This window comes from Cricetulus griseus (genome assembly GCF_003668045.3).
Source record: "Cricetulus griseus strain 17A/GY chromosome 1 unlocalized genomic scaffold, alternate assembly CriGri-PICRH-1.0 chr1_1, whole genome shotgun sequence".
NCBI lineage: Eukaryota > Metazoa > Chordata > Mammalia > Rodentia > Cricetidae > Cricetulus > Cricetulus griseus.
In genome coordinates, this window is record NW_023276807.1 from 85,495,458 (window position 1) to 85,567,546 (window position 72,089).

Below are 72,089 nucleotides of genomic sequence, written 5' to 3' on the forward strand. Positions count from 1 at the left end.
GGGTGCTGGGAACTGAACTCAGGTCCTCTGGAAGATCAGTCAGTAGTCTTAACTGTTGAGCCATCTTTCCAGCCTCTGGTGTTTTGTTTTTTTAGACAAGTCTCACTCTGTAGACCATGATGGTCTTGAACTTGCAATAATCTACCTGCTACTGCCTCCCAAGGGCTGGGGTTATTGGTATGAACCACCACACCCTAATCTCTACCCCATTTCTAAAAGAACTGGATTAATTACTTTCTTTAAAAAAGTTATTGATTGAGAAGTTCATTATTTGGACCAAATCCCCTGCAACACCCCTCATAGCCCATAGCACTTTCCCTTACCAAAGTCAAATACTCTTCTTTTGACTGAGCCTCCGTACTGCCAGTCTGCACGGGAGTAGAGCCATCCACTGGAATACGGGCAGCCTATCAAGGACTGCATTTGAAGAAAACTATCTTCCCCTCCGTCCCCTGGCAGCTATCACTTGCCAATCGCTCCTCAGTGGACTGAGATGAAGACGCCTTCCTTTTTTTTTTTTTTTTTTTTTTAAAGAAAAACTAACTATGGCATGCCTTGTAAAAGTCTGGTGTCTGCAGAACTTCTAATTACATATCATTTTGTGTACACTGTCTGAATATGTATATGTGCATATTTTGATATTGGAGGCGAGCTATTTTTAGTTTCCTTTTGGGTATGTTTTGAGAAACTCCTAACTGTTGCTATGCTGCTATGGGAACAGTATCCACGTACACTGACATGTTTACAATTGTTTAAAACACTATAAACTTCCCAGGGCAAAGGCAAACAGCTTACTTCCATCTAAGTTGCCCCGTGCTTTCATTTTATCATTAGTTTATTTATTACTCCCAGATCCATGTTGGAATCTGTGTCAACCAACCCGTGTTGTATCTGTGCTGCACAAAGGCTTTTTTTCTGTCTCTGATATGCATCAGTATTTAATTAAGCTCACATTCATAACTGCTGAAAGCAGGTGAAAAAAATTCCCCCTGAAATCAGAAATAGACTTGGTCTTGTTAGAAATTGAGAATTGAAGAAGTCAAAGGTAAGAAACAGAAATAATAACCTCTTGAGGATCTATTGACTTTCTAGAATGTTCAGGAGCAGGGATCCTGGACAAGAGCTAAGGTCTGACCACCATAATTCCTTGTTAATACCAGCTGAGTTTTAAGACTAGTCTAGTCATGAGGAAGATGCAAACTGGAGACTTCCAGCCTTTCTAAGCAGGGATGTTTGAGTATCTGAGAATCTCTTCGATTTTTAGAGAATCAGTCCTAATAAAAATTCAGAAATTCAGGTGAACGAGGACCATGTTTGTCTGAAGACATCAAAACTGTGGTTTTCCCAGGGTGTTAGAGGCATGGAAAAGTGTTTGAAAACAGAACCCATCATCACCAATCACAGAAAGGTCAGATCTGACTACACAAAAGGGCACACATGCTCCAATGACCAGTTTTTGTTTTTTTTTTTTTTCTTTTTACAGGATTTTAGACCCACAGTTCTTTCTCCTTTAAGACACTTTCCCATATTTGATACCTATTTGGGTAAGTATATAGGAAGATAAGTTTAAGTTGTCATAATGGAATCTGTTTTAATTTCTCTTCTACTAAAATCTCATTTTTGTCATCTTGCTGAAAGAGTTATTTAAGTCACATGTAAAAGAAAACAAGCCAGTTATGTGGTGCTAAGTTGTAATTCCAGCACCCTGGAGCCTGTGGTGAGAGGACTTGCCCGAGGTGGAGGCCAGCCTGGGATGCAGAGTAAGACCCTGTCTCACACTTCTCCCAACCCCCACCTCTCCACTCCTGCCCCTGCCCCACCTTCATCCTCCACATAGGACAAACATCAATTAGGAGTCCTGCAGAAATGGGCATGATTTATGAGCCCCGAGGCTGTCCTGACCTGTGTGTCTGTCTTGCCTGTGTATGTAGATCAGGGGTAAAAAAGGAATTTTTACCAGGACCCTTCACCCTTCCCAAAAGCATTTATGCAGTTTCTCTACATCAATTCGTCTGTAGACATTCCATTTAAGATCTCCATAGTCACAGTGCTCTCTCTCTGTATCTGTCTCTGTCTCTCTGTCTCTGTCTCTCTCTCTGTCTCTCTCTGTCTGTCTCTGTGTCTCTGTCTCTCTCTCTGTCTCTCTCTCTGTCTCTCTCTCTCTCTCTCTCTCTCTCTCTCTCTCTCTCTCTCTCTCTCTCTCTCTCTCTCTCTCTCTCTCTCTCGTGTGTGTGTGTGTGTGTGTGTGTGTGTGTGTGTGTGTGTGTGTGTGTGTGTTCTTCCCCGTGGGATGGACTCTTCTCTGCCTCTTGGAGCTTAACTGGAGTTAAGAATGTGACCCCAAGGACACATTTAGATTAGAACCCAGTAAAACCTGATGGGCTTGCTAAGCACGACAGTGGGGGAAACTCACAGGTCCAACTGTGGCGGCCTTCCCCTGGAGTGGGGGTGGGCAGGGGTCACGGGAGGGCCTAACAGGAAGTGAATCTGGCTTAGCAGCTTAGGCCAGAGGCCGGGAGACCCTGGCATTAATTTCCCCGGGGTAACCAGCAGGATGGGGATGGAGCGGGAAGGCGGGGTTGAGTCGCGCTAATTGGCTTCTTTGTCCACATTCTCTTCACAAGCAGCTTTCCGCCTCCTGTCTGCTGTCTCAGAGGGGATTTCCCAAACTAAGCGTCTCTAAACTTTGTTGAGGGACGGTTTGCGAGGGCAGGTGGAGGAATTCCCCGCCTTCTGACCACAGTGCTGCCTGGAGAGATTTACTGCTGATCTCCATCGGGGCTTTTCTCTTTGGCACACCACTACTTCCTGATTCCCAGCGGCCTCTGCTCTCTGGGAACTAGAGAGTGTCAAAGGGACAGATCACTTGGAGCACAGAGTGTTTATAAGGCAGTGATGCACACCCCCTCCATACTCCTAGTTCCCTACCCCTCAGGCCACTGAGACATTGAATTTGTAAACCAGGCCCAGCAACCTTGCTGAGTGCTTTGGGTGGACAACTCTGAAGATTACAGAAATATTTGCAATGTCCCTTGTCATCATGAGCCACATGAAGGATTATTTCATTAGATTTTCTCTCCTGATTCAGGATGGATAGAAATGTCCCTGTTAAAAGAAACCGCTAGGAGCTGAAGAGATGGCTGAGTGACAGGGTGAGAGCTGATGTCCTTGTAGAGGATTGGAGTTTGGTTGCCAGCATCTGCATAGGGCATCTACTCACATCCCGCTGAAACTCCGGCTCCAGGGGCAAATGAGGACCCTGGCTTTCACAACCTGCACGTATGTGCACATAGCCACATATACATAATTAAAAACAGTAAGATAAAAAATATTTTTAAAAGTGAAACCTCTTAAAACTATCTCTCCCCCCTTCCCTTTGTGAGGAGTGCTGGGGATGGAACTCAAATCTTCACAAATGCTAGACAAGAACCCCGCTGCTGTGCACACACCAAACCCTCGATGCCTCTTTTATTTAATGACAGTGTACTGCCACTCAGTGTCCCAGTGTGACACACTGGGTACAGGGAGTTTGCACTCACTTCTTATTTGGCTCTGGTAAAAGTCTGGAGAAGTAGGCCTTGGTAGACCTCATTAGCCAGTGTGTATGTGTGTGTGTGGGGGGGTGCTAGGGTAGCTAACAGCTGAGTTTCCCTGGCTGGTTTTTTTATTTTTATTTTTATTATTATTATTGTTGTTGTTGTTTTTCGAGAGACAGGGTTTCTCTGTATTGTTTTGGAGCCTGTCCTGGAACAGGCTGGCCTCCCACTCACATAGATCCGCCTATCTCTGTCTCCTAAGTGCTGGGATTAAAGGCGTGGGCCACCAACCCACAGCTCCCTGGCTGGTTTTAAACCTCCCTCTAACCCTTTTGGATGCCTGAAGTCTATGCTCGTATTTATGCAGCTATACCTTTGTATCAAAGTTTGTGTCTGGTCACGGGTCTTTGTGGGGCTATTACCAAAGTGATGGGAAGGACCCTGAGAAGAAGCAGAGCCTCAAAACTAAAGGCAAAAAATATTTTTTTGACTCAGTATTGACAGTGTTTACCTGCCAGGTCCTCTCTACTGTGTCACCAGGGAAGAGCTGGCCACTGACCCCTAGGGGCAAGGGTAGGGGTGGGGGTGAAGGGTGCTGAGAATAAGTGTACATAAGATGCATCAATCAAAGAACTTTCCCATTTAACTCTACTTGCTACCCTAGCTTTGTTCATTTAATCAAGGTTCTTAGAATCACCTCTACCAAGGGGGCAGATCGCAGCCTTTCTCTGGCCCTGTGCTGAGAAGAATTACTTAATTCTGGGAAAACTGTGCTCTACAATTGACCTACTCCCCTGACCTTAATTGTCCCTAAACCAGCCAAATTAATGTCTGTGCATGTATGCATGCCTGCGCACCCCACTCCCGTGTGTGTGTGTGTGTGTGTGTGTGTGTGTGTGTGTGTGTGTGTGTGTATTCACACATGCTCTCACATGTGTATTTGTATTCTTGTAGTCTGGGGTCCTCAGGAGGATAGATTATTAGCAACAGGTGACGTTTGTAAAATTCACCTAGTTTTTTCAATTTTACCAGAGGAGCCGTCAGCATGTGAGGTGCTGGAGGCCACCTGGAAGTGAGGAGCACAGTCTAGGGAGGTCTAAAAGGCTGCAACAAATGCCCAAGTGTCCCTTACCTACCACACACTTTTTTTTTCCTCTAGGGTCTGAAGAGGAGAGTGCTAGCTTGACAGTGGCTCTCGCCTTGCCACTGGCTGGGAGCTGAGAAGTTGCCCAGTGATACACCTACATTAACTAGTAAGTCTAAGAGATAGGATTCAAATATTAACCTAATTCCTAGTTGTGGAACTTGGGGTGAGTAAGTCTTATTTTATTGCCATGCTGTGTGGATCAAATCTGGTGTCTCATACACACTAGGCAAATTCTCTCTACCAAGTTATATTTAAACCCAAGCTTTTGTTTTGTTTTGTTTTTTGTTTTGGGAGACAGGGTTTCTCTGTGGCTTTGGAAGCTGGCTGTCCTGGAACTACTCTTGTAGACCAGGCTGGTCTCAAACTCACAGAGATCTGCCTGCCTCTGCCTCCCGAGTGCTGGAACTAAAGGCATGTGCCACCACCATACATCATCAAACCCAAGTCTTATTTTATTTGAGACACCATTGCAGGCAGCCTAGGCTGGCTTTGAATTTGCTATGTAGACAAGTATGACCTTAAATTCCTGAATCTCCTACCTCCTATAAAAATGCTTACGAGTTTGTGACACCTTGCCTGGCTCTACCTATCATCATCATCATCATCATCATCATCATCATCATCATCATCACCAGGAAATTATTACCCAGCTCTTAAGCCATAGACATACAGGCTACATTATTATTTCAAGTACTCAGGTAGCAAAAAACAGAGCAAGCACCTAATCTACTTGGTCCTTTGTGTCTGGGAAGGACCAAGCAGGGCCCAGGGGTAAAGGGGGATGCCTTCCATTGTGCTAAGAGGACATGGCATCCTTCTCTTCATTGTTGCTAGGGCATCTTCTCATCAGGTTCTGCATCTTCAGTAACCAGTGCCAGGATTAGGCTTTTAACCTTTCTGTTTCAGAAAACAAAACAACAGAACAAAATAAGTCCTTTGAAATCAATTCTAGCCCTCCCCAACTCTTTCTAAGTAAACAGCCACAAATTCATCCTCAGAGTCCCCTCCCAGATGATGGTACCCATTATTGTCAAAATCCCCTTCCCCTGCAAGAGTGTCACTGCCCTCCCATCACTGCAGATGAGCAGGGGCCAACAGTTAAGGGGCCATCAAATCGAGCTGAGTGGGCCTCTGTTTACCATTCACAGATTGACAAAACCCTCTCCTGAACTGTGTGGTGGCCAGACTGAAAGAGGGAATATTCTAGACTCCTCAAGAAAAGCCTGGTTCAGTCTTGGTGGCCAGACTGGCACATCCAGCAGAGATTACCAAAGTTCTAATTTCAGCCATCTTACAATTCAACATATTAATGTCACCACTTCGTTGTTTGTTGAGATAGTCTTCTGTAATTCCAGCTACTCTCTAACCTTGAACTCCTGATCCTCCTGCCTCTACCTCTCACATTTGGGGACTGCAGACATATGTCTCCATAGTTGACTTAATTTCAAAATTGAATACTAAAACCAAGCCAGACCAAATAACCCTAAAGGTTGTTTTTCTCTTTAAATTAAAAATTATATCATGACTGTTACTCAATGGTCTATGTAAAATGGTGTGATGGTATACCTGGCACAAGGTGGGCCTCATGGTATATGGGAAATAGGCAACAAACAGAATTACAGATTTATAGAATTACAGCAGAGTAGGACAAACGGCCAATGTGTTGTTGTGTACCAAGAACACTGGGTATCTCCAAGGCCTCTGGGTTGATATGACAAGAGAGATCTATACTATAAAACTAGCTCTTCATGTATGCAACCTCGCCATAGAAAAACTTCGGGTTACCAGTGGCCCAGAATCCATCATTGCTTTCTTCCATGTCTGTTTCTGTGAACTAAAATGTAAGAATCAAGTATTTAGTGGAAGGGTGCCATATTATTGGATCTTAATGCAACTCTTAATATGTTCACGCTTTTGTATTGCTTAATAGTAACAAGAAAACCAGCCAAGCTAATTCCTTCTTTTAAGTAGCCCCCTAACAGCCATGGTAAAGTGCTGGGGTTTGGCCTATATTAGTCCCATGCTATTGAGGCCATCTATTCTGGACTGATGTCTTTGGGGCTCCAACTGGAGCCATCTGACAGCTCTGGGTCCATCCCTGAGTGGGAGAGTGTGGATGGGAAACTCCTAGCTACCCCGAGGTGTTAAGGACGAGACAGACACATCTTGTCATCTCAGGAGGGCTCTCAGTCCATGCTGGAGATTGGAGTCCACGTTTTATTCAAGCATCCTCTTAAATAGCTTTCCAACCAAGGGGGTGATACCAGAAGGCATCTATTATCATGTATAAAGCTGATTTCAAATATTTCCTTTAATCCTAGTATGTTGTTATGCAAACTAGGAGACATTCTCCATTGAGGCCAAGCAATCGGTGGTAACCACCCAACATCTAAAAGACAATGTGAGATTTGAGCTCCTGAAACAGAGCTTGAGGCTTGTATCTGAAATACCATAATTGATGTTTCCTGGCCCTGACAGTAAAGGTTCATATTTTCCTTTTTATCTGCTTGATTATTGAAAATGATTCGTGTTCCTTGTGTCCATCTAGTCGTGATTGGCTGGGGTTGGCTGGTATTAGAACTTTTCTGACTGAAGGTCAGCCGGTCTGCATGTAGTGGCATCCACACACTGCCTTTGCTGTACAGACGCCTGGTTGTCACCACAGCTCTAAGTACTGCTGATGTTTTATCTTTCCAGAGCCTTTTACATGAAGGCCACCACTTCCTCAACACAATTCTGTGCTTCTCCAGGGCTCACACAGACCTGGGACAGGGAGGTCACATTCATTGTCCTCCCCAGGTCATCACAGTCCTTGCTGGTCCCAGTGCTCGGCCGTGAAATGTAAGATAATGCAACTGGACCGTTGCTGGCCAAGCAGTGAATTTTTCTCACAGTATTTTTAGCTTCTAATAACCACAATTCTGAAAATAAGCATTCTTAGTAGATTTAAAATGCATTAGCCATCAATTCTTCTCTGTAGCATACAAAATATGATTTCAAATTTTACTCTTACAAAATGAAACTGCAATCATAACTTTTTTACTTAAAGATCTTTTACCTATGATTGCAGATGGTGGTCCTCAATGTTACCTTTTTTCAAAGATATTTTCAGATTAAATATTGGATGTGACTTAGATATCTTGACATGTCTCAGATGGCCTTTAAATGTGAAGAACACAGTAACAAAACCTGCCACTGTCTCCACCCCTCTAAAATAAATAAAGCTCTAAAAATGAAAAAAGACACGTGTCCTCTTGGGCTTGAAGTTATTAGAGCAAGGTGCCAGAGTCACAGAAGAAATTAGTCAGAGAACTAGACCTGGCATCTAAGAAATAGTTGCTCTCTGCTTCTTGTCCTCCTTCCCCATTGTCCATGCACTGACTCATTTGCTCTCCTCTTGTGTCATTGGAGGCAACACATCAGCTGTAGGAGGTGTGTGGTGTGGGGGACTGGCAACAGGTGCCTGGCTTCTACTTCACTCTGAAATTCCTTCTTGGAAAAATGGTAGCTTTTGGGAGGGATAAACATGACAAGGCCAAGACATCTCTCAAATTAAAAGGCCTCATTTTGCTTAAGTTATCTTTAGTTACAGAGCTGATTTTATGATTTCTGAGATGGCTTCTGCAGAAGAATGTTCAGAGTTGTTATAATTCAATAGTAAATAATTTTCTACTGTTTCCATAGTATTTAGTAGACACTTATTAGGCATTAGGCGTGTTTGCCTCCTTGAAAAAGTAATGCACTCATTTGTCAAGTATTAATTTTCACATTAATACACAGAGAAAACATTTTTAAAAAATGGGATTAGCTATAGTGTGCCCTTTTTTTTTGTATTTTTAAAGTAACATTGTCCTAAAATTGAATCTACATCCACTGTCACTAGTTTCTCTCTTATTCTCACCTCTTAACTTTTTTTCCCAAACAGGTGTTTCACTCACACTATTGAGATGGGCCTTTTTGAAGTCACAGAAGACCTACACTTTTTATGTCCTTGGATGTCCCCAGGCCACACCACAGGGATGTGTGCTGGTAGCAGACAGCCCAACTGTTGACTCTTCTTTCTCAGAAAAGGCTTCTTCACATGGCTTTCAGGGCACACCACCCCTCCCCCCACTGTCACCCTCCCCTGTCCTTGTGTCCTTGGTTTCAGACTCCTTTGCTAGTTTACCTCTTCTCCCTGCCTTCATAATGGTGAAGAGTTCTGGGGGTTGGTTTTTTGGGCTTTCCCCCACTCTGTTGGTGATCCCCATGTTCTGTGGCCTAGATTATCATACAGAAGACGGTAAACACATGTCTCCAACTTTGACTTTCCTGAGCCTCAGACTTTTACCATTGCAGACCAGATATTCTAAACCCAAGTCCTGGATTCCATCCTTTCTCTTGAAGCCTGTTCCAATGACAGTCTATACAAGGTCAGCTGATAGTCACTTCTCCCAAAACTTTGGACTCCCCATGTATGTCTCTTTCTTTCCCCAAATCTTTTATAACCCATGTCTAACTAATTTTCAGCACTTCTGCTTTCTCTCGAGATGTGAGCACTTCTCTCCTGGATGATTGCAGCTGCTTCCCAACAAAGTTGCCTGTTCCCATCTGACCACTCCTTAGCCTGGTCTCAAGAATTTAGGCAACGTGATGTTTCGAAAATGCAAGTCAAATGTAAGGGCAAAACCTCACAGTTGTGTGCCATTTCATTCGAGGTAAAAATGGGGGCTTGCAAAGGTGACACATCTCAGGTGACTGGCTCTGTTAGCTCTCTGGTTTCAACTTCTGCGCATCCCACCTTCTCTCACTCCCTTCCAGCCACAGCAGTGTCTCTTGTCCCTCTAATCACCTTAGACACCTTGGAGCTCTCCTCATCTACAAGAACACTTGCTCCCTGATCTCACTTCTTTCTCAGTGGAGTCTGCGCTGCCAGCACTTCAAAGCTGGGTCCCCTCCCCCACTTATGCTCAGCACTCCTGATGCCTCACCCTGGCCTCAGACTTCATTTTCTCAACCTCTCTTCTATACATATGTTGAAATGACTTACTTATTGTGTTTATAGCTTATTTTTTATCTCCCACCTATATATAATCTCCGTTAGTACAGGGATCTTTGTCCTGTTTGCTGATGTGTTCCAAACACCAAGATCAGGGCTTGCCAAGTGGAATGAAACCTCTAAGTATATTTGAATGGAGTTCAAAAGCTCAAAAACAGGAATGACAGACATACGGAAAGCCTGTACAAGTCATATCTGTGTTGATTCAGTGACTTTAAAGGGGATTTATGTCTCTCACTTCCTGGTCACTGAAATGAGCATGTAAGTTTAGATACAGATAAAAAGCATTCACAATAATTCATTCACCTCATGGGCTGCTTTTGAAGAGCCCTAGGAGGACCACTTTTTCTTCCCACATCCCTCCCCTTTTGGTAATCTCCTTTGAAATGCTCAAATTGCCTGGGTATTTCTAGGCTGGAGGCCTCTGAAGGGTATTAGCTAGATGATAGACTTGGTGACATCTCATGATCAAGCACCTCAGCATTTATTCACTCTATACCAGTTCCCAGGAAAATGCTCACCTGTCCCTTGTGAGAGGCACCCACAGCAGCTGGGGAGCTGTTGAAGTCACATGACCTGTTTCACTTGGTGGGATTCTGATGACAAGCTGGTTTCTGGGTGAGACCATTAACCACCGTCCAGGTGTGCTGACAGCTACAGATGTTTCATGTTTGCATCAACACTTTCCTTTTGGAGACATTTCACAAAGTATTTTTCTCAGTACCATGAGGAGGGCTACACATGCTAACGATTGGCATTTCTGAAACTTCTCAAGAATATTTTCTGGTAATGTTGGTCATTATACACTCATGAGTGTGTGAAAATGACAACATGATTGGCACTGAGGTTAAAGGGGTTGTTTATCTCACTGCTCTTCATACTGTAGAAGCTATTGCCCGGCGTTCTCACACATGCCCCTTTCGCTCCTTCTGGGAGGCCTTCTGTGAATTTTCTGCAACAACTGTGTTCTGCACATGAAAATAGACTCCATCTGTAATAGGATTTAAAAATTGATATGTATTTCCTAGAAAGCATTTTTTTCTTTTGATCTTACAAGGTAGACTGGCATAGGACTTCTATGAAGCCCAGACTAGCCTCGAACTCAAGACCCTTCTGCTTTTACCCCCCCCCCCCATGTTGGATACACAGGCACGAGCTACCCTGTTCCTTGCTTATTACTTACACTAATGTTTCTGCCTTGAAGTAACTCCAGTGGAAGAAATAATCTGTCACTCAAAATATAAGACTAGTTCTTCAACAACTGTCATACTTTTTAAGTTAAAAGTATTATGGGAAGTTTAAGTACTTCAGAGAGTTTCCTATAATTCTACCCAACTGTTCTATCACTTGCATGTACTTCCTTCAGTCATTTCCTCAACGATCGCGGATTGTTCCTATAACAAAAACGATACCAGTGTCACTGAATGGCAAAGTCTCTGGGACTGTGGGCCCTTTCTGATCTTTCATTATATGTCCATGGTTAAGCACACTGCTCAGTAGAAACAGGAGCTTGGAAAATTATTGCCAAAATAATGAATTAATGAGTGATTTCCTGAGGATTGAAAGTTGTAACCAATGGTGGGTTGTTTGTTAGTTCCCAGGGAGAGGCCAAACTCTCAATATTGAACAAACATCAGTCATTCTGTGACTTCCTCTCATGAGGCAGCATGCCAGAGAAAAGGAGCAGTTCCTTGGTAACATGGCTGCTGCTTTGCCTTGCCAAAAACAAGGTAGCTAATTTCTTTACTTCTCTATTCTTTGTCTGCAAATCACCTGGGCCTAAAATGTCTCAGTCTTTGAGATATTGACTGAGTGCTAATAAATGGGAGGCTGAGCTGGAAATAAAACTGCAAATCAGATTTTGAGTTTGATGTATAAGCCTGAGAGAAGCAGGTTGGCTGCTCATTTAGATTACAAATGTCATCGAAAATAGAAACCAAAAGGTTAGGTAATTTCTAAATTAGACACTCTTTCTTAGAATAATTACCATGTTACTGCATCTGTGTACTTCGATCAAATTTGAATAACACTTTATTGCTCAGAATAATGTTCTATTCTTGTTGCCAGATAATACTTGACGTAATTGCTCTCATGCTCCCTGACTGCAGGAAGGGTGTTGGCTCACAAGGCTGGCATAACCTCAGCAGTGAAGCTTAGTTTTGCTGGAACTTTTCAGTCACACACACACACACACACACACACACACACAAAAAAAAATCCTTCTCTTCCCCATTCCTTCACAGGCATGAGAACTGATCTACATTTTGTTTTCTAAATGTGAGCAGGAGATTATGTCTGCCACCTTTCCATAGGAAGCTCACTCTGAAAGAGGAGGTCATCAGTGATCTGTTGAAAAGCCTTGGATGGAGTCATTACAAGCATGCATTGAAGCAAACAGTTCTAGGCCACTATTTCCGTGGTGAATAACCCTGGTCACTCTGGACCATTGTGATAGCTGAGCCAGTGGAAGGTGGTTTCCTGCATTTGATGCCTCAAAGTCTGAGTCAGAATTTAAAACATGTTAATCCATCTCCTTTTATAGTGTGACACCTACAGAATCACACAGATTTTTTCCTAATATGACATGAACTTGTCATAGGAGACTCATTCCTCATTAGGATATCGGCATTGTTTTTGTAAAGGCTATCTCACATGACATAAATAAATAATAACTGTATTTACATTTCAGTCATGGGTGCGGTGGTTTGAATAGGAATGTCAAAGGTTCATCTATTTGAGCACTTTGTTCCCAGTTGGCAGCACTATTTGGGTAGGTTTAGGAGGTGTGGGCTTGCTGGGGGACATATGTCCCTGTTGGGGGTGGGGTAGACTTTGGAAACTCAAGGCCCCACTCTATTTGCAGTTCACACTCTCTGTTTTGTCCTTTTGGTTCAAAATGTGTGTTCTTGGCTTCCTGCCCTAGCCACCTGCTTCTGCTGTGCTTCATGGACTCTTATCCCTCTGAACCATAAACTAAAATAAATGCTTTTTTTCTTCCTTAAGTTGATTAGCTGATAGGTATTATCAGCTAATCAATGGGCTAATCTGCTGATACCAGAGCCCTCAGAATCCAATCACTTCCTCTACTGCACTGGGGGCTATGCCTTGAACATATGAGCCTCCAGGAGACATCCTGCATCCAACTATAACAATAAATCAATTCTTGATGGGCTCTTACTACCATATATAATTAGGCAAGAATATCCCATTGTACTTTAGAAACAGAAACAATTAATATTTGTTAACACAAAATAAACTAAATAAAAATGAAATGCTTTGGAGCTGGAGAGATGGTTCAGCATAAAAACACTTACTGTTCTTCCAAAGGACCCTGGTTCAATTCCCAGCACTCACATGGAGGCTCACAACCATCTATAGCTCCAGTTCCAGGAGATCCAGCACCCTGTTCTGGCCTCTGAGGGTTCAAGCCACGCAAGTGGTGCACAGACATATACTTGAACAAAACACTGATACACATAACATTAAAGAAAAAACCCACATCATAAAAATTTTTAGTAGAGGGAAGGACTTAGACCTTCTGCATATATGTGACAGTTGAGTAACTTGGTCTTTGTGTGAGACACCTAATAGTGAAAGCAGGGGCAATCTGTGACTCTGTTGTCTGTTTTGAGGACCCTTTCCTCCTTGCCTCATCCAGCCTTAATAGAAGAGGAGGCGCCTAGTCTCACTGCAACTTGATATGCCATGGCTGTCTGACATCCATGGGAGGAGTACCTGTATCTGATGACAAACAGTAGATGAGTAGAAGAGGAGTGGACGGGGAATGGTGGCGAGGAACTGGGAAGAGGGGAGGGAGGGGAAACTTTGGTTGGAATATAAAAACAAACAAAAATAATAAACAACTTATTTTAAAGAAATGGTTTTAGTCTTGCATAGCTTGAAAATGAACGCACAGTGTACAGAGAGGCTATTGATCCTTTAGCGTGTGTTTTCTAACTCTGTAGTAATAGAAACTAGGATTTTTTTTTAAAGCTGAGTATCCAAAGTGCTTGGGACCAGAAGGATTCAGTACTTCAGATCGTTGACTATTTGGGTATTTTGGTTTGTTTTTTCATTTTTCTTAAAGTCACAGTATAGCTGAGGATGACCTGGAACTTGATATATTTTGTGAATAATAAAATTAATTTATTTTTCAGATATACCTAGCCTTAAGGCAACTTTATAGAGTATTAGAAGCAATTTGGAGCATAAGTGATGTTTCCTGATATGGGATTTTCCGGCAGTGGTGGCATTTCAGTGCTCAAACCATTTCCAGTTTGGGAGCATTTCAGGGTTTGAGATTAGGGTTGCCCAACTTGGATATGTCATCTTCTGGGAATTTTCCTTAAATGACAGTAGGTGTGTGCCTCTTGCCCCTCCTCAGCCCCTCCCTTCTGCTGCCTACAACTGCAGACATACTTGCTGCCATCTTGGACCATGGAGGCCAGGGCAATGTTATATTTAAGAAACACAAACCACATACCTATCTTTGCAGTTTCATATGAAAGACACAAAATCTCATCTAAACAACTCCCTTTTGTGTCTGTATTTCTCCAAATGAAAAATAATCCTAATGCAATCAGTCACTTAGAATGGAAAATACTGACCTATGCCTGACATAAAGGAATAATTTGTTTAGCCAATTCCCGTGAGCTCACCTGCCTATCTCTCTCTTATAGAATCGATCTGCTCCTGTAGGTATAGTGAGAATTCCTTAGACTACGACCCCATTCCCGACTGAGGGATGATTCTCACCTTGAATGGGATAATCAAAAGATATCTCTAAAAACTTGAAAATAAGACAAAAGGTGAGCTATTAGTTTAGGAAGACTAACAACATCTGAGATACTTGCAGTTGTATTTTCACCACTGTGTTTTGAGAGAGGTGAGAGAAACCAGATAGAGAAAAAAATCTAAAACAAAACAGTGAATCAGAGAGAGAGAAGCAAAGATTTAGAGGTGGAGGCAAGGGGAAGTTCCCAGGGCTCCAAACTCTGGGGTCCAGCTGGCTGGAAGCCGCTACCCACTCACTTACCATCCACTCTGCATATCTCATTGCTGTTGTTTTCCAGCTACCCACCTCCATGGAGGCTTCCACGTGTTCAGAAATGTGCCCAGCACTTCTCTGGCAACCGTCCTGGTCTAGGGATGGACACGTGTCCTAAATTGTCACAATCTACATGAAAGTTTATATTCTGTACCCAGGGGAGAAACCACTGTTCCTTTTGCCAAAAGGGAACATGTCAACGTGTTCCAGTAAAACAGGTGGCCAACCTACAGGCTGTTGTTTGCCAACCTCTGTGTAAGCCAGTTTGAATCAATTTTCTGTCACTTGTTGCCAAAAGCACTGCGTATTATATAGTGGTCCTCATTCATTTGTGGAGGCACGCTGTATCTTGCCCTTTGAATCTCTAAAGAAGTCCAATGTCTGGAGTTAATAGCCAATGTATTTGAGAAAAGGTCCGGCATAGACAACCATACATATGTGGATATGTATGGGGTGAGTTGGCTCATAACCCTGTGCTGTGGTCTTTTCAATGGGCCCTCCTTCTTACTTGTCAAGCCCATCACCATTCTTTCTGGACTCCTTTTGGAATGCTCCTATGATGATTTTAACTATTTCTTTGGGTAAGATACTGATCAGATTTTTAAGAACTATAATCTCTTTTTGGTCCCTCTCCCTTTTTTGGTTCAGTATTTCTGTGCCAGAACTATGACACTCTTTTTTAAGAACTGGATAGATTAAAAATTCTCTGATAACGAGCTCTTTTTGAATTCCTGCAGGCCTGATGATCAATAACATGATCCAGCATTTGACACATGAGGTGTGACTGTAATATCTCACAAAGATGTTAGCACAGATACCAAAGCTCAGGCAGCCAATGATTCTGCTCACAAGCATGAGTTAGGGTCCAATAACACTGCCATCTCTTCAAGTATCTTTGAAATATCTCCAATACCCTCCTGCTACTTTAACAACTAACACTGATGGGTATAGATCACATTGTCACCAGTCTTGGCTTGGAATGAAATCCTACCATTTGCCAAAAAAAGTAGCTCCCCTTAATATTTGTAATCATAGAGTAATTTCTTTTCTCTTCCATTCTTTCTTTCCTCCTATGAATTCGAGGCTCTTAGCTGGGGAAGTCACTCTTGCAGTTGCTGTGAGATTAAAGTTTGTATCATCATTGTCTTCATAATTGGACAGGGAAGAAAATAAGGAAGTAAGTTACCAGGTAGCTCCAGTTGTCCCAGGCTTTGCCAGTCTGTGCATGCAAGCATAACCCTCATAGAAATACTGTAGTCTATAGGTTTTGCCTTGCTTATACGAGTAGGCACTTCGGCTTTTCATATGGAGTCCCACAAGGACTCCTCAGCTCTTTCCCCTACCAAAATCTGTTCCTTTGGAGCCACCAGGATGCCAGGACTCTGGGACTTCTTGCTTCTTTTGTTTATTTTCAGAGCTCTCATCTAACAGTGGAGGAAAGCAATATTATACTAGTTATACTAGTTTATATACAATGTTATACTAGTTTAGGCTTCTCATACCGCTTCCTCAAGATTCTAGAAGACATTTTGACAAGGGAGGAAACTCTGTGACAGATGACTTGCAGTGTCTCCAGAACAGCTCACAGTAAAGAATCTGTTTTGTTTTCCAAACTGACCTGCTCCCAAAAGAAAGGGTCCAGTATGACTCACTGAGCATGCAGAGTTAAAAACCAGCAAGACCAGCAGGCCACAGAGGGCCTGAGACCACATGTCCTTCTCAAGATCAGTGTCCTACCTCATTTCTGCTGCTGTGATAAAGTATCCTGATGGCTAGGTTGATATTTTGTCAACTTGACATAAGGTAGAGTTAGCTGGGAAGAGGAACCTCAGCTGAGAGAATGCGTCCATCAGATGGCCTGTAGGCAAGTCTGTGGGCTACTTTCTTGATTAGTGATTGGCGTGGGAGGGCCAGGACCATGGGAAAGAGGATAGAGGTGGGCAGTGCTGCCCTTGGGCAGGTGGTCCTGAGTAGAATAAGAAAGCAGGCTGAACAATCCATGAGGAGCAAGACAGTTCTCCTCCACGGCTTCTGCTTCAGTTCCTGCCTCCAGGTTCTTGCTCTGACTTCCCTCAGTGACAGACTATTTAGCCTGAGTTTTGTATATTAAAAATCCCTTTCCTCCCCAAGTTGCTTTTGGCCATGCAATAGAAACCCTGAATAAGGAGCAACTTAGCAGGAAAAGGTTAATTTTAACCCACAATTCCGAGTTACAATCCATCACTATGGGGAAGTGGCTGTGGCAGGAGCTTGAGACAGCTGGTCACAGCACTTCCACAGTCAAGAGCAGAGAAATGAATGTGCACCTGTTCACCAATTTGTTTGCTTGTTCTCTGCTTGATTCCCTCCCCTGCCCCCTTTCACAGTCAAAACTTCCTGAATGGTGCTGCCTACAGAGGGCTGGGTCTTCCCAAATCAAGTAGCTTGATTAGGACAATTCCTCACAGTCCTGTCTACTGGCCAATCTGGTGTAGATGATCCCTCATTGGAAAGTCTCCCCCCAGGGGATCTTGGTTGACAGCTTGACAGCTCTAACCTGCATAACCCAGCCAGAGACATCCAGTTGCCGGCCCTTTCCCTTTTCCTTCACTTTCTCACTGCCTTCCATCCAGTGGTTTCTAAAGGAACATACTCCACTTCACACTTCTGCATCACAACACCAAGCAGCTTGAGAGTAGTAAAAGAGTTAGTCCTTCAGCCTACGTCTCATTATGATCCACCTATTGTCTGCACATGGATGGTGGGGGCAACATTCCTCTCCCCAATCAAGGCTGCACTTTGTTTTCTGGGTCCAACAGTAGGGGTATATATGGACCCCCTTATTCCCAAGTCCTTGATGATTGCCATTTTTTAAAATCCTCTCCCAGTTCCTTTTTCTAAAAGCTCAGGACCCAGCAAGCGGGCTCAGTGGGTAAGGAACTGGTTACCAAGCCTGAGGACCTGAATGCCATCCCCAGGACCCACACGGTGGGGAGAACCAACTCCCATCTGTTGTCCTCTGACCTCTGCATATGCACATACACTAAATAAATGTAAGGTTTAAAATGCATTCTCTAAGAAATTAAGTGCAATCCCTGTGATCCAGCTCTGGGAAGCAGACATCCTTGTAGTCCAACTATAACCCAGATTCAAACTTCCTTTCCTGATTACTTACACCCATGTAGTGGTAAGAGCTGCACTAGACACATGGATGGGGCAGAACAAGAGAGCAAAGAAGTGGAAGGAAACAGGAAACCAGACAGGAGGAGACAGATGGTATCAGGAAGCAAAAAAACTGATAAAAATTCTGCCTGCTGTGCAATTTTGTCTTTTACTTGCCCTTTGTACTTTTCCCTTGAAGCTTCCTCACAGTTTTAGCAGCTCTTCTTTCTAAGTATACACTAATAAATAGTGGTTGGCAGAGAGTTAACTCCGTGGTGGAGTCCCATTCTTCTCCCCACCAACACCTGCTTTGTGTTCTGGTTGTTCTTTGGTCAAACTGGGGCGTGAGATGATCGCTAATGAGATCTCACATCAACGGCTACGTAGGAACTGCACACAATGTGCTGAGTTTCATGCCAGATGAGACCTGAGGGGGTTGGATAAGATACACCTCCAAAGAAGTGTGCAGTGTAGCACTAGCAATAACTGGGTAATGTCATGGACATCAAATGGGTAAGGCAGAAAGTTTGTGGTGTGCTGGAAGGTCACACGACTTGCCACGAGACCATAGAGAAGTCTATAGGGTGAGCTCAGAGAAGGTTCCACAGAGGAGCTTGAATGAGGGAAGCATGTGACAAGTGAACATATCCAGTCTACTAAGGAGTACAGGTAGTAGATGCTTCCAGAATTCTCTTACACCTTTTCTCTATCACATATCAGTCTCTTCAAACACTGCATACGTAGCCTCTGAAAACATGGCTTCATAGCCAGCACTGCTCATAAGGACTGTGACAGCGGAATTGTGGCCTGGCATGCATCTTAGCTAGTGTCTGCACTAAAGAGAGACTTTCAGTGAACAATGCTTCTGGCAGTATTTTAAAGAAAAGATTAAAGAAGCATGCTGCTACATGTGAATCATTCTGTCCAATTCTGCATGCAAAGCAGATGGCTGCTAAACGTTCCATTCCTGGTATTGTTTGTCATATAAATGCTAAGGAGGAGTTGAAATGGAGGCTCCCATTACATTAAAGGAAATTTTCTCTCCCTGTAACATGTTCTCCACTAAGCAGCAAACTCCCTCCTCCCTGGAGCTGTGCTCTAAGAGCACACACATTCCAGAACGATTAGCCTTTCCCCTGTTACTACTAAGAGCCCTAAAAGCCATGGAAATCAATACATACAATAACTTATTACTGACAGATTAACATTTTCTATTGATTTCTCCTGGAATAGGACTTTGTGTCCCCCAAGGAGCTTTATTCTTTTAAGATACATCTAGGCAACGAAGTTTTGAAATGCTTTGACAGCCTTTTTTATGCAAAATAACAAGGAACTCTTGATAGTTTCAAAGTCTAACTGAGATGTGCAGGAGGAAATTGCACATGCCTGCCTGTGCCCACAGTGCACCTCTGTGCCCGGAAGCAGATACTCTGTCCCATGCCTCGTATCTGAAGACTACTGTCAGTTTGCAACTTCTGGGAGTCCGGTGGGCTCCATGTCTCTTTCTCCTTTCTGAAAACCATTGTCATCTGCACATTTTCAAAGAACAGCAAGCTGATGAAGTATTTACTGGACCCATCTTCCCAGCGGGCTTCAGATCATGATTTGCAAATGTGGATATTTGCAAACTGTCCTGGAAACTTCATCACAAATAGGTTCTGGCTCTGAACTGAGGCCAGCAAGTCCCATCTGCTACCTGTTGTGGGACTTTGAACTTATTCTTTTCCCTGAGAAGATTGGGGAACTGCATGCCCAAAGGCCACTTGATGACATAAAGTCCTGACTGGATGTCTGGCCCTGTGTCTTCATCCCTTCTGAGTGGATTCTGAAAGCTAAATCATGGCATTACATCATGCTTAAGGGGGAAGGAAACTTCAAGGACTGAACAAAAGGAGTCAGAACTCTTACAACAGTCATTCTTGTCATTATTTATATGTATCTCAGAGGCAATGTAGGGATGGGAAAATAGAGGAGGAGAGGAAAAAAAAACAACAGAGGCTCATCTACGTAACCTACACCTTTAACTACATACTATGGAATTCAGAGCATAGGAAACATAAATTATAATAGCAAAATGGAATCAGAAATAGTCTATTTTATAAAAGCAGACATCGAAAATATTCTACTCAGCTCCCTAAATTTCGTAAGGAAAATTTTACTCCAAGTGACCCCCACACACAAGGAATATAGCTTTCAGCATTTCCCAACAGAACATTATCTGCCATTGTTCTTTGTGTTCAAAGATACTCTGGCAATGATGTTCCTATTTCTGTGCAAGAGTCTGGCAGGAAGCCCGAAGATGTGACCTAATTTCTAAATAACTCTCCTTCTGGTGAGCTAGGAGTCTTAAAACGGCTGCATTTTATGACCCGAACCTATAGAATCCTATGGACTGTGAGGAAAGAGTTGGGAGGGCAACAGATTCCCATCTGGATTACTTTGTGCTATTAGATGATTTTTTTTTTCTTTTTGGGCATAATAGCCTCTGCCTATTATTCAAAGGGATGGTGAAGAAATAAGCACATTAGCTTTGCTTTCTAAGAGAAGGGCTCTTGAGAGCCTAGAAGTGGAAAATCATTAGGTGATGTGTTGCTAGCTCTAGGACTCATCTCGATATATTTATAGTCGAGGTGCCCTGGAAGGAGCAGGGGGTGTTTATGTATGGGCTTGTCTGAACATTCCTTCCACCCTGAGTGTTTCTGGAAAGTCGAATTATAACATTGCACTATGTTTTAAAAGGGAAGGACGCTTCATAGAAAAGGCATTTACTAACCTCTTGAGGGACGGTTGTGCATTGATCAAATGACAGATGGTGTTCGACTTTCACAATGGAGGAGTGTTAACAATGTGGGGTCACTGTGAAGCCATAGAAAGTCATAGAGCAATGGTTGTCAGGAGGGGAGGTACCAAGTAGATGATCTCAACCATCAAGAGAGGAAAGGAAAGGGAAATGAAAAGTGGAAGTCTTCAGTTCTTAAAAGCAATCCTGGCTCTAATTTAGATACAACACATTACATAGGTCACCAGTGCCTTTGAGCCTTACCTTGCTGGTAAGTAGTCACCATGTTTTGTCACTCTGTCTTACCTTACTGTGTGTTAAATGTACACTTCACTTAAAAAAAATCATCCCCATTTTATAGACAGGAAAACTAAAGCTTATACGCAACTAGAAGGCAGAGATAGAGTTTAAGCATAGGCAATCTGACACCATATGCATTGCCTTTATATTGCTCAGACTTTATGGCTCCAAGAAGATTGAATATTTTATTTCTTTGAAAATCATTTGGTGGGAAGGGGTCCTTGAAGGGATCTGTTTCCAGCTTTCTTTTTCAAATCTTGACAGTGGCATTTGATCCTGACAAAGGAAGATACTGTAAATGGTGTCATAATTTAATGTCTGGGAGTTTTAGCTGTGAGACATGCAATGTATCATTCCCCCTTCCTTACTCAGCATTCCTAGCTACAGACTGACATCTTCCCTTGTTGGGTTCTGGCCTGTCCAGAAGAGTCCTCTCTGTCCAGATCCAGCACTAAGAACAGCAACCACAAGATTTCCATCCCTGTCACCCAAGCTTTTGATCCTGGGAATCTATGGAAGTGCTGGGCTGCAGGCTTCCTCTCATTTCTTCCCACAAACTTTCCTACACCCACGTGACATGACAGAGTTCCTCTATGACCAGAGCTCTATATTAAAAACTGTCCTGCCTGGATGTTCCCACGACACTGTGCCTCACTCTTGGAGGCAATATGCTATCAGGACAGCAGTCCTGCAACCTCTCTGTATGTATTCTTCCTTAGGTTTTGTGTGCACGGACTCATCTTTTTTATTTTAATTTGAGGCGGTGTCTCACTATATAGCCTGGTCTGGCCTCAGACTCACCATGTAGCCTAGGCTGGCCTTGAACTCATAATTCTCCTGCCTCAGCCTCTGAGGCTTGGGATGGAGGTATATAACACCACAAGCAACAAATTTGAAATTTTATGCAGTTTGGGATAAGGTAGAAAAGTCTGAAATTTTTTGAGGTTAAAAAATGAATGAGTATCCGCAAAACAATGCCAGTAAGTATAACAACTAGGATTCACTGTGTAAAGGTTGGTTCTTGTGGTCAATGCATTATTTCCTTCATGTGATCTTCATTTTTGCTTAGGACCAAGACATGCTTTTACAGATCTGCATGTATAGATGTGTACAAAGACATACATGTAGACTTAAACAAATGCACACATGAGTAATTGGATACCTTTGTGTTTAACTATGACTTTTGTTCTAGTTAATTTACAGACATGTAGTGACAATTGGGAAATTCTAAACGGTGGCATCTTAGGACATTAAGGCATCATCTGTGCTGGGCGGATAGTCAGCATCAGTGAATTAGTCATCATGGCTTGAAGCACTGTATTAAAGGGATTGCCAGGCTGAGTTTAGCTCTGCCAGAAAGAGAGTGGTCATTGATTAGTCATGCCTGAACAGCTAGGGAGCATGATGAACTCTAAGACTGGGCTACGTGCCTCTCTTGAGCAACAATGTCTTCTGCCCTATTCTTCACAGCTGGATTCTACCCCCTGTGTAATTACTATGAGTACTTGTGAATTTACTGTTTTTTCAAGAATACTCATTGCATTGCTGAAGACCTCTTCTATGTGTTGGATTGCAAATTTATCTCATAGTAACTACTAACCATTTGTTCTAATCCTACTGTTTGGTGTTCTGTCATACTCCACATCAAATCTATTCAACATTAGAAGATAGGCATTATGCAACTTCTTCACCTAGATAAAAGTATCATCTCTTCCAAGTATTTCTCAGATATTACTGTTTGAGATTTTGAACCAAAGAGAAGATGTTATGTAACTTTCCCCTTGCTCTTTCTCAAGTATACCAACCAAAAAGTACTGGGGAATTTCAAATAGGATCTGACCAACTTTAATTGAGATGGTTTGTTTTTAGCTTATGTATGTCAATTATCTTAAGATGCTTCAATTTGCACCTGAAACATGATATTCAGTTATTATATGTCAAGCTTTCAGTAAATTAAAATTTTAGTGCTTTTCTTTCCTGATTTATATTTTAATTAAAATATTTTTAGTGTTTGAGTGTTTTGTATGCATGTAAATTTGTATGCTATGTGCATATCTGGTACTTGTGGAGGTTGGAAGAAGGCACTGGATCCCCTGGAACTGAAGTTACAGAGGGTTGTGAGCTGCTATGTGGGTGCTAGGAATTGAACCCAGGTGCTTTGGAAGAGCAGCTAGTGCTCTTAACCAATGAGCTATTTCTTCAGCCCTTTATATTTGAATTTTATCTTTTAAATTATAAATTAATAATGATTGTCTTTTGTTGGTACTTATGTCACATGTTTTTTCATCAATATGCATGAATTACTTACTCTAGTCCCATTTTGTAATTGTGAAAAGTGAAACTCAGAAATGCCCAGTGTACTCATGCAACTAATAAGTGGCAGAACATGGAATCAAAGGCATATAAGGCTCCAAGGCATGCATGTACTGTGTGTACATACATACAAAGATACACATGCAGTCATAAACAATTGCACTCATGGATAAGTGGAACTACCTTTTGTAGTCTCTTATTATGTTTAAGTCCAGGCTCTTTGACTTTTATAAGCTCAGCCAAGAGATTTTGTATACCAAATCTGGGGCGGGAGGGTGGCAGGGGAGAGAATGGTGGAGACAGAGAGACTTTTTATTTGATTTTACTTTTAGATTGTGATAGATTTCAGGTCTTCATTAAATTTTTTTAAAGTATTAAAGTCTGCTTGACCACTCCTTAGTAAATTCTTTTTTAAAAGATTTATGTATTTTGTACATGAGAAAGTTTTGCCTGTATGCGTATATGTGTACCATGTGTGTGCCTGGTGCCTTTGGAAGTCAGAAGAGGGTGTCTGATACCCTGGAACTGGAGTTACAGATGGTTGTGAGCTGCCATATGGGTGCTGGGAGCTGAATCGGAGTCCTCTGCAAGAGCAGTCAGTGCTCTTAACTTCCGGGTCATCCCTTCAGCCTCACCCCTTCCTCATTCCATCTCTGAAAATTCTTATTGGTTCCTAGTGGTCATCTTTTAAATTTTTACTAGTTTTTTTGCTTAACTGTCCCACCTGGAATTTTGCTAGGGATTAATGATTACTTGGCTATAACTTCTGGAAAACACATTATAAGACATTTGTAGTGACATCTCACAGGCTACTCATAGTGGCACCTATTTGTTCAGTGCTATGGGATGACCGTGGGTGGAGAAGCTAAATGCTTTCATATTGTAGCCTCCACTACTGTTTGGTTTTCCTTTTGTAATGTAATTTCTTCCATTTCCAGTTTGTAGGCAAGAAGCAGAGGCTCTCTCTTAATGGAGGAACTAATGGAATAGATGTACTCAAGAAATCTTCCAGTAATTTCTGTTAAGTGAATTCTAAAGTGAACTCTTAAGGCCACAATAACAACAGAAAACAGCGGCTCCAGTTCCTCCAAAGCCTACCTTGTACCATGAATGCATCTATTCTCTAATATTACTAGTGCTGAAAAAAGTCTCCATCAATCAAAATCCAGAAAGCCAAATACAAGTAATAATATATGGTCAATCTGATTGCTTCTAAACCAGTGCATCTTTAATGGCTTTAAAAATTGATAACACATAACGCAGAATGATACCAGTGTCTCAACCATGTATTAGGACAATTGGAGCCTGAACTAATTGAAATACTTGTCAAGCAATGTGTGTGAGTTATGAAGACAACAGGGAAGGTTTGGTGATCAGCCAGTCTGTTGTCCAAGGCTAGAGAGAGAGAGCTTTGTCCCGCGCGATCGTCTTGCCGGCAAGAACAACACAGGACACTCGGATCCTTCTGCAGTAAAGCTTTAAGGCGTCTTGAGAGGAGAGCATAAGCTTACCAGAGCGGAGACCCCGAGCCAAGAATCCCGTCCCCTAATAAAGGCTGGCAACCGCCGCCTCGGACGTGTCACCCCATGATTGGCTGCAGCTCATCGGGCCATATGACGCCACGGAATAGGCAGAGATCAAGGAATGGAAAATTACCCAGCGCCTGCGCAATAATCTTGTTTACATTCGGTGCCTGCCGGATGCAGGCGCCATCTTGTAATGGAGAATGCAGGGACGGCTCCCTACAGAGCTTGTCTGTGAAATTCTAGTATTTGCACCACATTGGCTCAGAAACGGATTGAAAGACTGGCTCCAAATAAGGGGCAGGGTGTGTCTTCACAAATGGGAGTGGGGGGGCTCCACTTAGCAGCTGTGGACTTCACTCTAAGTCCACATTATGTGAGCCCCCTCTTCTTTTAGTCTTTGAAGGCCAGCTCCCTCCTTTTCCCTAAGCCCCTGTCAGAAAGGCTCTTAGGTCTTTGAACCCCTAGCAGGAGTTCTCTTCTACAAAGTGCAGGCAGCAGAGCACTGAGCCAAAATTAAACAAATCAGAATCCACGAAGAAAAAAAAATCAGTTTTGAAATCTCAAAATGTTTACGATTTTGTGTTGGCCGCTTTCATATAGCCTTAGCATTGGTCAGGTGGCCTACTTCAGGAGCCAGCCCAGCCAAGTGGCTTTGGGGAGGTCATGAATATTTATCAGAGGGTGTGGCCCCGCCTGCCCCGGGGTTTCTGGCAACTGGGAGCAGCGGAAAGGGTGGGTAAAAGCACTCCACAGTTGTTTTGAGAGCTTCGAAGACTCCAGACACCCTCCCCGTGGCCAGGCAGAAGGCTGTCTCCGCTCAAGCGCTTGGACTTTCTGACTTAAGAGCTTATACGTTGCAATTCAAGGGGCCTCAAATCCATCCACCAGCCAGAGCAAGGCAAATGTCACCCAGAAAATTAGGACATCTCTCCTTCAGTTTGTCCAGTGAAAAGCAGCAGTGTGCCTGTGTGCATAATAGGAGGCCTTCTCTCCCTTGGTGGCACCTCCAGCTTTGCGATGCTCCCTTCTCTGTGATTACAACTTCTCCGCACACTTACTTATTTCAGATCACAAAACTATGTTGTCTCTATCCCCACCGCACCCTCATACCCCATCCTTTATTTAGTATAGCACAGTAATTAAAAGCCAGACGTTTGAATTTAGAGTTCTGCTTGCCCACTTTAGAAGCTCTGTGAATATAGAACCATTTCCCTTTGTTTCTTCATCTGCCATACACCTACCCCAGGGATTTGGTCTGAGAAGGAAATGAGTCCCCACAGAAATGCATAGCTTTTACCATCATGGAGTGAAGCATTTAGTAAATGCTTGTCTGGGGGTTGACCCCAGGGCCTAGCCACATGCTAGGCAAGCACTCTAGTGTCAAGCTACATCCTTAGCTTCCTTCCTGTTAATTTATCTTCTGACAAGACAAATCTGGCCCAAACAGGGGATCGTCACAGTGGAAATCTACTGGGACACATACTGCTGAAGGTGGAGTCCCATCAGAAGCCAAAGGGCCAGCAAATCAGCAAATCAGGAGAAAGTCTGGACCTAGAAGGAAGCAGTGGAGCTGGATGGCATTGCAATGAGGAAATGTGGGACCCGGGCCTGAGGGGACAGATCACAGCACCACAGCGAGCTTTTCAGGCTGTCTTTAGGCGCGTGTCCCAGGTTCCAGTCTGCACTCTACTAATTCTGAAAGGATTCAGCCCCAGGCTCGTTCTGGGGCCAAAGCCCTGAACTTTTGCTGCTGACCACACCCCCTGCCCTTCTTGCTCCCATCTTTACCGTGCCCTGCTCTGCCAGGTTACCCCCATCTTGACCCTCAGGTGCTTGCCCTGCCCAGCCCTGCCCTGCCCTTCTAAGCGGGCAGCTGGCTTTAGCTCTACCTTTCCTGTCTCTCCTGACACTATCCATCCACCGTCTCTCCACAACACATTTTAACACCTGGAATCCTAATGGTCTCCTAGTGGCTAACTCTTCACAACTTCAAAAGCAAACCTGTTGATTGTTGCTTGGCTCACCAGCTTCATTCCCTCTTCCTGAACAGGTGAGAGAGCATTTGTTCTAGTTTCTCTGGAAGTTAGCTTGGGACAACGACAAAGCTCTATTTTTTTAACAGTTAAATTTAATTTGTATTCCCTCCGCAGAAAACACTAGAAAAACTTTGAGCCAAAAATAAATGCTGACTTTCTACAAACAATATAAAGGTTTTTTTGTTTGTTTGTTTGTGTTTTTTTTTATGTGTGGATTAAGCAGTTACTTAAAGTCAATATGTTTTTTATTTAGGCAACTCCACATGTGATTCCTTTATCCAGGTCACCTCTGGTTCTCTAAAGCCAAAGCTGAAAATTTCTCTCCAAACAGCTGCTTTTTCAAGAAACACAGGCTTCATCCTGCAGCCCTAGGTTACCTACCACTCTTTGATCTCCACCTAGGTCTTGGCCATGTTGATGACACTTTTAAAGTTCATTGGAGGTTGTGGGGCTCTAATTTCTTTAGGGTTTCCTGTAGCGTGACTTGCAGAACAGAGGATCTGTCTGGTGCTAGGTTGCTGCCACTCCATTCTCTAAACACGCATGAGTCTAGATCATGTTTGCCCCTAACCCATGGGATACACTAAAACCTAAGGCAGAAATAAATGAAGGGGTGTTCTGTTTGTGTTAACTGCCTTGTGCTCCCTTGCCACTGACTCAAAAATAGTCCTGTGGGTGAAGAAAATCCATGGGGGGCTCCCAACCACATGTGACTCTAGACAGCCTCTTGGGACAACCTTCAACACAGTGACCCGAATTCTCAGCAGCAGAACAATGAGAAGGGATCTGATGCTTCTGGCTCAAGGAACCTAAAGGGAGGTCGGGCTTCGTGTTCATTCTCCCTTGTCCCTATACTAGAACATGCAGAACTCTTGACAATGAGTTGCAGGACAGAGGCTGACCAGACCCCTAGTTTTAGTGCATGAAAACTGACCAATCAGCATGTTTTCTTTGTTATCTCTGAATGATCTATCCTGCCCTAACTAACAATCCACATACTATGTTCCTTTTCACTTTGTTGTCTCTAGGTTGGTTTAAGTCCCTAGGGATTGCTCCCTACCTTCCTACTTCGAAGCAAATTGCTACTACCCTCAGTCTCTCCAGGGCGACTCTAAAACTGTACTCACGTTTCCGTGCACTGATGGAGCTTGGCACTGGTTGGGGAGAGCCTTTCAAGCAGAGATGTGCAACAGAGAAGACCATCTTAGTGTCTATGGTGAGTCTGAGAATGGGACATCCAGGCAGAGAGGACCAGGAAGCATTTGATTATATAGGAGGGAAACTCAGGAGAAAAGCCAGAGTTAGAAGGAGGCATTGATCTGTCAGCATTTAGGAGCAGTGGGAAGTGTAAGGCAGATAGGGAAGGAAGATGGCAGAATGGATCTTAGAGAAGGCAGAGGCAACCCAGCCCTTTCAAGTAAAACAGCTTTGCAGGGTTCCCCTAAGCCATCCAGGATTTCGAATGAAATCCAAGAACAACAGCAGGACTTGTTTGTTGATCAACATTTGCAAATGTGAAATTTAATTTAGAAAAAAAAAACCAGGATATTGTGCAATTAGAGCTGTTGCTGTAAACTGGAAAATATCTTTGAGGGTGGAATTTCTTGCCTTTATTATTGAGAAAACTTCCTTACAAAAAGTTTTGCTTTGATCATGTTAAAGGAAAGCACAAGCTGGTAAACTCATTTAAAAGCCTACCTTGGCTTTCCTCAACCGTGAGTCTTCTGACTTCCAGCAACCTAAAGGAGTAAGACAATTACAAGGACATGGGGCTCACTGTGGGTTCAGTTCTCTTTTTAAATCTATATCATTCTGCTATTTTTCTTTTTGGATATGGCTGCCTTTAGAGGTAATTCTCACATTTTCTAAATGGTTTCTCTGTTACCACTATTCTTCAAATAGCACCTATGCAGCCAGGATGGGTTCAGAGGTAACTAAATGGTCTGCATTTCAGGCTCTCAGAAGACCACTGCCTTAGTTAGGGTTTCTGTTGCTGTAAAAAGACACCATTACCATGGTAGTAACTCCTATAAAGGAAAACATTTAATTGGGGCTGGCTTACAGTTTCAGAGGTTTAGTCCATTATCATCATGGCAGGAAGCAGGCAGACATGGTGCTGGAGAAGGAACTGAGAGTTCTACATCTAGATCTGCAAGCAGCAGAAAGTGACAGTGACACACTAGCCAGGCTTGAGCTTCTGAGACCTCAAAGCCACCCCCTCGTGATATACTTCATCCAATAAAGCCACATCTACTCCAACAAGCCCACATCTCCTAAGAGTGACACTCCCTATGAGCCTGTGGTGCTGTGGAATAATTCTGTACACTGTGAACACATATTACTCTCATTGGTTAGTAAAGAACTGACTGGCTGGTAGCCAGGCAGGAAGTATAGGCAGGACAGCCAAACGGAGAATTCTGGGGGGAAGAAGGGCAGAGTCAGAGAGTCGCCAGCCAGATGGAGAATAAGCAAGACATGTTGGAGAGGTAAACTCTGTGAGCTTTGGGGCAGTAATAGATTAATAGAAATGGGTAAATTTAAGTTGTAAGAGCTAGTTAGTAATAAGATTGAGCTATCTGCCGAGCATTTGTAATTAATATGAAGTCCCTGGGTGGTTATTTGGGAGTAGGTAGTTGGGACAGAAACTTCTGCCTAGACTATGGGGGCCATTTTCATTCAAACCACTTTAACCACGGAGGTGTTTTCAATACTGGTACTATCTGAAATCTGCAGTCTCATGAGTCAGAGGCCCAGTTCTCCAATAATCTCCCATTTGGAAATATAACACCCTGTACAATGGAGTCAACTCTTAAATTCTCAAACAAAATCCCAGAGCTGCTCACTGCTGGTTAATGAACACTTTGGTTGGAAGGGAACACCCCAACTGCATTTTTCAGCAGCCCTGTTGCAAATCATTCCTTTGGATACAGGTATCATAAAGTAACTTGCTTCTCTTTTTAAAATCTTTCAGCAAATTTAATACTAATATCTGGTCTCAGTCTTGGGAGCCCATTATAAAAATGGAGTCTGCCGGTTGTTGGTGGTACACGCCCTTAATCCCAGCACTCGGGAGGCAGAGGCAGGCGGATCTCTGTGAGTTCGAGACCAGCCTGGTCTACAAGAGCAAGTTCCAGGACAGCCTCCAAAGCCACAGAGAAACCCTGTCTCGAAAAACCAAAAAAAAAAAAAAAAAAAAAAAAAAAGGAGTCTATGTGGTTTATGCTATACCAGGCAGTGTAGTGTGTAGCATATTTGGTGAGGAGAAGAGGGGGCTTACTGTTCAAAAGCATCACTCCAGGGTGACACCTGTTTGTGAGTGGCTGGACAGAATTTTCTCATATTGAAAACCTGGTCCTTGTGAACCTGCAGCTCAAATGCTCTGCTTATGTTTAGGAATTACTTCAAACTGACTTTTGTTGAGTCAGTAGACCTTCATGCTTCCTCTGAAGATCTGCTTTTCTCAGAGGAATAGTCATGACCAACAATTTGTTTGTTGTTTCATTTCCCAAATACCAATTAGTGACCAGTCCAAATCGCATCTTCCTTTTCAACAGACTCTACAAAGTGATCATTATCATTTTCATTTTATAGATGAGGCAAATGACTTGGGGAGCAGTTATATTGCTGAAGATCTAGACCGTGAATGTGAAGGCTGGGTCTGAAGCCAGGACTTTTGGTCCCTGAGTGCATGCCCTCTCCATGAGAACTTGTCTCTTCTCAGAGTCTTCCTTGAGACATTTACAGCCCTTCCTCATCAGTGTCTGGCTTGAATCTAGAACCTCCTACTTCCTGAGCCAACCCCCAGAGACCAAGAAGTTCAATTCAAGTTTATTCAGCTGTAAAGTGAAGGAACTGAAAGTTCTCTGGGTCCAGACTTCAGATTCCATTTATCTTAGAGTTTTGCTTCTCAGCTTCTGGCCTCATCAATGGTGGGCAAGATCAGTGGTAGCTGGTGGGTGTTTGGATATGATAATATTACTTCCCAAGATTATGTGTCTGGATCTGCAAATATAAAGGAGGTGTATAAAGAATACACCTGAGGGCATGCATAGGCTTAGCTAATTAGATGCTGAACTTCACCTTGCAATGTTGTGTAACTTTCTCTGGGAAGAGACTACATCTGTTCACCCCAGATAGGGCACTGACAGATCAAACAAATGATTACACTCAAGCCCAACCTAATGAACCAGTGGGTTTATTGGAGTTACTTACAGGGCACCGGTGACTCAAAGGCAACTACATCATCTAAAGCCCACCCCAGTATGGGTGACTCTCCTGGAAGCTACCTGGCAGCTAGGGATTGGGGATAGGATGCTTTCTAGCAACTGCCTATTACTTTTTATAGCATTAGGGAAGGGTCTTGAAAATTTTCTAACTATCAGGAGTTTATTTATTCCTAAACCTTCTGAGTCCCGTCCCCCTTCCACCGCCTCCCCATCCCCCCAGGAATGAATGTTTCAATCTGGAAGAAATGGCAATAGGACACTGAGTTCTGAAGCATAATAACTCAGCCAGTTAACACTGCTGTTAACACTGGGGCGGGGCAAGCATGGGGTTCTTGAGCTGTGGCTGCACCATTCTACACGGTTCCTTAATTTCTGTATCTCCCCACAGCCCTGTCTACTTTCAGCATGCATGTCTTCACTTACATGTTTGTTTAATTTCTCTCACTCATGATAACCTCAGTGTCCTCCTGGTCCTACTATGCTCACAGTCAAGCACAGCCCACTTCCCTCTGCCTCTAGAGAATGCTGCTAGAATTTGACCCATTCTGAAAAGCTCCTCCTGATGTCTAAATACTAAATACCTCCTAGGGTCCTACTAAGTACCCCCTGCTGTACTACTAAGTACCTCCTGTTGTCCTACTAAGCTGCTGGGAGCTACATGGTTGGTCTGGATGAGCCCAGCACCCAACTTAAAGTATATCTTCCAAGCAATCATGATGACAGAACATTCTCTCCCCTGTACATAGTAGCCTGAGATCCAGGGTTTCTCTGGTTCCCAATCTGATCTTCCTTGGTCTGATCCACAAGATAAATCCATGCTGGGAATAAATCCAAGACCCAGTTTGCTCTGCCTGGAGCCAGCTCCTCAGAGGTAAAATTTTTACTGCATTCTAATGAGCCTGTTTTCTTATATTCTCAGCTTCTCTTTCTTCCTCCCTCCTCTCTTCCTTGTTCTTTTTAGCTGTTTTTGTAATTGTGCTGTCTTTGTTTTTTAACACTGGATGTTTTTTGACATCGGATGCTATCACTTTCTTGTGACTGACAAAGAGGAAAGAACCTGAAAGCCCGGGACGAGTTGACCTCACTTGGGCTGTCTTTGTAGCGAATGTGTCATCTTAGTGAATCGGCCAATTTGGCCTGCTTCTTCTCCGAGAATGAAGGGCACAGACAGCAAAGGGTGAAAAACTGAGGACTTTAATTCACCACACAAGAGAATAATACAAGACTGGATCCTCGAAGATTGAGTGTGTGGAGCACAGATGACTGATGAGGGAGGAAGTGGCAGAAGCGGCCCCCAGTTAGGCAGCAGTGGGTCTGGTGAACCTTGTTTTATCGATTAGGTTCAAAAATTCTTCCCCCAGGGGATGGGAGTGGCTCTCCCACTGTGTTGGGATGGGGTGAATATTAAAATTGCTTGTATACTTCTAGTATCATTTCTGGAAAACAGAGTTCATGGACTACATTTCTGAGACAAATTCTTGTTCACTGTGCTTTTTAACAAAATAATTTTAAATTTTTTATTTATTTTTATGAGTGTGGGTATTTTGCCTCCATGAATTCCTTATACACCAGTTACAAACAGTGCTTACAGAGGCCAGGAGAGGACATCAAATCCCATGGGATTGAAGTACAGATGATTCTGAGCTACCCCTTGGGTGCTGGGAACTGAACCTAGAACCTCTGGAAGTGCAGCCAGGCCCTTTAATGGCTCAGCCACTTCTGCAGCCCAGACCATGTTCCCCCACCCCAGGATCCCTTGACTATCAGAGGTCTATTATACGCCTTGTCATAGTCATCAAATTAGCTTACCAAAAAGCTGGGGAGATTGCTTAGTGAGTGAGACTGCTTGATTTACAAGCATGAGAACCCCACTTTGAATCCAGCACCCATATAAAAAGCTAGGCATGACCTCATGTGCCTGTGACCTCAGCATTCAGGGATGAAGACAGGTGGACCCAGAGGGCTCTGGCTCTGCAGCCTAGCACAAAAGGTGAACTTCCAATTTAGTGAGAGCCTTGTCTCAAGGAGAGCAAGCAGAAAAGACATTGGCAACCTGCTGTGGCCTACACAGGCACAGGCGTAGGCTCACAAGCACATACCACACACACACACACACATGCCCACCCACCTGCCAACTTTCCCTCATGGTCACCACCAGGGCAAACTCCAGCTAGCTAGCTAGCTCACCCACTGCAGCAGGCAGCAAGGAACAGAGCCCCACTATCTGTCTGTTGTGGTATGAGTTAGGGAGAGACACCTCTCGCCCCTTGCCACCTGCTTAAGGCAGGAAAGTGGGTATCTTGGTCACAAGAGTTGGAGAGTGGGCCCTGCCCCTCATTGGCTGCAGCACTTGGGAGAGTGCTCCCTACACCTCACCTGAGCAACAAACTAGAGCGATCCTGTTGGAGGGGTGCGGGTGAGCTGGCCCTGACATAGTGAGAGAAACAGAGCTGACCCCACCTCCCTACTCCCCTGCCCTGTGGTGGCATGGGTAAGGGAAAGATCCATTCCCCCTCTTGCCACCTATGGCAAGCAGGAGAGCTGGCCCTGTACCTCACCAACTGCAGCACTCAGGAGAACAGGTCCAGTACCTCACCTGGGCAAAACAGTAGAGCTGGCCCTGGTGGTGTGGGTGTGGGTGAGTGGGCCCCAAGGGCATGAGAGTTGGGTAACTTCTAGAATGAAGAAGACAAAGGATTCCATCCTGGAGGGACATGTACTAAGCTCTGTAAGTAAACAACTCAATGTCTACAGGAAATCCTTGAAACTGACCAGATTCACTCAGGTTCTTGTCCCAAGCATATGTCAGCAGTAAGGACCACAGAGAGACACTCCTAGACAAGCTAAGCTGCCTTGAGGAGGCTCAGACCAACTGGGCTGTCTAGAAAGGACATTTTCCAGCCTGTTGAATGCCTGCAGGTTGTGGTACACTCCAGGCTTCATGAGATGTATCTCCTACTGGTGTGGGCTTTGATGATGCAGCTGCTATAGAGTCATGTCCACACCTGCAAAGCAAGCAAACAAACAAAAACATGCACCCGTATTTCTGTAAATAACCCCAATAAAACTCATTGGTTCATCAAGTTGGACTTTGATGGTACCATGCTTTGGTCTGTTGTCGGTTTTCTCTTCGGTATGAGTAGACATTTGTTCGCATGTCCCCAGGAATAGTATTACACAGCAGAGGTCAGAAAAAAAAAGACCAAAAAAACCAAAACCAAAACCACCACAATGACATAACCTTTAAAAATGCTTACTAATGTAGAAAACTTGAGCTTTTTCTTGGAAACATAACAGAGAAGATGGCCACAGTTGATTTATCAGAGTCTCATTCAGTTACATAATCTTTAAAATTCTCCAGAATTGGAAGGAATGTCTTACATACTTTAAATAGTGAAGAACATTTGCTTCCATTGGACAAGATGTGGCTACTCCCAGTTGGTCCCTCCCAAAACGTCTTTCAATTTTGATTGAAGCAAAATGAAGAAATACTGAAGCAACTTGGTGCAAGTAAATAAAAATGCAGTTCCATGCTGATCTTTAAGTTGCTAGCTTTGTGGCCTTTGACTTAGAGGCTTTAATCTCAGGCCAGGGTAAAATGTCATGCACAGTATGTTTCTAAGAAAAAGTTTCAAGCTTTCTTCACTAGTAGGAATTTTAAAAGGTCATTTCTAAGTACTTGTGGTTTCCTACCTCCTATGAAACAAAATAGGCCATTTGATACTTAACTGGCAAGATGGGATGGGGCTAATTTTAATTTTAACTTTGAAATTAGCTTAAAATTCTACCATGACTTAATGATGATTTCCTCAAATACAGTTGGAAATGTTTATCTCATTGTTCAGTTGAGAGAGAGTTGGATGTGTGTGCAAAAATTTAGCTACAGGTTGATAGTGTCCCCAAATGGAAACCAACCTAAATGTCTAATATTAGGAGAAATGATTATATAGGCACATAAGTGCAATCAAGTTCTTAGAGGCCCTAAAAAGCATGCTGCAGAAAAGTATTAACAGGTGGCAAGATCTCCTGACTTAAAAATGTGGTTGCACAATAATATAGACAGCATTATATTTTAACTGTCTTTGGAACCTATAATTCCAAGAAGCTGAACAAAAGTAAACATTTATCTTGAGCTCCTGTCCACTTTCTTCTGCTTTCTCTGGTTACTAATAGCAGGTATGAAATAGGCACATAGCAATTTACCCAGGAGTCCCTGCTCTTGATAGGTTACCTATGGAGCTTGAGTGTCCCTCTATTCTGAAAGTGATGCAAATAATAAGATCTTGAATGGAGAAACAGTCCCCTAGTTTCATGTAAACAAAAAAGCTTCGAGCACAGCTGTAAGGAGAGATGTAGACTGAGACAGAGTTTCTCGGTGTTCTGGATAGACATCCTTTCACTCGTTCTTATGTTCAAATCATCACATACATCCTGGCATGAAGTAAGCAAACGTTTAAATGTGCTGTTACACTCACTCACAGGCATATACCTCAGGTCAACACTTGACCTGAATTCCTATAGGTGTTCATAATTCAGAAAAGTTTTATTCCTAGTCATTGGCAATCACTAGAGGCAGACATATACCTCTTCCAAAACCGACTCCATTCTGCTTTTCCTCTTTAACTCTTTAGAAACTAGAACCCTGCATGTCTCCTGGAACTGTGGTGAGCTTCCTAATGATGCCAAGCATAGGAATGATCTGGCGATTTTCAGCTGCATACCTTACTTAACCTTGAACACTTGGCTCTGAGTGCTAACTGGTCCTGGGGGTTGATATACTATTATCTCAAAATTATGTTTATAAGAAACTTCAGCTTGCCCCTACAGCATGTGGGAATGACTTGGAAGCCCAGTTCAGGAATGCTAGGTACACTTGCAAGTGCCTGTGATCGGTCCGGGCCCTCTCATCAAGTTTCAGTTAGATCACATTTTGCAGCTGGCTCGAGTCTCTGAAACCAAACTTTCTGAAAGAAAAGTTCAGAGGCAGCAGCAGTGGGGGAGCTGCTTTAGGAAACGCCAAAAGCTGCATCGTTACCCAATGCTGGAGCACCACCAGCCTGTCAAGAAGACTTTGCATTTTGCTCCCTCTTTCTCCAGAACATCATGGAAGATAATATTGCAAACAAATGCCCAGACGACAGATGCTGGGTTATGTATAAGGTCAGCCTACTGATGTGAATTAGAAGGAGGAAATAAACAAGAAGTAATAACATTATTGCGCCTGCTGGAGTAAAGGGACATAGGCAAATGTGAGTGAACAATGCTCTAGAGACTTCCACCCACGGGAAAGCTGTGTGCTAAGCATCACACCATTCGCGGAGATCCTTACTTCACAATAGAAACAACACCTGGGGAATTAGCTGTACTGTATTATTTAACAATTTATTTATAACTTTCCAACAATTCTATAGCTAGTATTATTTTGTTACGGATGTCTTCAAAATCAAGATCTCAGGTTTCTGACAGCCATGTTTGGTTAAAAAACAACAACAAAACTGATTTATAGTTACTCTCTGGGGTTTGACAATTTGGAACCTCCCATCCCTTGTGGTTACAGCAGCGGTGGCAGCTGGACAATTTAGAAGCTCTCTTTTAGGGTTCTTCCTAAGAATTGTCTGTCTGGTTCTCAGGATTTGACTATTCTGTCTTTTTGGTCTTCAGATGTGAGTGGCCAGGATAGAATCTGGATCTGAGTCAAGAGCAAATCTCTACGGCTGTCACTTGGCTTGGGGTACAGATCAGCCAAAATTTTTCAGAGGGCCCATCTCTTTTCAGAAAGTGATTCAATGGTAGAGACATGCTTCCCAACCCTTCCATGATGAATCATTTGAAAACAAAAACAAAAACAAACAAACAAAAAACTCCTCTACTTGGCAAGGATTTAGCAATCCCTTGATTTCCTCATTTAACCATAAACCATATTTAAATTAAGTTATAACTTTTAAACCAAGCTGCTGGCAATTCTGTTTATTCCTAAGAAAGTATTAGAAGATGTATAACACAACTTGCAGTTTGTTGCCAGTGGGAAAGTCAAAGCAGGAACTTCTTCATGAGGGTAAGCTTCAGGTTCTCTCTCTCTCTCTCTCTCCTAGGTGCTTATGAGCAAATGACCAAATGAATGTAAACAACCCAATAAGAGGAGAATCAGTCATAGAACCTATCTATGTAGAATGAACTGGGGCTGTAACACTAAATCATATTTACCATCTCTTTATTATGACTTTCGGGGACTCCCCTGGCTCTATAGAAAGTGAACCCTAATTCCTGGTGGTTCTTTGGAAGTCCTCCGAGTAAGGGCTCATGTATGTTCAAGACCAGCTGCTCCTTACGCAGTTCTGGCTCTGGGCTGTGCTACTGATAGTCCCAGAGTCTCCACTTCTTCCCACTCCACTGCTGTCAGACCTCATCTGTGGTGCTGGGAGAGTGGTTGCTGCTTTCCTCTTGGGTCCCAGGATCGCACAGGCCCTCTCCCTAACTTCCCATGGTAGAGCAGGTTAGGCTGCAATCTGTGGCTGAAAGAGCAAAAAAAGTTTAGTGTAGAAGTAGTACACCCAGGAAGACCCTGATGCTGCACTCAGGCAGGAAGCCTAGTCTAGCCTCACAGTACTGAAGTGCTCAGTCTGCTCCCAGAAAGCAAGCATCAGCTCATTGCCTTGGGAATCCCTAGGCTTGTCATTACCCAGGATTTCAATGGGCGGGCACTCATCACTGAATTCTAAAATGTCCTTCCCCAAGTTCCCATTTCCTGTCCTAATTGACGTCTTTTTTCACAGGACATGGCAGTTCACTTATTATAAGGAAACCCATCTTCTACTCACACTCCACACTACAACCCAAAGCCACACAGTCAGTGGCCACAGTTTTAATCCAACTGCTCTGTGAAGCTGAATACGCGTTTTACAAGTTGAGAGACCTATGGCTAACAGTTTTTGGTCATGTGCATTTAGTTGATGATACCTCAGAGCTTCACCAGACACAGAACTGGTGATACAGTTATTGTAATCCAACATCCCATTCAGTGGCTGGGTCTTCTTTTTACTCTCTGAGAAATCAGTCTCTACTCCCCCTCTTTATTAAGAAAACCTTAAACAAATCCTAAATAATGTTTTCCCAATTTTCTAGTCATCAAATTTCTATAAAATGTTTATCAACTGGGACACTTTATTTTGATTAAAACAGGTTGAGTTAAATGCAATGTGTTCAGAATAAGCAAAAGGATACTAACAGAAAAACTGGTGTGTGTGTGTGTGTGTGTGTGTGTGTGTGTGTAGGGGTAGGCCATCAGCTCCCAAATGGGGAACTACTAGGAATAACATACTAGCTCCAAATAGTGCTCCAGCCACTTTACACTGACCTACTTGGCTGGATCCCAGCAATGCAGCTGGGCAGAGGTTGTCTCTGTGATCCTCAGTGCCAGAAACAGACCAGTTACTTCCAAAAGAGGATGCCACATAAGTATGCCTCAAGGATTCCCCAAGGGAAAAACTCACATAGAAGAAAATCAGCATGGAGTATATAGTCCAAGTCCAGGATTTGGGGAGGAGACCAAGACAGAGGATCACCCGATGGTAGGATGAAATCCAGCATTCAGTCAGTTTCATATCCTGTATCTTCACCTAGTTTTCATTCCCCCTCCAGCTACCTCCTACTCACCTAATACTGAGGATCAATGTAGTAGGCAAGCATGGTATACATCTTACATGGTTTCTCTCCCCCTTTCTCTTTACCCTTTTGTTTTTATGTCTCTTCTCCCCTGCCCCAACAACAACGTCATCAACAACAACAACAACAAACACAGCCAGGCTCGGTTGGCAGTCTCTAAACTCAGTTTCCTGAGAGGTGAGCCCGCCCTGTGCCATCCCATTACACGCGCACATCTTCCTCCTTTTCGCTTGCTTCTCCCATCCTTCCTGTGTATCCCTCTTCCCACTTCTTAGCTAGCAATCTAACAGGAGTCATTAGTCCCACTGTGATGTCTTTCTTTCTTCTTTTTCTTTATTCCCACTCATGTCCACAATAAAGAACACCATTAGTACACACAGTACATTTGGTGTCCCTTTACCATATAGAACAATTGGTACTTAAGGAGTGACTGTTTTGTAGTCAACTGCAACTCCACTTTTGTTGGGTTTAGTGCTGAATAGTGACTATGTTGCAGACAATACTCAACTCTCAGGGGGTTGTCCTATAGACATAGCTGCCCTTGTACAGAGTCTAACAAAAGAAATGATCATTTCAACCTCACTATAAACCAATCTCTCCTGAACACTGCAAATATTTCCCATGGAAGAAGAAAGGTGATTTGAGTTTAAAAATGAAAGAAAATGTAACCAGTGGTCTATCAATGAATAACTTCCAATGCAAAAACACAAGTAACATGAAAAACAAGATACCAATCCCACATTAGCCCCCAATGAGACCAACTTATATGAAACTCTAGGCAAAGAATTCAAAATAATTGTTACAAATATGTTCAGAGAATCCAAAGAGGACACGAATAAATTCCTGGATGAACCTCACAACACAAAGCAACAGCTGACTAAAATCAGGAGGTCCACTTGGGATATGAAAACATAATTCAGCAAACAGCCAGAAACACTGAAGGAAAACCAAACTAAAATGATGAAGGAAATGAAAATTATAGTCAAATAGAGAGCTTTGTGAAAACCCTCACTAGTAAAATGGATCACGTGGAGGACAGGATAGCTGGGCTGGAAGACAGGATAAAGACATAGGAACACTCAGTCAAGATCAATAACAAATTAATTTTTGCAATAATTTTTGAGAAAAAAACATTATGAATGAAACATACAGGATATTGGATAGACCATAAAAGCCCAAATCTATGAATTAAGGACAGAGAAAAGAAGGATTTCATGTTTAAGGTGTAGAAAATGTGTTTAATAAAATCACAGGGAAAAAACCCCAAATCTAAGAAAAGAGATGTTCATTCAGCAAATAGGGTGAGAAAAGAAACTCCCCACATCATATTACAATTAAAACACTTAAGATACAGAACAAATAAAGGGTACTGCAGAACTATAAGGGAAACAGACCAAGTTGCATACAAAAGGCAGGCCCATCAGATAACAGCTGATTTTTTCAGCAGAAACCTAAAAAGACAGAAAGGCTTAGGAAGCTGTATTTCAAGTTCTAAAATACTGCAGCTTCCAGCCCAGACTCATTTCCTCAGCAAAACTATGGGACATGGTAAAAGGAGGCAGAAAAACTTTCCATGACAAAAGCAGGCTAAAGGAATTTATAACCACCAAAATAGCCCTACAGAGGGTACTAGACAGGATTCTTTGAACTAAAGAGAAAGATAAACACATCTAGTATGCTACAGGGAAAAAAATGATACCAAGACAATCCTTAAGGGAAAGAAGACAAGGAAAACATCAAATACTATAAAACTACCAAAAGGACAGGGATCAACACCCATCTTTCAATAATTACTGTGAATATTAATGTCTCAATTCCCTATTAAAACAGACAGGCTAGCAGATTGGGTTAGAAAACAAGATCCATATTTTTGCTGCTTCCAAGAAACTCATCTCACCATCAAAGATTGGTACTTTTACAAGGTGGTAGATTGGGCAAATGTGCTCTAAACAAATGGAACCAAAAACCAAGCAGGCAACACTATTCCATATTCTTATACCTGACCAAATAAACTTAAAAGCAAATCTAATCAGAAAATATCCAAGAATTACTTCAAACTGATTAAGGCAACAATCTATCCAGAGGACATTACAATTCTAAACATGTGTACCAAGCATAGGTGTATCCAATTTCACACAACAATTACAAAACCCAGTATATAAATAAAGTTTATATAGATTTTTAAAATTTCATAAAACACAATAATAGTGTGTGACTTCAGTACTCCAACTTTCTTCATTGGACATATCACCTGTACAAAAAAATCAAATGGAGAAACATCTAAATGAGATCATAGACCAAATGGATTTCATAGACATCTATAGGACATTTCTTCCAAACACTGCAAAATACACATTCTTCTCAATAGCCTATGGAACTTTCTCTGAAATAGATCATATATTATACGATTTACCAAAGTTAAACCAAGATGAGATCATTTGGATGGGTCTATTACAAGCCATGATTTTCAACAGTAATTTTAAAAATTCCAATTTAAAAAAGCCCAGGACCAGATAGATTCATGGCAGAATTCCATCAGACCTTCAAACTAGAACTAACAGCAACACTTCTCAATTATTCCATGAAAAAAAGAAGAAAGTACACTTCCAAACTCTTTCTACAAAATGAGATAACAACATAGTAAGGAACAGAAAATTTCAGACGAAAGTCCTTGATGAACATAGAAACAACAATTCTCAGTAGAATAATTACAAACCAAATTTAAGAACATATCAAAAATACCATACATCATGACCAAATTGGCTTCATTCCAGAGGTGTAACATCTAGATATAGGGAGGAGGCTTTTGACAAAATCCAACATCTCCTGGAGGAGCTCAGGTGAGAACAAACACATCTCACACAATGGAAGCTTCACTGCAAACCGTTAGCCAACACTATATGAGATGAGGAAAAGCTCAAAGCATTTCCATTTAACTCAGAAACAGGGCAAGGGTACACATCTTCTCTGCTTACTCAATGTGGTGCTGGAAATCTAAGCTAGAAGTAAGACGAGAAGCAAATAAAAGGGATGCAAATAGGAAAAGAAGAAATCAAAACACCTTTATTTGTAGGTGTTATGATTCCACACTTAAGGGATTCCAAAGATCCTACCAAACAACTCTTCAACCTCATAAGCATTTTTAGCAAAGTGACAGATATAAAATCAACTTACAAAAATCAACACACTTCTTAAATAACAATGAAAAATATACTGAGACACAAGGAAAACAATCCCATTTATAATGGTCTCAAAAACTACTGTGGAGTAAACCCAACCAAGGAATCAAAAGGCCTCAACAATGAAAATTTAAAACATTGAAGAAAGAAATTGACCAAGACACTAGATGGGAAGACCTCCCATGCTCATGGGTTGATAGAAATAACACTGTGAAAAATGGCCATCTTACCCAAATCAATAAAATTCCAATCAAAATTCTGGTGCCATTCTTCAGTGAAGTAGAAAACCCAGTCTTAAAATTCATATAGAAGCACAGAAGACCCAGATATCCAAAGAAATCCTGGGCAAAAAGAACACTACTGGAGGCTTTACCATACCTGATTTTAAGTTATAGTACAAAGCCATAGTAATAAAAACAGCATGGAGGTAGCACAAAATTGACACATGAGTAAAGGACCCAGATATGCCACCATTTTTTTAAATAAAGACACAAAAATGCATTGGAGAAAAATGAACACTTCGGGAAAATTTTGCTGGGAAAACTAGATGTCTACATGTAGAATAATTAAACTAGATCCTTATCACTCACTCTACACGAAAATCTACTACCGGTTGATCAAAGACCTCAACATAGGACCTGAAACTCTGAATAGACTGAAGGAAAATGTAGGGAGAATCCTTCCACACATAACCTAGGCGAAGATGCTCTGAATAGGACTCCAGTTGCCCAGGAAATAGGGTCAATAATCCATAAATGAGACCACAGGATCAAAAAGCTTATGCACAGCAGATGAAATTTTTAACTGAGTGAAGAACCATCTATAAAACAGGAGACAATCTTTCCTCATTATCCAACTGAGGGCTCATATCTATAACCTACAAACATCAAGAAAACAAACAATCCAATAAAAAAATAAGCCATGGAATTGAACAGGCAGAAGAAATACAAACGGAGAATAAATGTTGTTTAAAGTGTACAACATCCCTAGTCATTAGGGAAAGGCTAGTTAAAACTACTCTGGGATTCCATCTCACCCTAGTCAGAATGGCTATTGCCAAGAAAATAAGTGTCAAGTGCTGGTGAGGGTGTGCAGAAGGAAGAGCCATTATACACTCCGGTGGGAGTGAAAACCAATGAAGCCACTCTAGAAACCAGTGTGGAGATTTCTCAGAAAGCTAAAGATAGACCTATCAGATGACCCATCTGTACCACTCTGAACACATACTCAGACAGCTCTATATGCTGCTGCTGAGACACTTGCTTGTTCATTGCTTGCCCGAGTTCATGAACTTCCACATCCATTGCTGTTGTAGTCACAATAACTAGGAAGTGGAACCATCATACCTATCCACCAGCTGACACATGGATAATGAAATTGTGGTGCATATTACACAATGGAATTTTATTCAGTCATAAAAAATGAAATTATGAAATTTGCAGTTAAATGGATAGAACTGGAAAAAATTACACTGAGTGAGAAGACTCTTCATGTTCTCTTTCATATGTGAAAGAGAACTTCAAACTCTTAGATTAGTGTGTTGGCACTTGTAGAGGCACTTGGGGTGCCTATAGAGGCCATGTAACTAAATAGATGCCATTACAGGGGAGGATAAACAGAGTCCTAGGGGAGGGAGGGTAGTGAACCTGGTAAAACAAAAAAGGACAGAAGATGAATACTGGTGCTGAAAGTTTAAGTGATGACTGGAGTAAGGAGAGGGGGACAGGAGACAGTAGAGGGAAGGAGAAATTAAGGTTGTATAAAAGAAGTCCTATGGAAACCTATCTTGTAAGCGACTTAAAAATATAATAAAAATAATTTGAGCAGAGGTACCTGTATAAGCAGATAATATCCCTCCCCAAAGCCATGGGTTATTAAACACAAATCCCAGTGTTAGATGTAAGAATATTTCCTTATTTGCAGTTAGTAAAGGGGGGACTCCATCGGTCCCCTAAACAATATAGGCAATTGCCATTGCTTTTGGTTGCCTACCAGAACCAGATGGTAAGACTCTGTTGCTGAAGACACCATACATTTTGGTTTCAAGGCCAGAGAAATACAACTGAAACTGAGCTGGAGACTTCCTCTTCACTGACTAGTTTTCATTGTGCCAGCAGGCACTATGCAGGTTGGGTGAGAGAAAGGTCATCGGTGGTCTTACACAACTGTCAACTCTACAAACCATAATACCAGCCTGCCAGGCAAGAAGTACCTACTGGTGCGATAGCAACATGCCTATTATGGCAGCGTCCAACTGCTTTCTGATTGGATTTGAGGCCTGCTCCACAGGAAGGACTCTCACCCAGTCCTGTAAACCTGGTCAACAGCCTGTGGCTGGGGAGATCATGTGCCCTAGCAGGGAATGTAATACTGTTTTCATAAATGACCATGTTGTTCATCTGCCCTTTAAGAATTTATATGACAGTTGATGCAGACACCAGTTAGTCAAAGGAGTAAGAAGTGCTTGGCCCCAAACAGGGCGTCTATGTCACTCCTTCAAGGCTCAGGGAACCTCCTGAAAGGGGTGGGGGGGGAGGATTTAAGAACCAGAGGATGGGGATGAGTGCTGTGAAAGACTGTCTTTTGGACATGACATGGCTGTTGTCAAGTGACACGTAATCCACCATCTGTAAGAGTAGGGAATGACATGTAGTAAGCTGACCCATCCGATAGCTGCTCCTCCCAAGAGCAACGGAATTTTGACAGGAGACCCTGGACACTCTTCATCATTCCCAGGACTGGGCTGAGGCAGAAGCTCTGCAGCAGAGTCTGGATAGGGATGTGTGCAGTGGTGAGGGCTGGGTACAGGTCGTGAAAATGCCCCCCCCTCAAGCAAGCTGTCTGTCAAGGGTGCTGCTCTCTGATTAACTGGTGGGCAGTCCTACTTGGCAACATCCATGTCCATATTAAGGAACCTTTGCCATGCATGATGATTTTGGTTTCCCTGTTTGGTAACATTGGACTTTCAGAAAGCATCCCCTGAGAGAAACCATCTAAGGGAGTATTGCGTAATAGCAGAAATCATGAATTTCAAAGTAACAGAATCACAGCTACATGCCCTGCCCTATTTCTCCCTAGGGTAGAGTCCAAGTTAGATAAGATTACGCTAACATCTGTGGGGTCTGCAGCAAAAAAAAAAAAAAAAAATCAGTGAAGTTATTTAAATATTTTCAAATAAACTAACAGATGATCGCATATGTTCTTGAACTACAGATTAGATATTTTAAAATGGCCTCTGAGTACTGCTGGCAAGAGCACCTTTTTCTCAACTGTTTCTCCCATGCATTCTGCCTAAGGGGAACACTGGGTAAGCTGGTTACCATCTTCTCTAACCTGACTGCCCACTTGCCCGTGAAGCCATGTCTGTTTCCAAAGTCGGAAACAGCAAAATTCCAAGTGTTCTTTGAGATATTTCCATTTTTATGTCTGTGAGGCCATCAGAGCACAGCCCCTCTTGCTTGGGTTCAAACACAGTCGAGGTCTCCTTGGGGGAAGGGGTCCTTGAAAGCATTCCTACAGTTCTAGGTGGTGCCTCTTTCCTGCTGCTCTCTGAAGACTTACCCTGAAGCTCTGGGGGTAAGCTGACTTTTTTCACTAATATCAGCTGTGGACAAACTCATCTCTTCTATTCCATGATAGAACTTTCTGGAAAACTGGGACAAATGCCCCAGAGTTGTCCCACAGGCCTCCTGGGTAACACTGTTTTATACATCTACCATATCCCAATCTGCCAGGGCACTCAGACATCATTCAGCCATCTGAATCCCAGCCCATCAGTCCTAAAGTTTTCCCTTCTTATTCCTTTCCCTGGGCTCACAGAGTCCTCTTGTTCCCTATCCTGATATCCAAAGCCTGGTCTGGGCCTCCAGATAGCCACAGCCCCTTCCTCAGGCTCAATTTCCACAGTTGATTACTTGATTTTTACTTTCTGGCAGTAATCATACAGCAGGTACAACTGCCTGTCAGGGTCGTTCCAAGTCCCTAATTGCTGAACTTCTCTCAGTAGGAAGACATTGGAAGCCATCCCTCTAACCTACCTACAGAAGTAACAAATAATTTATGCAGATATTTAAAAGAAGAGAGGAGCTAGTAATATAAGTTCTCCTGTCTATCATTTAAAATTAGTGTTTCATCTGTCCAAAGCCTGGCACATATTTTTATAGCCTGAGATCCATTCCATGATTATAGAGATGACTTTTGTTTATGGACTTAAAGTCTCACAAAATGAAGTCATTCTTATCCACTTTTTTTTTTTCCCGAGACAGGGTTTCTCTGTGTAGCTTTTGAGCCTATCCTGGCACTCACTCTGTAGACTAGGCTGGCCTTGAACTAACAGAAATCCACCTGCCTCTGCCTCCCGAGTGCTGGGATTAAAGGCATGTGCCACCAATGCCCAGCCATTATCCACATTTTTAATAGGACAAGATGGAGCATTACAGCAATCAGAAGAGACCAATGCTTAAGTCTAGTGTTTCTTACCAAAGATGGAGAGGCTTCATCATTGAGTATGCTGAGAACAAAATTGATACTGGATTTTAAAAAGAATAGGAGCAGACTTGTCTCAAAACTTGGGGAGCTAGACGTCTTTGTTTTGAGAATGGGGTTGATGGTATTTCAGTCTCCCCAGAGAAATCCATGCTCATGTTGCTAAAGAGAATGTTTCAGGAAAGACTGAGATCTGAGTAGAGTGCTACGTTGGCCAACCTCTTGGTTCATTTGTGTCCATACTTTGCCTTTATATAGTTGTACAAGAGAATAATTGGATTGCATTTTCCAGCCGTTGTATGTGGTCCTTTCCCAATACAATACTTTGCTCTGTAGAAGAAAGTCTGTGTAAGATAGGTGCTCTTGTATCTGTTTTACACATGGCAGAGCTGAAAGCAAGAAAGGGAAACTTGCCAAAGAGCTCACCACTGGCCAGTCTCAGGACTGGAGCTCAACTCAACACCAGACCCTTTTCAGTAGGCAGCACCGTCTTTTATGGCATTTGCAAACATGCCAGTGTTTCACATGTGGTTCAAGCATAAAAAATACCAAGGGGATTCAGGTATCAGAGGGTCAGCGAAGTTCTTTAGAGCTGAAAGGAGCAGATAGAAGCTGCTGCTATTTGATCAACACACAAATGAGCCAAGAGATGGTCCTGATGCTTCGAGATGGGCCTCTAACTACCTTGATGTGCAGAGTGCCATCTTCTCCACAGCTAAATAGCCTGGGAGCATATTCTAGGGAGAGTCTCTTTTGGACAGCATCAGAATGCCAGATCCTAGGTCAGACTGGCTTCATGTTCATCCTCTACTTAAACTGGGGTTTTTCCATGTTTTCTTTTTAGTATTATTATTACTACTTCATTATGGTAGTTCCATACATGTAGAGGGGTGTACTTTGCTCATATTGCCCCCGCGAGGATTTTTTTGTAATAATTCAAGAATCCATAAAAGGTCTTTCATCCTGCCTACCCCATGCTGAGGTTTAAATGTGCTCTGAGTCAAAATACTGAAGGGAGTGATGATAGTTGCATAACGGAGCCTGCTCTTGCCAGCCGGGTCAGAAGTTCAGCACAATACTTTAGGCCCCATTCCATTTGCTTTGGTGCCCTTCCCTGGGCCCTCATCCCTTTAGTGAAGGGAGCTGACCTCCCAGACTCTCTGATGGATGAAAAGTCTCCCTTGCAAGTTTTATGTCCATAGGGAAGAGAGCACAGAACAGTATATTCCACGACTTTTGGGAAAGGCCTTAGCATTTTTGGGAATAAGTAACTCATTCCATTGTGTGGAATGAGAAGGAGAGGAGCAGGGCTGTGGGCTGGGTTCCTCCCAGGCTTCCATGTACATATCTTGTTCTCATATGTGGCTCTAAATGCTTGGGGTGTGTGTGTGTGTGTGTGTGTGTGTGTGTGTAGCATGTTCCTATGGGTTCATCTACATGTGAAGTCCAGAAGACAACTTTGGGTGTTATTCTTAAGCTCTCTACTTTGTTTTGTTAGAAAGGGTCTCTCACTGAACCTGGAGCTTGAAAAGCAGGCTAGGCTGGCTAGCCAGCAAACCTATCCCTCTACCCACCCCCTGCTCCCCAGTGCTGGGATTACATGTGTGTAATGTCCAAGTTTTTCTCCAAGGCTCTGGGGTCTTCATGCTTGTGCAGCAAGCACTGTACTGATTGAGCTGTCTCCCCATCCTCATTAAAACAAAACAAAAAACCATGTCTTTTTTTTTTGTGTGTGTGTGTATGTGTGTGTCTGTGTGTGTGTGTGTGTGTGTGTGTGTGTGTGTGTGTGTGTGTGTGTGTGTGTGTGTGTGTGTGTGTTTATGTTTAGATGGAATAAGTAAGCTATTCTTATTGAAGAGAGAAGGTACAATGTAACAGGGAATTAGGATCACGGGGCAAATGTGCCATCCCTGTCATGTGGTCCTGTGACAGAGTCCAGTAGCAGCATCAGTTTCTCTAGGTGTACTTGACAGACACAGAGGGTAATTCCTCCCCTCCGGGCTTGCTGAAGGGCTTAAACCGAAGCCTGTATGAAAGCACTTAGCAAAATGTCCATCCCACTCGAAATGCTCATACGGAGTTTGCAGCTGTTGCTGTTATCACTTCTGTCTTTGTGTTTCTCCTTTCTGGGTGCCTTTGGTGGCATGTGTCCACAGCATTTTCCAAACAGTAGGGCAGCATGGAGCAGTGTTCCTGTCTTCCCCTTATTCTCCCTGCCCTGTTCCTGGGTGGTCTTACTCCTCTCCAAGTCACACCATCTCCTCCTCCCTGTCACATCCTCCACTGTTCATGTGGGGTGGAGAATGTAGGTATGCCACTAAGAGTTTTCATTATAAGTTTAATTGAAAACCACTGTTCCACATAGTTTTGTAATGCTAGGAAGCTTCTGGAAATGTTTTTCATTGCAGAGACTAAAAATCCTTACTTGATGACTGATTTTTTTCTATTTTTCCCCAACTAGTCATGCAGTGTGTACCTAATACAACTGTGGCTGTGAGAACAAACATGCAAGAAGAATTAAAAACATGTTGCAGACCAAAAATTCCATTTAAACCCTTGTTTTGAGCCAAGCAAACAAGAGATGAGAATGACAAATGGTCAAGTAGATTATTTCTACATCCAAGAAGTCATCTAGAGAGGGCAGAGGTCACCACCATTTCAGGTAACCCTCCCACTCGCCTATCTTTTGGTGGTCATGCCAACAGCAGCCGTGTTAGCCCAGTGGTTTCTTCTCTCTTCTTTGTCAGTGCTGACATGTCCCTTACTAGAAGGGGCTCTAGAACTGGGGAAGGAAAGAGGACTGTGGTAGACGGGAACACAAGCAGGGGATCATGAGTGTGTCTGGTTCAAGCCCAGGCTCTAATATGGTCTAACTGGGAGCCTTGGCCTGGTCAGCTTCTTATTCCTGCTGTCTCTATCTGCAAAACTGTTTCATTTATTAATCTTCAGGTGTTTACTGACTATGTACAGTAGCTGGGTTATACTCTGTATGCCCAGGAAAGGGGGTGGAGGTACAGAGAGTACTGTTTTAAAATAGACTAGAAAATGATTCACTGAGAAAATTACATTCTGTATAAACAATAGAAGGAAGTTAAGAGGATGAGCCTCAAGAATCTCTGGAGACGAATGTGCTAGTGTAAGGGCCCTGAGGTAGGAGGAAGCCTGCCACGTTAGATGAACAAGGAGGCAAACGTGACCAGAGTGAGCAAGCGCAATAGTAGCAAGTGGGAACTGGGCTGTAGGAAGTTATGAAGGTCATTGCAGACTCCCATTGCCATCTTTGGGTTTTTCCATGAACATGAGATGGCAAGAGATCAGAAGGCTCAGAGCTAAGGACTGGTGTGTTGTGGCTGATGTGTTGGGGCAGGCTGCGGGGGAGCATGGGCAAGAAGCAGAGAAATAGGTCAGGAGGCTACCGCCTGCAGGTGGGAGGTGATGCTGAATTGGACCAAGGGAGGACTGGCAGAGGAGGTGAAATGGTTGAATTCAGGATGCATGTTGAAGATAGGAACAACAGTGCTTTTGGATGTGAGAGGAAACAGTTAACGCTTTGCCCACAGCCCTTGAAGGAATTATGCGGCCATTAACCAAGACGGGAAAGGCAGGGGAAGAATGAGTGGAGAAGGGACAGAAGGGAAACTGAGAGCAGTATCTGTCCTGCCTCCCACAGGGGGTAAATTTCTATGTAGTTTATTGGCAAATATCCTTTACTGCTGTGTGTATTCAAAGGACTCTGTCTCTCTGTTCACAAGCTGTTTATCTCTGGGACATTCTCACTCCACAGGTGGCTCCGCCTGGTGGGAGGGGGCACCTTCACCAGTCTAGGACTTTGGGACGGGCCAGGTATGATCTGAGCTATGTTTAGGTAGCTATTTTAGGAGGGATCCTCTCAACCGTGACTCAACTGTGACTTAACGGGTAATACCTTTATTCCTTGCTAACAGAATATGGTTCCTAATTTTTTCTTTCATATAGCAACTAATGTTGCCATGCAGATCTCCTGGTTGCTATGAGATGGGAATATAACTGAGCCCTGTGATTGGCCAGCGCCTCTTATGCTTGTGTGGTTCTCACATGAGCCGCTGACACTGAGCTGTTACTATGGTGAACTTTACAGTTTCCTTTGATTGGTGGATTACAGAAATAGGCCAGCAGTGGAATTCATTATATTCAGCTAAGTAAAAATGAAAAATAAATATAATAACTTTCCCCCATCATCAATGTGAAGAAAATATAGCACGCAATGACATATGAATCATCATTAGATGACACAGACTCTTCAGAGAGCGAACAGTGATGATCATCCTATGCCAAATTTGGGTAGGAAATACTTTCTCTCTTGCTTTGAATCACTGTTCAGAGTTAAGGGCATTGAGCTGATCAGGCTAGAAGCCTGAGCTTTGGAAGGGAACATGGGATACAGATTGAAAAGAAAATCCCCTTTCTCTTTGGGAGATTACGGGTTAGGCTAGAGCCTGGGTGTGGAGGGTGGGGGGCACATAGGTTCCAGGCAGCACCGATTAATTTTGTGTTCTTGTATGCACCATGGGCAGGCTGCTGAGTGATCCTGGGAAGAAATGACTGATGACGTCAGAGCCAAGCAGGGTTTATGCTACTGCCTCTCACGCCATCCTCCCATGCTGGTCCAGGCCAGCTCACTGCCATAGGTGGACAGGTGGGTCCTGACTGTCAGGCCTCTTGCTCAGCGGAAGACTGACTTGATATCTCAGCTCTCTTCTCCACAAGCAAATTGGGGAGGCAGATTGAAGATGAACCTGGAAAGTGGGGTCAGGGAGCTACCTCTAATATCGAATTTGGGGTGGAGGATGGAGAAAGACCAGGTAGCCTGGGGAAGAGTCTGGGAGCTATGAAGACATAATGGATTGAGCACTGGACTGATATTTGGCACACAGTTAATTGTTTTTAACAGCCCCTTCCTCTATATGACAAATTACTTTTGATAAGAATCATAAAAGGAAGAGAGCAATAACAGCCAGAAATATTCTTTGCTAAATTTTGTATCATAACAATACGAAATTAAAAATAAAATCGCCATAATCCCCTAATATAAGAAGGTTATTATTTATTTATTTCTTTATTTAGTGTGCTTGTGTCCACATGCACACATGAGGAGGCTTGTAGCAGGATGTCCACATTGTCCTTTATTTCTTCCCTCCTTACTCCCTGAGACAGGGCTTCTCATCAAAGTGGAAGATCACTCACCATTTCATCTTGCTAGCTGCCCAGCAAGCTCTGGGGTCCACCTGCCTGTGCCCCCAACCCAACACTGGGGTTACAGCTTTTGCATGCATGCTGGGGATTAGAACTGGCATTTTCGTGCTTACACTGCTAGTGGTCTTCCCCCACTGAACCATCTGCCCAGCCTCTTCTTTTCATTAATATGAAATGGACACAGTGGTTATACAATTTCTGTGTTTGTGAAAAGCTTTGGCAAATTTGTCAAAGGTTTTGTCAAAGTTGTTTTTCTCCCCATATTCATAAAGTGTCAATCCATCTTTGTTACAAAAACATTTTTTGTTATTTTAATTTTGAAAAGTGAGGGAACAGATTAACCAAGTAAGAAAACGGCAGACTGCTTATCTGTTTATTAATGTAATACATAAATATTTATAAAGGTAAATAGTTACAAAAATAAACAATAAATCTTATTTATTAAATAATAATAGAATTATTAAATTATTAATTAGCAATTAAATTAATAATAAAAAGTATTGAAGAAAAAAAGAAAACACTTTAAACAGAAGAATATGTTTATCTGTGATTAATGCAAAAATAAATACTTAAAACAAAACCCTATTTCACCACAAATTCTGAAAACTTAAGCACAGCTAAAACCTCTAAAGCAGTCACACAGAATGTCAGATTTGAAGTAAGTCAAGCTGCTGTTGTCTTCACAGTCACAGTCACTGTGCCATCATTGTTCATCTCCACTTGAGTGGAGTATGTAGTACCAGGGAGGCTGAGACACGAATTGTGCCCAGAGCAAGCTCTGTTGGGCATTTGCTATCAAAACAAATAAATGTGTAGAGTTTGTTCTTTTCCTCAACGTCCATGTAGATAGAGATGCTTGTTCTAAATGCAATAGCAAAAGTAAACTAAATGGAAACTTATGTTTATACTGTTAAAACTCAACTGTGGCCTCAGTCATTGTTCAAGACATAGACCAATGAAAGATTTTTTTTTTTTCATTTTATTTTTGGTTGAGGAGCGTAGCTTATCACTGACATTTGCTCTTGTGATCACAAAGCAAAAGAACTGGTGGGTTTAAATGTTGTTTTAAGTCCTTTTCAGACCAACCCCTTGAAATCCTGGCCAGGGTAGCCTTGTCTCCTGCTCTGCCCTCGGGCACTACTGTGGAGAAGCACTGGGATTATAAAGTGCTGGAGCTGGGAGGGACCTAAAAGGCAGCCATGCAGTGGTCAGCAAATAACTAATAAGTTCTCTGTCCAGGACAGAACCAGACTGCTTTGTTTTCCTTTTGTCCCTGGCGTACTAGAAGGAGGGGGAAATAAGGACTAAGGGTCTTTCTCATAAAAACATCACTGACTCCTACAGCTTTGCATGCTGTTTGTGTTTTCTCAGGTGTGGCCGAACATTCCACCGCAGTGCTTGCAAGACTCATTCTGCTCATTGTTTTAACCTTCAAGTTCATGTTGCACTGAACTCAGCTCTGGGTTTATCTTTACTGATAAGATATGCAAAACATGCTCTCCAGAACCTTCACCACTGGTCTTGCTGGGCAGCCATATGCAAGACAGGAAGTTGTTGGAACTCCTACGAAGCAATCATAAGTACAGGAAGGAGGAAGAAGAAGAAAAAAAAATACAGAAGCGGTAACTTTCCCTGCAAGGTTGGCTAGGTTCAACACTCCCTTTTCTCCCTATTACCTCATCAGACAGCTATATTTAGAACCATCTTTGAATGGATGGGTGGTTTCCTAGGCAAGGTGATTTGAAACTCTCATGTTTGACGTTTTACCAGTGTTTCTGTATATTTCTTTTAGTTAAATGTTATTAATGCTCCGTGGGCAACTCCCCAGGAGCGCAGCTACCTCTGGAAGAAGTAATGTATTTGTTTCTGTTATGTTTTTGTTTAAACAGAGAAAAAGAGGAAAAGAGATGGATGATGAGACATATTAACCAGTTTATTATTAGGGCCCAGGCAGAGTAGGGAGACTGAGAGAGAAGAGGGACAGGGGTAATGGCTGGCCGCCATGGCCTGTCACCATAGAGAGGCAGAGAGAGGGAGCAGGTGGGAGAAGAGACAGCAAAGCAGAAGTAAGGAGAAAGAGAGAGAGAGAGAGAGAGAGAGAGAGAGAGAGAGAGAGTAAAAGAGTAAAGAGAGCAAGCAGCAGGGAAGTTGGAACTTTTAAAGGGAAGACTGCACATGCACACTGAGGTTCCACGCGTGCCCAGAGTCCTCAGCAGGCCGTAATGCGTGGCGGATGACGTGGTGATGACATATCACATTTCCCTGTGTGTGCCCTGACTGTTGTCAGGGGGCAGGGTCTGTCTCTTAAAGAGATATTGCCGATCAGTATTAAAGCCTGAACCTTTCAGTCTCCAGTAGTTAATGCAGAAGATCATCTTGGGTTCCTGCCTCTGTAATTTGACCATCAGGATGGTAAACCTGGATTCTCAGCCATGAGGATACCTCTCTACTCAGCCCTGCCCAGCCTTGAATGTACACCTTTGTGTTAAGAAATTTCAATTCCTGTTCATAATAAACAAGAGAGAAAGACCCATTCTGTTGATAACAGATTTGAAAGAACTTGACCTGTAAATGATAATAATACTTTAATTTTCTTTTCTTCCCAAGAACTGGGTCATTTCTCAGTCTACGACACAGTCCCAACTTGGCTCCTCCAGTGCTTTACTAGCAAAGGAGCTACACTTCTTAATATCCCAAAGTCAGGAAGCCTCCAGCCAAAGTGGTTCACACATGAAGTGTGTGTGGTGTGTGGAGCATGCACTAAGAAACCAGGAACCAACCAGGACAAATGCCGAGGCTGACAGTATATCTGTAAGAAGGCACTTGCATCATGGTTGTAAAAAACAAAAGAGTTTTCTCTCCTGTTGAGAACATTTATTTCTAGGAGCATTTGTGAGAGAGTGTGTGTGTACATATAACTAGATACTCTCAGGCTGCCACAGAAAACACACGGGTGAATTGTAGAAGTTGAATCTGGAGGGTGTGAAGAGGCCAGCTTGAAGGGGTAACCACAAACAGCATCAAGAACAGGCGAAGTGGCGTGGACTCTGGTAATAATTTACTTCTGCTAAAAATCTAAAAATATACTTACATCATAGTAAATCTAAAAATACTCGCTAATCGCCTGTCTGGATGCTCTGTTTATTTCTGCTGCAAGTTGTTAATAAGAAGCACTAAGGCTGGTTTGGGTGTGAACTAGGTTGCCTGACTCTGGGCTCAATGAGTAAATATAGTCAGGGCTCAAGTCTACACCATCATGAACCATTGTCCTTTGTTGCGCATAACAGTGTTTGCCCATCAATATGTCTAAGTTAAATAGGTTTTATCCTTTAAAATATTCATTATGTTTAGTTTTGTGTACTAGAGTTTTGCCTGCATGCTAGTGCATGCATCACTTACACCATATGCATGTCAGTGCACAAAGGCCAGGAGAGGGTGTCGGGTCCTTTGGAACTGGAGTTACAGACAGTTGTGAGCGGCCATCTGGGTGCTGGGGATCAATCAAACCTGTGGAAGAATATTGAATGTTAACTGCTGATCTACCTCTACGCCCGCTACCTGTTTATAAATAGACTCACATGTTGATTGCTCTAAAAGAATATTTTAGAGCAATTCCTGTGAAAAACTTTTCTACAAAGTATGAGTTTTAGGAATAAGTTGGTGCCCCACAATGAACTCAATATTCCCATGCATCAAGTTAGAGGACAAGTGTGATGAAAGATTTTTAGAGCCCCATCTGGCATTATCCATCTGGGCTTTAGAAACTATATTGTAGTGTGAACAATTGCTTTCCAGGGTGTTGATGGCTTTTGCTCTGCTACCGTAAGAGGAGTTTGTCAGAACAGACACTAGCTTGCCTCGTTCTTTCTTTCCCTTTTCTCCTGGGATGAAGGCCTAGGCTATGGGGTTAGAAAAACACAAACAGATCAGTGAGAAGTGGCAGATAGAGAGTCAGTGAGCTACATCTGCACTTCTGTAGGCAGCTTGGTCCTAGAAAGCAGAAGGGGGGCCTCCAGTGTCCACTGACAGCTCTGAGCTCTGCACCGATGCCAGGCACCCAGCAGAGCCACAAGCCCTTCCTGGAACCTTACAGCCTCCCCTGCAAGCTGGGCAGCTGCTATTCTTTACTAACAGAAGGAGAACATGGGTCACCCTCATAGGTTATTCTGTTTGGACATGACCCCCAGCCCCAAAATGCCTACTTTTTAAACTATGACTTTCAAAAGGTATAACCCTTTATTGGTTGTATCAACAAATCCTCATATAACATTATACATTGAATACTTTTTACCTGCAACTCTGAACTTCTACAAGTTAAATAGCTACTAAGGCACAAACTAACTTAAAGTAGAAATTCTCCTGAAATTGTCAGAGCATATCTAACTTCAATTAGCATCTTCTTAGCCAGCAAAAGTTGATGCTTAGCTGAATGTGGTAGTGAATAGCTGTGATCCCAGCACTTGGAAAACTAAGGCTGGAGGGTCAGGAATTCAAGGTTAGCCTGGGCTGTGAAGTAAGGAATTGTCTAAAAAAGGAACACAAATGTTGATGGTTAGGGATCTACAGCCACTGAGTAAACCGTATGATATTAAAAATGGTAACTAAGCTTCAAACTCTGTGACAAGAAGATTAAAACACAAATCTGAGTACTCAGTGGCTCACACCTTTAATCCCAGCACTTAGGAGGCAGAGGAAGGATCTCTGGGTTCCAGGCCAGCCTGGTCTACAGAGCAAGCTCCAAGATAGCCAGGGCTACACAGAGAAACCCTGTCTCAAACAACAAAAAAACAAAAACCCCACAAACCTGAATGTGGACAGACATAGAACTTTAAAAACAATGACAAGAAGTTATTGAAGGCAAATTTAAGTTATCCAACAAGACTGTAAAAAGACAACACACTGTATAACACGGAAAGGTGGGGCATTAATTGAGGGCTTAACTGAGTGCATTAATGTCATTTGAACTTCTTAGTCTGAAAGTCCACTTCTACTTCCCTACCCGACAAGTCTTGGCTACAGGGCTGCTTGGCAGTGACACATGACAGAGGAACAACTGAAATTAGCTCTGCTCCTAGGTAACTCCACCCTGCATTCTTAGTACTGCACACTCAATGGGTATTTTGGTTCAGGTCTGATAGGATTAGTGGAGCCATTTTTTTCTACCTACACTTATTCTTCCTTTAAATCCCATGAAAAACAACTCAGAGATGACTCTTGCTGTCTTCGGTTTCTGAGCAGGAAAGGTGATTCTAATATGATTAATGGGATTAGTTGGACCTAAGGGATGACATGGGTTTCCTAAATTATTCAGAGAACTAGGAAGAGGCCAGTGTGTTCTGGTGGCAGTTGGCTTCCTGGACATGTGTAAACTTGAAGAATGCTCTTTACCCCAGCAGGGGTCCCTGTCATTGTGTGGCAAAGGCATGTGGGAGGGGCTCTGTACTCACCAGCTCCTGAGAGTGACTCCACCTGTCTTCGAGCTATAGCTCTTCTCTGATCTAAGGATCTCTCAGAGGTACCTGGATGGAATGCAAAGAGGAACCTGGCCAAGAGGGAGCAACAGCAGTAGGGAGATGAGCTGGTGCACAAACAGCCCCAGCCCAGAAGAGCTGAATCATCATTCAAGCCATGCTGAGCTTAGGATATGGTTGTCTCCTTCTTGATAAACTGTATGGTATTGGTTGTAATATGTAGATTCTGTTCATTGCAAACACTTTTTACTTCTTTTGAGAAGTATCTCTTTAGATCAATTAAGGCTCTGGACTAGTGGGCACAGGATGCTTGTGTTGTCTTTGCCTGGACATGGCATCTTGTCTAGGTTGAAAGGTGTGAGCTGGATCTAGCATGCTAGGTTTGTTGAGTGTGCCCTGACCCAATACTAGGTCAGCTGGGGTAGAAGCATGTGTTAGTCATTGTTCTGTTGCTGTGAAGAGATACCATGACCATGGCAACTCTCATAAACAAAAACATTTGATTGGGTATCTTGCTGCATCACAGTCATGCCAGGTCTGCTTAGTGACAGCCACAAAGAGAACCCAAAGTGCTGAACTGTGCCATGAGTTCTTTTCTGTGTTTTGTTGCTGGAAATGTTTTTTTTTTTTTTAAGATAAACGTAACTGCTCATGGATCACCAGAGAGAAAAACTGTCCATGTGCCATGCAAAAAGAAATCTCTGCAAACTAAAAATCCAAACTACAAAGGCACAATCAAGTTCTCTTTACATGAACTCGATATGTTTCTGATCATTTTCTAGGGCTCAAAATAAACATTTAGGGACTGAGGGTGTAGCTTGGTGCTATAGTACATTCTTAGTATGTATAAAACACAGAAGGAGGGAGGGAGGGGGAGGGAGGAGGGAGGGAGGGAGGGAGGGAGAGAAGGAAAGAGGAATAGAAAACACAACTAATTTGAGTGAGACTGGGGCACATTGCAGCTGTGTGTCTGGTTCTCCTCAAGTATTCTCAGATTAATATCTTAGAGCCTTTGTCCTGATCATTATACCTCCCTTGACCTTTATTAAAATCCTTCATAGGTGAACCCACAACTTCATTGATGAGTAAGTGGAGTGGGTAGTAAATTGAGCTTAAGAAATTCCCCCACTCCATAATATCCCCCTGAGCATCCTGAGCTAATGATCAAAATCTGGTTATTAGTCACTAGTTTCTTTAGATGAAGAAATTACCTCCCTATTAGAATTCAAGCAATCCCTGGAGAAGTAGCATGTTAAAACTGTCATACTTCAATGTGAGCGATTGACTTGGGGTCAGGAAACACTGTGCAAAGTATCATATGGTGGGAAGAGTCTGCAGCATGATGGGCTGCCAAGTCTGGACTATTTAAGTCTGTCATGTACGGTAATGGCATCTACAGATAGATGGTACACAGACAAGTGACCACGGATTACTTTTATAAAACTTCATTTCAAAATTAGGATATGGGCTTCTTTGGGACCATGGGCCATAGTTTCCCAAGCTCTGATTCAACAACAGCCCCTCAGAGGCCATCAGCAACTAAGGACAAAGGAAGGCAGAGAAGGTGAGAGCACAGTCCTTGGTAGAGCCACACTGGATCCAGGCAAGTATCAAAAGAGCTAGCTCTGTTAAGCTAGCTAGTCACATTTTGGGGGGAGCAGAGTTAACTCGTCTCAAGCTGGCCTATGACATATGTCTATAGCATTCTGCACTTTCCCCTACTGCATTTATGTAGTATGACTCCCATTCAGTAGGCCAATTTAGTCACAGACAAAGCAGCTGTTCTTCGACCATTATAATAGTTTAGAATTCCATTAACGTCATGGGAATTGCTAAACATCAAAAGATAAAGAATTTTTAAAATCAATATGAATCTTTTTATTATGAAGAAGTTTCAAAAATTCAAAATAGTTAAATGAACGTATTCATACCTCAGTCTAAACTCAACAATTGGCATTGTGCCCTATTCTTTTTTTTCTTTCTCATTTAATTGCATGGCTTGCAGAAATCATAACTCAGACAAAGGATTGAGACTTCAGATACATTTCAAACTATAGCATGCTCTCCCCTTTTTCTATTTGTGTTGAACACTTGTTGACACTTGATGTGTGCTGTGGGTGTCTGAGAAGAGCATGGTGTTCTGATTTCCCAGAAGGCATGCACAAAAGTAGTTTTTATTCTTTTTGTCTAAATGGCATTTTATTTCAGGATCAATGGTGGCTTGTGCATGGTTCTTATTCTAAGTCATGACATATTCTTGAAGCAAAAAGAATTATTTGTAAGCAAGCTTTTTGGGGTCAAACAGGCACCTAGGTGTGGAGAGCGAAGGAAGCCCCGAGTGTGTGAAGTCTGAGTGAATGTGTGCTGTTGACATAGGCATGGCCATGTCAAGGACCAGTGCCTCAGACCCATGAGAAATTGGCAACATTTCCTCCTAGGGATAAGCTCAAGGAAATGACAAAGCCTTCCTCAAGTCCATGTGTCTGTGTTGATAGTATGTGCAGAAAAATGTCCACCACAGCTATCTTTCCCTGGATGTTTACAGCCTGAAGACTGCTCCTGTGAGTGAAAACATATGAAAAGCTATTTCTGATTGTGAATGAAAACTCCAGAAGGAACCCCTCTGCATGGACTGATTGGCTGATGGGAATTTCAGTACTGTGGAGAGGCTGGAATGTTGTGGGTCGAGAGGCTAATGGTTTTATACTGAGCTAAGTTCTGGACCACCAGCACTCGCGCGCACGCACACACACACACACACACACTCATGCATGCAACGAACACACATACCCCTCTGTCAGAACTAACATCTTGTAACAATAGATAAAAGCCCTTTGGAATCTATTGACTTCATGGGCAACTAATTTCTGCTTCTACCAACCCAAAAGCTAAGAATACCATCCAACAGCATCTTCAGCCTATACAAATCTTCCCCATTTCCATGCACCTGCCTCTCTGATGTACCCACCAATATATTTTAAACTTATGCCATCTCTGTTCTCTAAAACTATAAAAATTTTGTGAAACTGCTTCCACGTTGGAATATGGAATTTGAGGTAACCTAAATCTGTATACTAGGCCACAGTCACTCAAAATGGGTCCAGAATAAACCATCTCTTATTCCCATTAAGATAGAAGCTGTAGTTTCCATCAACACTCCTAGAAAGAGAATGCTACTACCAAGATTAGCCACACCTGTCTCCTTGATCCAGCTGTACACCATAAACCCCGAATCCTTGTTTATCTGCAATACCGACCCCCCTTCTTCAGTAGTATGGAGTAATACCACCTCTCTGTTCAGCTGTATATAATAAACATGCTGTGCTTCAGTTTCTCCGTCAAAGAGCCCAGTCCACCTGAACTCATCTCTATGTGTGTCTGTATGTCTATCTTTTTTCCCATTCCCTCACTGTTCCAGTCAAGTCCAAGACCCTAAGCCATGTTAAGATCCCTCCTATTTGCAGAAATGGGCTATGGCTTCATGAAGGGTGTGAGCTTGGGTAGCTTAGGAATTGGGTGGGCTTTGAAATAAAGCATCACTCTTTCTCATGTGACAGTCAGCAACATGGAAAGGGATGAATTTAGAAGTAGGAATGGAGCCTGCAGCCACTATCAGGTAGGCTGAAGTTACACCACAGCCTCTGGAAAAACTAAACCTGATCATTGGAATGAAAGACAGAAAGCAGCATACTTGAATCTTAGCTTTTTTTTTTTTTTTTTTTTTTTAAATTCTGAGGCAAGGCTGGCCTCTTTGAACCTTGGGAGATAGGCCCAATGCCTCGCAGACAGTCTGATTATCTTCTTATATATTCATAAAGAAGTTTATTTTTGGTAAAGATGCTCAAATTAGAATATACATGATTGGTTTACATTGGCAAAGTAATCACCCAAATTACATTACAAATGCTGAAATGTAGCCCACTTATTACCCAGTCTAGCCTACTTCTGACTGTGTCAGGAGATGGAGGAACATCCAAATGATTTCATGTTCTAACATATGAGTAAGAAGGGAAAGGAACTCTACATTAGAGGTAGGCACATGGACTTTGTCCATCCATAGATGTCTGTCCTCCTTTTGCAGAGTATAGTCAGGGACACAAAGACAGAAAGGAAAGAGGCTCATCACCTGTGTGCTGCACTCCATAAGGAATGGTTGGCATAGCATCTCATCAGTAAGACATGCACACACCCACAAAGAGCTGATTTTTGATGTTGTTCATAGTAGTCATGGTCTACAAACATTGAATTAGCAATTATTGGGCCATTGCTCCTGGGGAAAATAAAGGGTTAGGTTCCTGGGAATCCCTGGTCACATTTTCAACAACCTTGTTTTATGTGTGTTTCTCTTTACAGATGCCTTACTTAATGTATAATATTGGCTCGGTAACATTGAATTCACAGCCAGCACTGTGTCTCATGCCTGAAAGAAGACTGTCCAGCATGTATGTTCCCCATAAGGCCTATCTCTGTCTTCCGGTGCTTAAGAACATTAGGCAGCATGTCAGCACTGTACTAAAGGGTTATTCCAAACAGTGGCACTGTCCAGAAAAATGTGGAAATTGTGGCTAAATGGGCCAGCGAAGGAAGGAATACCTTTTCACAGTTTGAGAAATGAAAGGAGAAACTATCATATCATTCAGCCATAGCAGGAAATGTGTGCTCTGGATGGCTGCAGTCTGCTGCCTTCAAAACAAGTGGGCAAATGATTGGACGAAGGCTGCTCGGATTGGTTTGGGGATTACAGATTAATTTAAATACTCACATTCACAAATATAGGGCCATGAATAATGAGGATGGATTCTGTATGCTAAAATAGGATTTATTTCCAGGAATTGGCTCACGGGGTTGTGGAGACTAGCAAGCCTGAACTCAGGGGGCAGGCTGCAGGCTGGAGACTGCAGTGGTATGGAAACTCAAGGTCCTTAGAAAAACCTGGGGTTTTCCCCTCAGTCATTTCCTTACAGACAGCTGACTGAGGATGTTAGACATCGTCCACAGCTACAAAACACCTTCTTCATGCCTGCCTTAGTACACAACAAGTGACTATGACCTAGTTAAGTAGACACATCAACTATCACAGCACCTAGTGTAAAACAAACAGACAAAAAAAAAATGGATGTAAAATGTCCCCTGCAGGTCTTTGAATACTCAGGCTCCATCTTGTGATGCTATTTGGAAGACAGGAGCCTAGGTGTATGCACGGGCTATTGGGAGCAGGCTTTGAGAATCACAGCGGCCTCTACTTCTGGTTCAGTCCTCTGCTTCCTGATGCACCAGGAAGTGAGTCGCCTTGGTATCACACTGGTATCGCCACAAACTCTGCCATGTGGACTCAAACTCTGAGCCTCGATAAATGTTTCCTTTAATAACTTGTGTCTTTTGGCCATTTTGTCACAGTCATGAGAAAAGGACAGTGGCCTAGAGGGAATCATCCCCTTTTCACTTTCCCAGGGGCTGGAATGGAAGAGTAGTAACTCATAAACCCTGTCCGTGGACCTGGACCAGAGTGTTTGTTCAAGTCCCCCTCTGCAGGGGAGTATCACTCAGTGCACTGGCCAAGTGGAACTAATGAAGATTTTTTTTTCTTTTACATTTAAAAAGAGGTTTATTTCCCCTTTGACCTACAAGATGGGAATTATCTTTATTTCTGTTCAATCATTTTCTTATGCACATTGACTTAGCATCTTTGTGCTCTGAGCCTCATCCAACAGTGAGCTGCTTGACCCTGCTCTGGCAGGCTTTGATAGTTCCCAGGCCACAGGTGGATGTGCCCTCTCAGCAGTGCTGTTGAGTAGGAGTGGTGTTATTGCTCAGGTTCTAGAGGACAAGGCCTTGACATTTTCTTGGAACCATGATGCATAACAGAAAGAGAAATAGGGAGATTGCCCTCTACTCTGGAACGTGGATGGTGGCCATAAACCAGCAGCATCTGCCACACCCTAAGAACTTGCTGAGTGTAGAACCCAAAGCAACAGAATCCCTCGGCACTTCAATTTTAGCAAGATGCCTTACATTTTGATGTGCAGTGAAGCTTGAAAAGCATGTTGCAGGTAGCCATCTGGTGCCCACTTGTTCTTCGATATTTAGACCCCCAATCCTTGACCCATCTTTTTACCCATTTTGAACTGGACATCCCAGAATAACCCTGCATCCCCTGGAATAAATGGATGAACACCTCAGTCCTGATCCCCACAAGTAGAGTTCTTAAATATGCCCACCAGCTAAAAGGGGATTGCATTTCCCTTTAACTATGTGGACAGAACTTTTTATTCCCAGGCCTTCCCAGGAGTCTGGCTTCGGCTGCACACTGCCCTGTGCCTTGGCCAGCTCCCAATCCTCCTTGAATTCTTCTGGGGCTTCATAAGCCCTCTAAAGTAGGACTGGATCTTCTCTTCAGAACTGGCTTCCCTTCAGATACTAACGAGCACAGTTCCTAGAGTAAACAGGACCAGTTGAGAGATCCAGGAGGCAGGGAATCAGGCTCTGGGTGTCCTATGTCTAGAGTAACCTGAGGTCACATATGACCTTCACTTAAGATTCCAGTGCCCCAATTTCAAGTTGTTGGAAAAGCCACCTTTGAGTGCATCTGTGAAACCCATTAAACCATTCTGGAATCTTAGGGATTAACAGGCATTTGTTTTTGAGGCCAGTTTAACAAGGAACTAGTGGCCAGCAAAGAGTTACACTGTTGACTTTATGAGAAGTATAATGATGGTCCCTTTTACTTTTATTAAGCATGGAATCCATTAACCTGTCATTATGGGATCTCCCCATTCCACGGAGGCAAGTGGCTAATTGAATGGCCCATCTTTAAGAGCATAGTCTGTAATTATAAAAGCCATTTACAAAATCCCACAGACTAGCATTCCCAGAGAAAGAGGATTTTTCACTGTGAAAACCAGCTTCGGTCTTAGACAGCAATTACTCATATTTCCTTTTCCTGGTATTAGGACTATAAGAGTAGACAATGGACACATTCCAAAAATAATTTCAAGCTCCCCTCTCTTACATTATGGTGATTTCTAGGCTTGTTTTCCATAACTTCAGATGTGGGAAACCTGCACAACTGACTGCCGCCTCACTCTGGCTGAGGCCCATTGTCTTGACTAGTCTGAATCACTAATCTGGTTGTCATTGTATCCAGCTGGACTGAGTGTGGGTCAATAACTGTGCAAATCAACTTACACAGAGTAAATTAATTATACAAGAGAATTAACTTACACATGCCTGGAATGCTCTTAGCTAAAGTGCCCCACAGCTCTAGAGAGCCCCACTGTTAGTTTTGTAAATGGAGCTCTTGTGTGCTTGACAACCTGTATGTTTCAGCTCTGGGACACACTCTCCTGCTTCTGTGTGGTTGACATCGTTCCATCCCTTACTCGACAGTCACTTCGCTTATTTTCCATGGTAGTTACAGTCTGAAATGAGATATTGGTTTCTACATCTCTACGTCAATCAGGGTTTCTGAGCTGAGATGCAGTCTGTCTTGAGAGAAACCTATTTGACACCCAGTAGGTACTTAACAAATATTTGTTGAAATAAGCGGATTAGATACTCACTCAGTGTGTGCATTTGAAACAATTCCTATAAAATGGAAGTTTACTTGAGGAATCTCTGATTCTGTCACCAAACGGATTTTGGGTCGTTTTTTGTTTGTTTTTAGAGACAGGGTTTCTCTACGTAACAGCGGTGTTTGTCCTGGATTTCACTCTGTAGACCAGGCTGGCCTTGAACTTACAGAGATTTACTTGCCTTTGCCTCCGAGTGCTGAGATTAAAGGTGTGTGCCACCACTGCTCAGCCTGTCCTCAAAAAGTGAAATTTCCCTGGGTAATTTCTAAAGCAAAGAAGCTTATTTTGGTTCTGGAGGTCTGTGAGGCCAGCACCAGGGTCTTCTTAGCTTCTGGATAGGCCTTGGCACATCATCTCATGATAGAGCATCAAGGAGCAAGGCCTTTGAGAGCCTGTCAGTCATCAGTTCACAGACACCAACTCACTTTCTGAATGCTTTCTCCCAAGGCCTCACATCCACACGCCATTAACATAATTTGAGGCTTCAAGTTCCATCAGATGACATTCACAGGAGACACAGCCAAACCATAGCAGTGTTCTTACTGAAAAGTTTTGTTCTGTGTAGTTATTGGTTGGTTTATTTTGTTTTTCTTCAAATATGTCCCACATTACTTTTTCCCCTCTGGCATCTTAAGATATACCTTAAGGTATAACAACAATGACCTCAAATTTCCCATAAAAGAACCCACTGGTATCTGAATGTCCAGCAAACATTAGACACTGTTCCTCTCATCAGTGACTAGCTAAGGCAAACACAAGTCTCCCAATGCTTTAAAATTATTTGGGCTCTTCCTGTGTGTGTGTGTGTGTGTGTGTGTGTGTGTGTTTCCCCCAAGGTTTACTTTACTGAACCAAAAACCAAATCAACAAAACAAACAAACAAATAAAACTGGTGGTGGGACACATCTTTAGTACCAGCACTCAGAGGCAGAAGCAGATGGATCTTTGTGAGTCTGAGGACAGCCTGATCTACAAAGTGAGTTCCAGGACAGCCAGAGAAACCCTGTCTTGGAAAATGAAAAAAAAATTTTTTCCTTTACTGTTTATGTATGTGTGTGTGTTATTTGTCACATGTGTGCAGGTGCATCCCAGACCAGAAAAGAGTGTCGAATCTCTTGGAGCTGGGGTTACAAGTGATTGGGACTCCCCCCCCCCACACACACACACTTCCACATCCATGTGGATTCTGGGAATTGAACTCAGGTCCTCAGTAAGAGCAGCAAGCACTCTTAACTCCCAAGGCATCTCTCCAGTCTCTATACTTGTGTTCTTTAAAGGGGAGCGACTTTCTTTATTTTTCCATTAAATGTGCTCAAAATCAATATGCTATTTAAGATTCTTTAAAATGTGTGTGTAACACCAATTTGTAGAAAGTACAGAAGACCTGCCATAGGAAATGCATGATTAATTACCAAATTAATTATAGACCCATGACTGCCTTAGAAGCTTGTCAGTTTTGGGCTGAGCTAGGCAAGCTTTGTAAAGGGTGGCACTGGGTATCTATAAGGGTGGCTGGAGCAAAAGAGGGAGAACATAGCAAAGGATTCCAAGTTGTGGTATGTTGCGAATACATGACAACCATCCTCCTGGGCCTATAGAACCTCATCATTCAGGTGGAGAAACAGTGCAGAGAGCCACAGGTCCATCAGTAGAACAAGAAAGACCTAGGTTATTGAAGTAGAGATATTTAAAGAGTAGAATTGAGTTCACAATGAAAAGATGCCAGGAAATAGTGACAGTAAGAATGTATGTAACAAATTACAGGATCTTAAGAAGGAATGATGGGAAACAAAGACAGAGCCTGGCTGTGGCCCTTACTATGCCTGTGTCCCTCCAAAATTTATGTTTAATTGTGGTGATATCTTTCTTGCACAAATAAAGTCTGTCTAGGGGTCAGAGAATGGAGCTTGGCACTAGTTAACCATAGAGGTCTGGAGGTCTGTACAGACAGACAGGAAGTGACGAAAAGAGGATATAGCAAGGACAAACAGTAAATCCCTCTCTTCTCTGCTGAGGTGCTGAGCAGTCATCACGTAGCAGGCAAAGGAGTTGCAGGTCCGGCATTTCCCTGGTGATCGAAGACCAGGTGGAAATACGTGGATTAATAGAAAATGGGTTAATAATTAAGACAGAGCTAGCCAATAAGCAACCCTAGTCACGGGCCAACAGTTTCATAATTAATATAGCGTCTGTGTGCTTCTTTGGGGGCAGAGAAGGGTGGTGGGACCTGCTGGGACAGAAAACTCATGCCTACATTTAATCCCAACCCCCATGGTGATGGCATTGCGAAGGGGGAGCGGTGGCTGGACTGAATGGCATTCAGTGTCCTTGAAAAGGAAGCTAAGGAAGAGTTCATTTACCTGCTTCCCCAGGTCAGGCTACCACAAGAGACAGATCTCACCAGAAGCTAACTCTATCCTGATCTTAGACTTCCCAGGCTCTGGAACTGTGAAGAATCTGGTCCTGTTGTTTATAAACCACTCGGTTTTCTTGTAGCAGCCTGAACCGACTGAGACAGCCCAAATGGGTAAGTTGAGGAAGCTGCTGTTGAGGGCTGGTAAGAAAGACGATGGTGAAAAACAGGGGCGGGGAGTGGGATGGGGAGTGAGAATTAGTTCAGTGAGGTGCCCAGCAGCAGCACATCTACTTGAGCAGCAGAAGCATTTTGGAGGGTATTCTACAGGCACAAAATAAATTGGACTGGTGTTGTGGAATATTAGTTGAAGATGTGTCACATTTGTTTTTGCTGTGGAATATTTCTTAAATGATGCAAAGATGTGCTGCCTTCTTTCATGTTGCATTTGTTTAAATCTGTGAAGCTGTGATTCTCTGCCTGCCTAAAATACCTGATTGGTCTAATAAAGAGCTGAATGGCCGTAGCTAGCAGGAGGAAGGATAGGCGGAGCTGGCAAGCAGAGAGAATAGATAGGAGGAGAAAAAGAGAGGGAGAAGTGAGAAAAGAGGAGGGAAAGGAGAACGCCAGGCACCAGCCACCCAACCACACAGACACCGAATAAGAAGGAAAGAAAAGATATAGAAGTAGAGAAAGGTAAAAGCCCAGAGGCAAAAGATAGATGGGATTAATTAAGTTAAGAAAAACTGACTAGAAATAAGCCAAGCTAAGGCTGGGCATTTATAAGTAAGAATAAGTCTCCGTGTATTTATTTGGGAGCTGGGTGGCAAAGAGACAATGATCAAAGAGTTAAACAACAACAACAAACAAACAAACAAAAACAAAAAAAAACCCACTACAGACTGAGTGGTAAAACGGGAGGAGACAGGAGCAGAACTCCACAGGTCCAGAATACAGAATGAAACCTTAAGGGTTACTTCCTGGTAGAGGGACTGAACTTTCTCCCTACTATGTATCTTTTTAATTCTCTATAATGAACATTTACTATTTTTTTGTAATTAAAAATGTGAAGGCATTTAAACACTAAATTCATTGCTTTGCTTCTAGAGTCAGCCCACAGCTTATATATTCAGAAAGGTTTTTTTTTTTTTTCTTACTCTAGACCTTGCAGATTTCCTTCTAGCAGAGCTTGCTTATTCTATAGTGTTTCTCTGTGTTAGCTAACTGTCCAGGGCTGTGGCCAAAATGCTCACAAGGGAACAACTTGGAGTATTTATTTATTGTGGCTTGTGTAATTTTCAGAGAGCAACGTGAACAAACATGGGTTCATCCCAGACGGGCAGCAGGAACAGAAGAAAGGCTACCACCCAAGTCTAACTTGGTAGACCAGCAGATTTACTGTGCTTACAGATGTGTGGATGACAGCTTGTTTACAAGAGTGTGAGTGGGGAGGCAGGGGATTACTTACAGGCATATGGGCAACACAAAGGCATCTGCTTTACCCAAAAATCCACCCCAGCATGAGTAACAGCTCACTAATACTGCATAACCCACGCTCCCTGTACAACCTGTAGGCAATCCCAGGAAATCTTCCCTCCATTGAAGTTGTTACTGATTTATGTAATCTTGGGAGGGACCGTGTGAATGGGACCTTGTAACTTCCAGGATTCTTTTGAGCATCCCTTCTCCTTCTAAGGAGGGAGGGTTTCAATTCAGAGGATATTGCTACATACCAGGGCTCACAGTTTGAGGAATATCATCCACAGTTCTTGCTTCCATTGATTCAGGACCCATGTGAGGCAGAATATCACGATGCCAGGAACACATGCCAGAGGCTACTCCTCTTCTGGAGCACAAAGTGGAGAGAGAATACAGGACATAGCCAGGGAAAGAGTATACCCCCAGTAGGCCTCATCTCCTACCTTCTTCCATCTTCCAACAACGCTATCAAGTTATGAACACATCAAGTGATAACCCCACTGATTGGATCACTTCCAATCACTTCCCCAAGGCCATCAGTTGACAACCAAAGGCCTTAACACATGAGCCTGGAGAGGACACTCCATGTTCTAACCATAGGCTGTGACTTCACCCACAGAGGTAACTGCTGCTGGGCCTATTTATAGTGCCTCCCAGTGGCCTGTGAACCTATCTACTGAAGCCATTGTGTTTGTGTGTCCTTTCTGTTCATAAGTAGATGCTCGGTAAATGCCCATGAGCTGAGGACCCTTTGAGGGAGGTAGAACTGGGACCCTATCAAGAACTATTGTAATCCTTTGTAATACCAAAGATGGCTTTGGGAACTTTGCCCTCTATCTGCAATGTTGACTTAAAATCTATTACCAAAGTCTCATTTTTGTTATACACAGATATTATGTTTGGGATCCTATCCCAAAGACATTGCACCTCAGAAAACTCTCAGTTAGCCAAGAGAATTTCATCTTTTACAAATTAGAATAAGAGAGAAAAACAATGTGGGTGGTTGGATGTCAATACAGGTCAAACTGGAGGAAATGCCAAGGTGATAGCTAACTCATACCATGTGTTATTCGTAAGAGACAAACCTGCCAGACATGGGACTCAACAGATGTTGCAAAGCACACCTTCTCCTGCCCACACAAGGCCATGTTGGTCTCTTCTTTTTCTCTGCCAGGGTCACACTGCACCCCCCCCAACCCAGTCAGACACACACACACACACACACACACACACACACACACACACACACACACACCACATACACACAGCTGTGTTTTCCTTTGGTAACTCCACCTGTAAGCCTTTCATTTTATGGATCAGTATGAACAAAAAAACAAAAAGCAAAATGTAGTCCAGGAGCCCTTCACACTGAACCCACTTTGCTACTTAACAAGAAGAAACATTCCTATGCAGCAGCAGCCCCCCCCCCCCGAATGATGGGGGGGGGCACGTTACAAAGTCAGTATTAGCAACTGTCTGGAGGAAGTTGTGACAAGTCAGGCATTAATACTGCTAACTCCTATAGGAATAGCTGATCTCCTAGCAACTTTGGCCTTAATGGGAGTCCCCAGCTTTCAACATTACTTTATTCCTTCACCCATATTGTGTAATCGGAGACTGGTTTGTGGCTGATGTAAACAAAGTCTTAAAACCAGAGAGTTCCACAAGAGGGGAAGGAAATGAAGCTTCCTGAAGTCTGGGGCTGCTCACCCAGAGGAAATGGGAATTAAGTAAGTGAAAGGTGTTTCTCAGAGATGGATGCTCTGTGTCTTCAGACTGAGCCTCCCAAAGGCTCCTCAAGCAGAGCCCAAGTACTTATCTTGGCTACAGGGAAGGTCACTCCATCATGAGAGTCACAGTTTGCCGTATTCCCCACTTCTGAAAGCTAAGTATGGGCTGAAATGTCAGCCTGGGACTCCAAGGCCACAGCCCAAGTACACTCTGGGGCTTCAGTAGACTGGCTTTATGTATGTGCCTCAGGGAAATTCTGACTTCATCCCTGGCGCTACCCTTAGCTCTCTCAGGTTTCTGGGAACCAAGAACCGTGACTGGCTGTGAGAGCTTTTCTCTTCTATAGCAGACTCCACGGTGCTAAAGCTCCATCAGTGACCTGACAAACCTAGCCAGACTTACCCTTCACCTGCTCCCACACTAGAATCAGTTTCATGTCAGGGGCCAATCCCAGTTCACTGAAGCTGGCTCCTTGAGTCCTGAGTTAATGATTCAGAGCTCAGCCCCAGAGTATGGCTATCTACTACCGGTGACCACTCTGGGCACAGAATGGAGTCTGAAGCTTACAGTCCGTATTTGCTAATTTTGACCCTGACCATTATATCAACTTCCTAAGTGGTATGCTTACCTCAGTTTTTTTTCTCCTAATCTAGCTATCCATCTTTCCATTTATCTATTATGTATCTCAATCTGCACACACAATCATATGTGCATATAATTATTCGTGGTTATATTGGCATGTACGTGTATGTAGGCGTCTTTTCCCTGCAATCTTAATTTCTCTGTCCTGTTCCTTTGGCTTAGTCTGGTAAAACCTTCTGTGGATCAGTCTAACCATCTGTCTTCTTATGTAGGCCCTTGAAAGCAGCTGGAGGAACCTATACTTGTGAGGTTTGGATTCTAAGCCATGCACGTCCTCTGACCTCCCTGATCTCTCAGCCCGAAGCCTTTTACTGAGCCCTGCCCTGCCCCACGGTCTTCCCACTTCCCCTGTGACTCCCTGACGCCTTCCTAAACCTTTGCCACTGTGCACCTGTGTCCTCCCCACCCATGACTACCTCCTGTTAGCAGATGACCAACATGTTGATCTTAATCAGCATTTATAACACAATAGCACAGATGGGGTAGCTTAACTGCAAGACTTTCTCTTAACTGCAAGATTTCTCACAGCTCTACAGATCAAAGATCCTACAAATTCCATTCCCAATGAGGCCTTCTTCCTGGCTTGCAGACAGTTAGCTTGGCCTCAAACAACATAGTAGAGAGGGCTCGACTCTCTTTTCTTGGTATAAAAGTATTCATCATCTCAGCATGGGGGCCCATTCTTATGATTTTATAAAACATAATTAACTCTCCAAAGCATCACCTCCAGAGATGTCTAGAGATACCAACAGACGAATTTGGGGAAACAAAATTGTTCATATAGCTCCTGCTTCCAACTCCCTCAGCTGCCACCATCAGAACTGCAGGCTCCTCTGCAGCCACCTTGCCCTCCACGGCTCTCCTCCCTTTTCAAAATAAACTCTCACCCTCTGTTCTGCCCAGTGCCACTGCTGGCACCCGAGTCTGATAGCTCTTGGTGGTGGCTCCTTTTCAGGTCTCCCTACTTCTGAACCCTTCCCTACCAGGGAACAGGAATCTTGTTACATGAGGAACTGTCTCCCCAGCTTGCCTGCCTGCCCAATTTTCACAGCCAGGCCCCTGCAAACAGCCTGCTCCCTCACAGCTCTGCAGGCCTTGCTCTCATGTCTATTCGGCTGTCTGTTCTGCCCTTTGACTTTCCTTGGATTTCTGAACAGCAAGCCTTCTCGTGCTCTTCTTCCTTCTGCGGTTAGTC